This window comes from Pteropus medius, unplaced genomic scaffold, assembly GCF_902729225.1.
Source record: "Pteropus medius unplaced genomic scaffold, Ma_sr-lr_union100, whole genome shotgun sequence".
Taxonomy (NCBI): Eukaryota; Metazoa; Chordata; class Mammalia; order Chiroptera; family Pteropodidae; genus Pteropus; species Pteropus medius.
In genome coordinates, this window is record NW_024354500.1 from 4459400 (window position 1) to 4531488 (window position 72089).

Consider the following 72089-nt stretch of genomic DNA (forward strand, 5'->3'; position numbering starts at 1 on the left):
ATTACATAGTGATAGTCATTGCATCTCTAATGTACACAAACATTTTCTTCACACCTCTCTTCCTTTTGTTGGATGGCAGACTGCAGCAGTGACCTACTGTCTTCTCACATAGTTTACCAGGGAATGGAGTCACCAGACTGTCTGGAGTTAGTAGCTATACAAAGGACGGATACATTAGACTAACAAACAAATTGTAGCTCATAGCTCCACCAGGAGCTAAATGAGGCCTTTATTTTTTTCAAGACAAAAAGAAGCTCAGACCCCACAGCTGCTCCATAAAATATGGTTTAAAAAAAATCACTGAAATTTGAATAAAAAGAATATGAAACAGAGTGATTCACAGTCCGATTTTAGGGATGTGCTATGTCGTTTGAGAGTAACTGGAGAATAATCAAACTTCCCCCACCAAATATCAAAAAGTATATTTTTGATTTAAAATGTATACACAATTTTTGGTATACTGAATATACCTGTGTGTCTGTGATAATTGTATTGTATCTAATGGAACTGCAGTGGGAATTGATTATATAGCTCTGTTAAGGGTTGCATATGAATACCTTGCATAATATAAAGTTTAAAGAAATATCTCTGGTAACTGGGTGCAGCTATCAGAATTTATTTTTAATAAAGGCAATGCTTAAAATTGTAGAACAAACATGTCAATATTCTTTAATTTAGATGATAGAACCTAAGTCTTTTGCTTAGATTCTAACCTGGAATTTATCTTCTTATACACATAGTAAATGTACAATAATGTAACTTTTACCACTTCAAAATTTTAAAATATGTTTCTGGAATTGTTCTGAATTTTAGAAGCATTTCCACCACCCCAAAAAGCTTTTTGTACTGTTAGAGTCAACTTCACAAACTTTGGAAAACTTAAGTACCAGAGTATTCTAAAGGCATTTTAAAATTTATTTTAGATATAATAAGAAATAAACTAAAACAAAGAGGGACTTATGAATCCTTAAAATGATTCTGCTAATTATGTTAGAAAACCAGATGTCTCACAATTATCATATTACTATTTCTGAAATATAGGAGCTACATAGAAAGACTGATAGCCCAGGTCACAGCAGTCTTATGTTCCTCAGATAAAATTTCCTAAATGACTAAATTGACATCTCAACACAAACAACAAATATTGTCCCCTTAATTTCTATTGGCATTTTGCAACTCTGCATTAAGCAAGGCAAAGAGTAGTTCTTTGTTAGTCAAAGGTCCTATAGCATATCCTTGAGTTCCCAGTGCCGTTGAGCGATGACAAATATTAGATGTGATAATGCAATCATAAAGCAATATTAAATAAACAAGAATTTACTTATTCAACTAAATTCTATTTTTAAAATTAATCCCATAAAAACTTTACACAAATTCCCATGTTTCTATTAAATAAAATGTTTAGAAGTTCTTCTAATGAAAATGTATACATAACCACTGGATCTACTAAAGAAGAAAATCAGTTTCCTTTTATTGAATTCAATAAAAATGGCACTGTGAAATTTGACAATTCTCTTTATTCATACCATAATGGCTCTAAAAATGAGCCATTGTTGGCATTTTCTACAATTTGATTTACCATCAAAACACAGAGATGTTACCACTGTAGTCATTCAAAGCTTCACCCTAGACTGAAATCTAAAAACACACTGGGTTTTCTCTCTCTCACACACTCCTGCCCCATTCAGTTCATCTCCAAATCTTGCAGATAGTAATTCCTAAATTGCTCAGAGTCTGTCTTCCCCTCCTCAAATCTTGAGGCTTTGATTAGTCTCTCATTACTGTTTTCTCTTCTCCAAATAACCTTCCTTCAGAGTTTTCCTACTTCTTGAGAAGGCTTTAAAATATAATATATATTTGTATTTACCATAGCAATACCAAATTGTTTACAATTCTCTGGACACATACAGTTATTTGACATTTCCCCATCACATAAACTGTTATTTAGCATTCAAAACCAAATGAAGACATCATCCATTCTTATGAAGCTTTGACAGTTTCCACCAACATTTCCACTCTTTATATGTATTTATTACTGCCTATGTTTCTTCAGTCATTTATTAGATACTTATGTGGAGCCAGTCCCAATGCTGTTCTGTACATATTTCAGTCTCACGAGATTCAGTTATGGTTCAGTGTCAAAAATTCTGTAATAAAACACCTAGAGGATGTGCTGTGGTGCTTATCTGCATATTCTATCTCTCTCACTGGACTATAAGCATTTTCAGGGCAGGAATTACATCTTTTCATTTTTCATCCCTAGTACCCAAAATAATATCTGCATTTGGTATATGCTAAGTATTCAGTGTAAGTGGTATTTTTGTTCTATAGGTCTTAAAAGCAGTTTCAAAGAAAGACTTGTAAATAGGTTTTGAGCCATGATGACATCAGTGGAACTAGTGTAAAGGCTTCCAAAGCTACTATAAGTATTTCATGTTTTTTAACATTTTGAGTTTTAATAATTTATACAAACAATAATTATAATAGCTAACACTTTTTGGGAGCACACAATATTTCAGGCACTGTTATAAATAATTTGCACATATTAACTCACTGCCTTTCTTTTAATGCTCACTAGTCCTCTGAGGTGGAATACCATTATTATCATCATTCTGATTTTACAGGTGTTGAAATTGAGGAACAGAGAATTTAATAATTTATGCAAATTCTCAAAGTTAGTAATAGAGCCATGATTCAAATCCCAGCAGTGTAGCCATGCTCTGACGTCTTTCTCACCTCTTTTGTTCGTTTCTACTTTAGGGCTATTGACTAGTGCCAGATTTTTCTGATGAATGCTATCAATAGGCACTTTTCTTAGTACTTAGGCCAAAATTGACATATAACACATTTAATTTTATGTAAGCTTTTTCTCAAAATGTCCCATCACAATCTTTAGATTTAACAAAGTTTTCAACATTTTTTAAATCTCCCTCTTGAAAAGCATTATTTAAAAAGTTTTACTATATTAATTGAATTAATATTAGTTTAAACAGGTGTCTGATACATTAAATGTTATAAATCTTTAAAACAACTTTTAATAAAAGTGGTTTATAAAAAAATGTATATTTAATTTGTTACCGTAGAAAAATTTTTTATATTTTAATCCAATATTATAATTTCAAATATTGTTTCATATTGATTCTCTTTTCATCTGTGTCATGACTTTTTAAAAAGCTTGAAATTTTCAGGTACAGTAAATGTAAGTATCTATGCTTGGGAGTTGTGCAGAATTTACTTTCCCTGCTAAGCAGGTGGTTGAAAAGCTTGTCTTTTAAATTCTTTTTGTCTCAATAACCACAGTGAGATTATTGAACGGTTGAAAATTGGTGGCAATAAAAACTTAAGCATGAAAATATAGTTGCAGTAAAGTAAATTCTCCATTTTAAATATGCAATAATATTTAAATGAACAATTTTAGGTCAATTATAATACATAACAAATAACATCCAAATTTAGAAGTAAAAAAGCAGGAAGAATACTTTGTTGAAGAACCGTGATTTTAATAAGTTTACATTCTGATGCTGCAACATTATTCGTTAGGTCATGAAAAGAAAATTAAAGTGATATGGGTCATATGCTGAGAGTTCCTGCTGAAAATACTTTAGGTGCTGTAGAAATTAGGAGTAATGTTTGGATAGTAGCTTATTTCATGTTCTCTATTATTTTTTTCTATTATCTTCCTTTATCCATATTGAATTTAAACCTTTCTCCTAATCCTTAAAGAAGACAAATATATATGTAATTTCTTAAGGGAAAAATAAGAATTGTAATAGTTATTGTAACAGGAAATAAATTATAACAGGGAAATAAACCAGTACATAAGCATTGTAACCAACTCAAGGTAGCTTTCAGCAAAATTGAGAAATTGGCAGTGTTAGTGGTAATAAGTCCCATTTGACTCCATTTTCCCAGAAGCACCCAGCACCTTTACAGTGGCTCCTGATGTCTATATAAACAGCAGCAAGAAACCCACTGGCAACTCTATTTTTAAGTAAAATGCTATTCTTAGATATTTCCTGGCACTCTCTTTCTTTCAAAAACTGTACGTGTTCTCCTGTTCTCTATTACTGGGTGCTGTTTTTTCATTACTACTCTACAACAATGCAAGATGAAATTTAATTGTGTACTTTAAGATATAAAATATTAATGAAAGAGTAGACTTCAAAGTTGTTTTTACTTTTTTTTGAATACTACAAGGTACATCTTTCCTCTATTTTTTTTCTATGTGAGATTTTCCTTAAACTCATCATTATGAACAAATATTTAGTCTATTCTATGGATGTTGTGCTAAAAAATTTTGAAGTATGTAAGATATTGACCATACTGAGAGTTCATAATGCATGAAAACTGAACGTGGGTTTATATTTCTGATATTGAAGGAGGATTGTGTACACTAAAATACAGAATTGTGACAGGAAGAGATCTTAGATAATTCTAAAGATTTCATAATGTTGCTATAAATTTTGCCCCATGCACATGTCAGTGATATATCAAATAAGAAAACGAAACAAAACATACTGGTCTCAAAAACAAAGATAATCTTGTAGAGCACAAAGAGAACATAAAAGTGAAGATGAAGCCATAATACTGAAGGGTTCTGGCTTCCTGGTGGCTAGAAGTTTGACTACTGCGGGTAAAGAGATTAAAAATGTTCAGGGCAAGACAAGTGTTCTCAAAGCCTTGCTTATGGTTGGAATTCAGGTGTTAGGAGTGTATTCTTCCTGTTTGTGAGTGGAATATTTTTTTTAAAAAAAGAGTGCTATTGGGCATATGACTGATATTATGGCTGCTGGTCCACTGCAGCTTTACATAGTTAGGAAGACATATGTATAACCTTAATTCCAGAACAAAATCAATCCTCTTGTTGTCCAGAAAACTGGGTGGGCCATATTATTGCAGAGAATAAGCAATAGCCAAATGTAAAACTATAAAGGAGGGCAGAGATGAAAGTAATTATGATGGAGGCAACTGTTAAACAAGAAGGGATGTGCATAGAAGAAAGAAAAGAAAGAATTCCCCACTCAAAAAAGAAAAAAAAATTCTAAAGCACATGAAGGATTCCGCTGCTAAAAAAGGCACTGATTTTTTTAATCTGACAGCAAAAGCAAAAGCAGAAAAGCCAAAATAAATAAACAAGATTACATGTAATTCAAATATATGGTGACAGAAAGAAATCTAAAAAAAAAAAAAAAAAAAAAGATTACATTAAATTCATCAAATTAAAAGCTTTGACACAGCAGAGGAAGGCATCAACAAAATGAAAAGACAACCTACTGAATGAGGAAAAGAAATATTTGTAAATCATGTGTCTGCTAAGGGGCCAATATCTAAAATGTATAAATATGTATAAATGTATGTATAAATTCATACAATTCAATAGCTAAAAACAAACAATCCAATTAAAAATGAACAAATTTGAATAGACATTTTTTCCAAAGATACATAAAAATATTCTCAGCATCACTAATTATCAGGAAAATGCAAATCAAAATCACAGCGAGACATCATCCCACATCTGTTAAAACAGCTATTATCAGAAAAAGACAACAAATAACAAGTGTTGGTGAGGAAGAAGGAAAAAAAGGAAGTTTTCATACACTCTTAGTGCGATTGCAAATTGATATGGACCCTATGGAAAAGAGTTTAAAAGTTCCTCAAAAAATTAAAAATAGAAATACCATATGACCAGCAATTCCACTTCTAGGTATATTTCTGAAGAAAATAAAAACACTAATATGAAAATATATATGCACCGTTATGTTCATTGCAGCATTATTTACAGTGGCTGAGATATGGAAGCAACCTAAACAGAATAAGAGGTACAAATTCCCAATTATAAAATAAATAAGTCATTGGGATGTAATGTACAGCATAGGGAATATAGTCGCTCATGTTGTAATAACCTTGTACGATGACAGATGGTAACTAGACAGTGTAGTGATCACTTCATTAGGTATATTAATGTTGAATAACTATGTTGAAAACCTGAAACTAATATAATATTGTATATTAACTATACTTTAATTAAACAAGAATGTTAATGTTTGTATCATAGAAAATATAGCACCAATGTTTGTTTTAAGTAGTGGCATAATCAAAAGAGTATTTTTGCCACCTGCACTACATCTGCATGAAGGACACAGTAAAAATCACCTTGTGAATCCTAGTCAACATATAGTGTTCTAAGAGATTATCATAAATGTCATCTTAAAGCCACTACGTTTTGGAGTGATTTTTTGCCACAGCAAAATGATAACTGAAGCAATGCTTAACACTCATAACAGAAAACAAAAATAAACAAACAACAACAACACATATCCTTGGTCAATCTTTTTGCAGGTGATAAAATATCCCCTCATTCTTGAGCTTTAGGAGACTTTCTTGCTTTTAGATTTTCTTTTCTTGGGGGTCCTTCTTGTTCATGATTTTCACACTGCTATTTTATTGAAGATTTTTAAATTTTCTCTCCTCTACTAAAATTCTATTACTTACCCTTTTTTTTCACAAGCTTCATCATGAGCTTTCTATACAAGATAATGTCCTATTAATGAAGATAACGTTAAATAATTACAGGAAAATAAGAGGTGCACACTGCTGTTGTACTACAAAGTTAAACTTTCAGGGAAAAAAAGTGCATGACACAATTAAATATGATGTAAATAATCATTTATATATATTAAGCTCTTTTATATGAAGCTCAGATTAGTAACATAAATTCTATTTGTTTCCAAAGGAAAATACATTCAAACATAAAGAACTTAAGGTATCTTAAATCATTAAAATGAAAGCATTTCATAGCTCTAGAAAAAGAGAATAAGATTTTTATTACTTCATTTAAAGATTCTGAGCCTACAACACGATCATCTCATAGTTTTAGGACTTTTTTAACATTTGTTTTAATCTTTGACTTTCTTCTTAATTATTTAATTAATACTATTGCATGCTTTTAAAATATTTTAAAAATTAAATATCACTACATATTAAAATATTCTAAGTAATATAAGGGAGCTAGAACTTTTGTTGAAAAAGATCTTAAACTATTTGCATAACTTTAGAAAGTCCTTTTCTTTTTTTACTCAGTATTATTAAACTATGCTTACATTTATTTAATGATAATATTTAGATTAGCTTTTATTTTTATTTTTTTCATAATCCTTTAATTTTTGTAGTTTTCTTGGGAGTGTGCCACCTCCTGGTGTAGCTGCTTCTTTGTGAGTTCTGTAATAGGCTCTGTTTGAATTTTGTGGTGTTATTCCAAACATTGTTGCTTTCTTTTTGAAGTGTGTGGCTCACATTTCACACAGATCCTTTAGGATGATTCTTGCATAGTGGGAAGTTTTTGACGCGTGGGTTTACTGGAATCCCTTGGCTTTAAACTTGGCTCAGAGCAGATGGTACTGCTAGAGAGAGCAACAGCACAGCTTTGGGCTGTAAGCATCTTAGTGCACACATGATGCTTCATCCCTTCAGGTCTGGTATGATTGATGGGAACTTGGAAGTAAAAACAGAAAAATAGGTCCTTCACAATTGGCTATTTTCTGGCAGAGAGAAAGAGGGAGGGAAAGAGAGAAAGAAAAAGAAAAAGAAAAAGATTTCAAAGAAGAATGGGACACAGTTCATTGTTTCAGTGCCAAATAACAGTCACCTGCCATCTAGAGTGACTTGCCTTTAAAAGCAAAGCTTTAAAACTGCTGAGTTTAAGGGAGCCTGTAATAATAAATGTAAGGAAAATGAAGTAGTTGTTTTAGTTCTAAAATGCCTTTTAGCATTTCTATTACACAAAATGGAAACTAAATGGCACTTAAACCCCTGTTCCAAAAAGAAAAAGAAAAAAGAAAAAGAAACATAAATCTTAAGTACTGTGTTTTGATGTTAAAATAAGCAATGGATAGCAAATAATTTAAAAATGACCATGACTAGGGAAATGACCCGGATATAAGAGAAAGGGGTATGAGGAAGAAAGAATGAAAGAAAGAGAGAGTCAGGAAAATTCTTCATTATAATTTATAATAATTTCCCATAAACAACAGAAACCAATTTTTTTAAACAAGACAAATAAAGATTGCATAGGTAATAGAACCAGAAGTTGGGGATAATGTTAAAATCATAGTAAATCATTTGCTTTTCAATAATGTATCTCCTAGGACATGAAAAAACTGCATACATACATACATTCTTTTTTCTTTAACTAGAGAAGTGGCTAAATATTTATCACATATTTGGGCAGAAAATTGCCTTGATGTCTATCATCAACCCTACTGAAAAGAGTTAGTTTTGTTAGTTTATAGATTTCACTCCACTCATAACAACACTTTGCAGCAGATGTTCCCCATTTTTTTAAAATACAGATTTATTAGGATATCAAGGACTGGGTTAGGACAATAGCCCAAGGAGACTCCACAGAAGGTTCAGTGACAGGAAAGTGGTAGAGTAAGCCGGCGATCAGGTGATATAAATACAATTGTAGCAGACGCTGGAAGTTCCTTTGGATTCAGTAATTCTTTAATCATTTTTGTTTGTTTGTTTGTTTTATTTAGTATTTACTCCATCCTAAGTGCTCTATGGTCATTAGTCTTTGGAACCATCAGAGCAAACATATGAAGTCTGTGCTGTTATTCCCATTTTACAGATGAGAAAACTGAGGCTTAGTGATGTAAAATATTTTTGCCCAAGAAAGAAAGTTATTCGTAAAATTACAACTCAGGAAATTGGATTTTAAAAAGTCCTAATCCCTGACATATTAAAAAAATTTATGCAGCACTAATCAATAAAGGTAGAGATTTTTGTCTTGTTCACTATCATACCTACCAGTGTCTGGGACAGTGCTGCCAAATACAACGTAAATATTTGTTTAATGAATGTTAAAAAAAAAGGTACATTACCAATAATAGAATAAGGATTTAGAAATTATTATATTAATTTAACGTATGCTATATATTAATTAAAATGTGATGTAAAAATTTTTAAAGTGTAAAATACACATTTTTGTAACATGGAAAACTATCGGTGGTTTTATAATAGGTAAAATGTGAGGATACTAAGGAATTTAGCACATTAAAAAAATTAAAACTTCTCATAAAAATTTCTTAGTGACTTAGTCATCAAACTTAGGCTCAGATATATCCTTCAAAAATTCAGTGTTCCCTCTACGAAAATAAGTTTATCTTATTTTTATGGTAACTGGAAATACACTGAAAAGAAAAAAGTTCACCTTTCTTCATCAGTAATTATTATTTAGTTTTGAGTTATTTCAGATGTTGTTGATTTTTTCATAATAGCAGTTTATCAATAACTAGTTACAACCAAATATTTGCTATATTCAGGTTGTCCAGACCACTCTGAGAAGATAAAAAGAGAATGTGAGGCTTACATCCCAGAGTAAAGACTAGGTTTATGTGAAATTACTTGCACTCATGAAGCATTGGAAGAACAATGAAATGCCTAAAGAGGTGGACTTTAAATTAAAAAATAATGTAGAAAAGAGAAAGCTCAAGGGAGTAAAAGAGAAAGCCCAATGAATACATGGCTTTAACATTAAGGTAAGTCATAGAAAGAAAATATTGGCAACACCAAAGGCAGGTAGGAAGGTCAGCTAGAAGAATAAAATTACTTTAAAAGAATTGGAAATGAAAATATTTTATGAGGGAGATACTGTAGAAATGGACCAGGATAGATATAGAGACATCAGAATGGCTTTAGAATTGAAAATAAATTGATGCAGTTATCTAAATTCAAGTAGTGCATCAATATCCAGTTAATAAAGGCCATCTGTTTCCAGTGTTTATATTTTCCTTATTTTGAGTTAATTCTTTATTTCTTCTGAAGTATGTAAACTCTTGGTCTGTTTTTTTCTTCTCTTGGCCAATTAGTTCACTATGGCTTTACTTTTTTTTTTTTAAATAAGGGAATTCTAGGGATGAGATTTTCATGGCATTGTTCTTAACATCAAAATTCAATTTAAAATTATAGTGGAATGTCAGGGCTAGTAATATTTGGGGAGTAGATATTATGACAATGACAGTGGAATAGCCTGCTAACATACGTAGAGAAATTGGTATGTTCTTTTTTCCAAAGACATTCTGATCGATGTGGGAATGCCATGAAATAGTAACAGAGAGAGAAAACCAGGATCTGCCAAATTTTCAAGCTATTTAAACATTGGATGTATTCCATAGTTTTGCCCACAATATCTCTAATGAAAATACTTTGTCTCAGAATAAATGTTTAATATCTAAAGTGTTCTTTGTTATCAAAATGTTAATAAAATAATTATTACTGATTTAGTTTTTACTTAGCCTAGCAGAGAAATATTGACATAAACATTTCCATATATTAAGAATTATCTTTTTTTCTGAAAAATTTTAAATATCTTCATTTTTTTGACTAAACTCTTAAACTTTGGCTTTTTCTTTCTATTTTATAACTTTTTAATTCTCTTCTATACAGATGTTTCAAGATGGCTGTTTCACACTTCGGTCAATTCTCTGAATCTCTCCATGTCAGTTTATTTTACAGATTCTATAGACGTCCAAACTGCAACACATTATACTCATGAATTTTGTTAAGCTGGTACATTTGTATAACCACTACTACAATCAATATACAGGAGATTATCATCATCTCAAAGTGTTTTCTTACAACCCCTCCCAGTCCATTTCCCTCCACTCATAGCAACTACTGATCTTCCATTTGTCACCATGATTTTATCTGTCCTTGCTAGATTTTCAAATAAATGGAATCATACAGTATGCATTCCTTTGTTTTTGGCTTCTTTCCCCAAGGATAATGTTGTTAAGAATCATCCACGTTGTTGCATATCGTCAATAGTTAATTTTTTTTTTATTGCTGAGAACTGTTCTAAGTATGGAACATGTCATTATTTGTTTATCCATATAATAGTTATTTTATATTATTTACAGTTTGGACTTCTGACAAGTAAAGTTGCTGTGAAGATTCATGTTTAAATGTTTCATGGACAAATGCTTTCATTTCAACCAGGACTGGAGTGGCTGGGTCTCATGGTAAGTATATATTTAACTTTATAAAAAATTGCCAAACTGTTTTCCACATGTCTGTATAATTTTCAGTCTTACCAGCAATGTAAAAAAGTTCCAGTTGCCCTGCAATCTTGTCAGTATTTTGGTTTTGCCTGTCATTTCATTTTAGACATTCTAAAGAGTGTGTAGAGTCTTTTCATTCTTGTGTTAAATTGCATCTTCTCTCATGACTGAAATTGAACATCATTCATTTCATGAGTTTTTGACCTTTCTTTCATCTCATTTTGTGAAGCATCTGTTAAAATATTTTGTTCATTTTTATTGGGTTGACTTTTTATAATAATTGAGTTTTAAATGATACTTACATATTTTGTATAAAGTCATTAATCAGATATATTTATCGCAAGTTATTTTCTCCCAGTCAGTGGCTTACCTTCTTATTTTCTAAACAGTGTTTCTTGAAGAGTAGAATTACCATTTAATTTTATGAAGTCTAAATTATCAATTTACTCTTTTTTTAATTCCCTCAATTTTCCTATAATGTTTTATATTTTGTCTTGTGTATAGAACTATGATCTATTTGGACGTAAAATTTGTATATGGTGTAATAAAAGTATGTGAACTCTTGGTCTTTTCTTTTGTGTATGGATATCTATTTTTTTTAAACATCAGTCGTTGTAAACTATCCTTTCTCTATTAAATTCCTTTGGAAACATTAGTGAAAATCAATCATTTGTATTTGCACAGGTCTACTTTTATTGAACTACTCTAGTCGTTTGTCTTTAAATGGTCAAAGGTTCATAAATAGTCAAAGTAAAACCAGTGAATCACTGAAGTAGGAATTAGTAAAAGTTTATTGTGCACACACCAAAATGACAGTTTACGAACCAAAAGCACTCACAACAAACCTTGAAATGAGGCTCAGGATTATGCTGTCAATGAGCAGCTTAAATAGTGAGAAAGCAGTGACCATTTATTCTTCAGAGTAATTAGTTGTAATATTAGAATTTTCTATGGTTATTTCTTATCGACCTTGGGAAATAGTTCAGTTTTATTTATGATTTCCAGAGGCACGAGCAAGAAATAACCCAGGTCAAGTTAGTCTTGCAAAATAAGCTAAATTAAGCTTTGTTTGTTTGACTAAGCTGGTTTTGTCTGCTCAGGGAATTTTCAAGGCTGGTCTTCATTTGTTTTTGAGTTCAGAAAAGCCAAAACTACATTGTCTTGCTTACTGTACCTTTATTGTAAGCATTAAAATCATATAGTATAAGTTATCGAATTTAAAATTTTCACTCCATTATCTTGTGTAAACCATGGTTTTTGATGACAATTCTGCTGTTGTACCTATCTTTTTCTATGTGCATAATTTGTTTCCCTCCACCCAGATGATTTTAAGCTTATCTCGTTATCATTGGTTTTTGATTATGATATACTTTTTTAAAAATTTTCTTCATAATTATTTCTGTTTGGAGTTTATTGAAATTCTTAGTTTTGTTAGTTTATAGATTTCATAAAATTAGAAAAGTTCTGGCCAATAGTTCTTACCTTCTCCCCTTCTTTTTGCACTTTACTAAAAGTATAACTAACAAAAAACAACCTCAATTTAGAATCTGGTATTTCAGGATTGCTATGTAACCAATCTTTCCTCAATAGACATGAATCTTTTCTGTTAGTTTTTGATCCCACTACATATAACTTAGTAGGTTTATTGGTACTGCCTACTTGATTTTAAATGATTGTATCAGGAACCATCTAGAGAACCTCTAATCTTTTTTACTAATCACATCAAGATGACTAACATTCCATATGCCACACAATCCATTAACGACTCTAAATCTCAATGCATTTTCTACAAATGAACTAATAGCAACCAAGGGTCGATCATTATTTATTGGAGACAGGTAATTGCTCTGTATTTGTGTTATAGAAACCATTACCCATACCCTAAACATTGATACACCTTAGCATCATCAAGTTTCTTGCTCCTTCTTGTTTACAAAACCATCTTATCTGCTGCCATGACCACATAGAATAAATATATTCCCAGTCACACATTTATGCCTCCAACCCATATTGGTCCTCTAAACTCTAGAACCCACATTCTAAATGCCCATTTGATATTTCTACATCAATAAGTATATACAATATTATATATGAATATTTGCACATGTCTCAAACTAAATTCTAAATTTCCTCTTTTCTCAAAAGTGTTTATCTTCCAGCATTTACCATTTAGTATCTTTTTTTTATCTAAGTAATTTATTCCAGGAATCTGGAATAACTATTCTCTCTCCTTTATATTTCTAATAGATTTATCCCCAACTCCTAACAATCCTATCTTCAAAATAACATGTTCCACTATACAATTATCCATCTTCTTCACGCTAATTTATTCTTAACTTATAAATAGTATAGTATAGTAGAGTAGAGTATAGTATAGTAGTTAAGAGTACAGACTCCAAAACCAAACTGCCTGTATTTCAATGCTTTCTCTTCCATTTAATAACTCTGTGACCCAGGAAAACTCTTTACCCTGTCTATAACTTTGGTTTACTTACCTGCAAAATAGGGCTAATAATAGTACCTATCTTACAGGACATTGCACAAATATACATAAGTCAATATTGAAATAGTGTTCAATATATTTTAGCTATGTTTTGCTGTTGTTGTTTTCTAAGCCATGATCATCTATGGCCTATATAGAAGGTCATTTCTAACTAGAAAACCAGTGTTTCTCTTATTGTATTCACTTAATTCTCCACATAGCAGCCTAAGTGATCTTTCTACTAAAATCCAATTATGGACATGGTTCCATAGTGTAGCGGTTAGCACGTCTGCTTTACATGCAGAAGAAATATGGTACCCCAGTGGAGCCGCATTCAATGGTCTATGGCCACGCCATCCTGAACAAGCCCGATGTCTGATCTTGGAAGCTAAGCAGGGCTGAGCCTGGTTAGAACTTGGATAGGAGACCACCTAAGAAGACCAGGTGCTGTAGGCATAAGTAATAATAAAAAATAAAATCCATTTATGTTATTCGTTAATTACTCATTAGTCATTACCTGTAATAATTTGTTGTAATGTACAAAATCATTTTTGTGGCCTTATCCTTCTATTTTGTTTTACTCCAACTTCATAGATCTTCCCTAAGTTTCTCTTAGGCACTAGGCTCTTTATTCCCTCAAGGCTTTTGCATATGTCACATGAAATGCACACTTTATAGAAGTAGTTTGAGATAGTCACTAACTAAACGAAAAAGAACAATAACAACAAACACTGGGGAGAGAGGAATTTGATTTTCATAGTTGCCACATCACATTATTTAAAATGTCCAGTTTTTAGCAAAAAGAAATTGAATGACTTCAAAGAAACAGAAAAATATGAATTATACATAGGAAGAAAACAATCAATAGAAACTGTCCCTATTGATGCCAGACTTTGGACATGCTAGACAAAGGTATTAAATCAGTTATTATAATTATGTTTAAAGAACTAAAGAAATTCATATACGTTTTTAAAAAATCAAATTGAGAATACTAATAGAGCCAGGAATTATAAAAAAGAACCAAACAAATATTCTGAAGTTGGAAAGTACAATAACTGAAATGAAATATCTATAAAGGGACTCAGCATTAGTTTTAAACTTGCAGAAGAAAGAATCAGTAAACTTAAAAATAGATCAATAGAGCTTATCTGGTCTGAGAAATAGAAAGAAAAACAAATAAAGAAAAATGAATAGAGCCTATCAAATCTGAGGGATACTCCCATTATACATATCAACATATATGTAACCAGAATCCCAGAGAACAGAAAAAAGAGAGGAATGCAAAGCATACTTGATGAAATAATGACCGGAAGCATCCCGCATTTATTAAAACACATTAGACTACATAGAAGAAGCTCAATGAACTTCTAGTAGAAACATTTCAAAGACATCTATACCAAGACATAGCATAGTCAAATTTTCAAAAGCCAAAGAGAAAGAAAATATTGAAAGCAGCAAGAATATAATCATACATCCATCACATACAAATAATCCTCAATAAATTAACAGTATTTCTCATTAAAGAGAATTTTCTGACCTCTTCTGTCCTTTTTACCCTCACATGCAGGATTAATTTAATCTACTTAACCATATACTGCATTTTTCTTTCATTAAATTTATAAATTTGTGTTAAAACTGTAATAATTTGTTTAATTCCTGCCTGTTTATTGCCAAATTGGCAGGAATGGATCCTGAAACACAGTGAATCCTAAGTGAATGAATGAACCAATGAATGAATAAACATATATCATTCATTTATATATCTGACTTCCTCAGTTTTATTTTCAGGTTTTTTTTTTTAAAACTATACTACTAATAAATTCTTTCAAATTCTCTGATATTTAAAAGGAAAAATTATGTCAGGTATTATAAAACTATTAATAACTATCAATTGATAAAGGTTAAAGTGTTTATCTTTGAGAGGAAAGATGAAAAATTATGGTATGTTCTTTATGTTATTCTACATTGCAAATTTTCTATAATAACCTGTTAAGAACTAAATTGTGTCTTCCCAAAATTCATATGTTGAAGCCCTCACCCTCACTGTAGCTATATTTGGAAATAGAGTTTTTTGAAGATAATTATAGTTAAATGAAGTCCAAAAAGTGTGGTCCTCATTTGATAGGATTGGTGGCTTTAAAAGAATTTATGCACACTCATGAAGGAAAAACATACAGTGAAAAGCTGGCCATCCGCAAGCTGGGAAAAGTAGTCTCTCACCAGAATGTGACCACGCTGGCATTCTAATCTCAGACTTCCAGCCTAAGAAATTGTGAGAAAATAAATTCCTGTTGTTTAAGCCACCCAGTCTATGGTGTCTTGTTTTGGCAACCTAAGCTGATTAACATGACCCTGTATTTATTTTCCAATAGGACAAAATCAGGTTTATATCAGACTTAGCGATGCTATATTACTGAAAATTGGCACTCTTATGTTCACACTTATGAACTATATATTTTTTCAGTGATTTGATTCAATTAGAAAAATATATTTTAAATTAAGAATAATGGATAATGCAAAATTGTTAAAACAAACAGTCAAAAGAGAAGTAAAACACAAATTCTCTTCTTCCTCTTCAACTCAGCCATCCCTCATACCAAATTTATACACGTGCACTTTGTTTTCAAATACAGGCTTAGAAAATTAGTATATTTACCTCTTTTCCCTCAGATAAGTTATTGTGATAGGTGATAGATTAGATAAATAGATGATAGATAGATAGATAGATAAATTTACATAGGTATAGGTAGGTATAGGTATAGGTATAGGTATAGGTATAGGTATAGGTATAGGTATAGGTATAGGTATAGGTATAGGTATAGGTATAGGTATAGAGAGATTATCTCCTGACTCTCTCATTAGAATGTGAACAGGAGGGTGGGGACCAGGAATAAACTGAGCCTTCCAATTACCTTGTGTAGAATCCCATGCCTCCAATATATCATGATATGTGAGAGCTATATTATGGAAGTTTTTTTGTTATAGAGACACCTTAGTAACTCTAACTTAAGAATATTTTGTCTGTCTGTGTAACTGAATATTAGGTCGTTGAAACATTTCTTGTTCATTTGGAAACCTTGTACATTTTGTTCAGTAATAAAATACTGTCAAGGCTAATTTGTTATTTCTCAAACAGTAGGACAGTGAGCTGAACAAGACTCGCACTGACTAGCCCTTTTTCTAGACCATACTTCTCATTTGTGGAGTGATGTAAGACTGTACATTTGAGGTCTTCTTCAATGTAAAAGCTTTGCATGGGTCCAGTCATAATTCCCCATTCCTCAGAACCCTTTAATATTGTCTTCATTCCCTTCAAAATAATAAACAAACAACTTAGCATAGACCAGTGGTCTGGACCTAACTACATTAACTGTCTTTGAAGCTTCATTCCTCACTTCAGCCTTCTGTAGAATTTGTACTCCAAACACAGAGGACCGTTGCCATTGCCTGGACACATAATATGCTTCCAGGCGTTTGCACCTAATTCCTCAGCCTGTAATGCCCTCCCCTAATCACCCACCTATCAAGCATATCTCAACTACACCTTCTTCTCTAAAGCCCTCTCACTTTCAGATTAAATCTTTTGTGCTTTTGTATTCTCAAAGCATAATGCTTGTTTCTCTGCTTTCCCCTCATTCAATTGAAAGGGGATGTTTATATGTGTGTCCACCACTTGATGATAGGAAATGTGTCTTGCATCTTTTCCTTATTTGTATTCATAGTAATGTACACTCTCACACAGACACACACACACATACACTCTTTATTTAACTTATTGCTATAATGAGACTATAAGTAACTTATCTTAGTTATCAAGTAACTTTCTGCTCATTGAAAACACATTACTCATTTTGATTACAAGAAGGCGCACAAAAATTCAAGCATAACATTCCGGTCTAAGCTTTAATCTTTAACTAAGCACATTTTCTGGAATCTCACAAGAGACTGAGTCTGGGATATATTTTATGTTAGTTTATCACCCTTAAGCTCCTTATTAGCATGAGGTCTCACGAAGTCACTAGATAAGAAGGCCATTTTGAAAATTACTCAGAGTTTTTGCGTGGTTCTTTTAAAAAATACATTGACAAGAAGTGATGAAAAGAAATCTAGGGGACATTTGCTCTGAATCCAAGCAGTCATGATTTAAGTGGTGTGCACAGTTTCAGAATACTGCCGATTGGTGCAGGAGGCAGTTGAGAAGACGTTGATCCTCACCCTGGCTTCTGCCTGTAAGATATGGTGTATTCATGGCAAGGTATTTGAACAATTTCTCAGGTAATAATATCCTTTTCTTTTCCAGACACATGGAGGAGATTTAGAGAGAGAGAATTTTAAAATGATAATGTGGCTCTAAATCACTCTTCTTTAAAGAGCAAGATCAGAGCATATCTGTTTTGGGATTCTAATCATGACTTAGAATGTGCTGTGCAGCCTGAATTTTGGAATTGGTTTCAGGGTGAGGAGAGCTTGAAGTTCACTAAAGATATCACAAATGATGTCTAATAGCTAGAAGAGTTGGCTATGAATGATTTAGGATGAGACTAAAATCCATGGCATATCATATTTCATCCAATTTAAGCTACTATTCACTGTAATATGCACCAATACTTTACATACAATCAAGAAAGAAAGCCCACTCGCAATTATAAGACTCTTTTGCTTGTGCCATGCATTTGGATTTTACAAATATTAAAATGTGAAAAAATATGCTTCTTATAAGCAATAAAACATAAGTGTGTATTCCCATATTCACCAAAAACCCAATGTGTTTAAAACTAGAGACAGCTACTTACAAAGTGGTTCTTTTCTCTCCCTTCTTTTTATACACTGATTTGGCACTACTATTTCTCTCATGTGCTTGACTCCTTTCTCTCCATTGCTCCCCATATCTAGTTAGTGATCTAGTTCTTTGACTTCCTCTATTTTTTTCTGCTCACTGTATTATTGTTCCTTTTCTCATCATTCAGCTAACTTTGTTCCACTTGTCAGACTTCACCTTTGATGTTGAAAACAAGAATTCTAAATGTGCCAAGTGCAGATGAGTTGATCCTTCAAGTTCCCAGTATCTACAGAATCCTTATATTTTCATGCATAACCCTTATCCTCAACCTTATCCATGGACAAGGAAGTGATCAGTACATTCCTGCTTCTGTAAGACGAGAGGCTCTAAATGGAGCCTGTAATCATTGTTGGTCAGAAAATTAAGAAGATAAACTCATTTCATTCCAAGATATTGTTTTAGAAAATGTAAATGGTTAACCATCTTTTTGAAGAGCTGGCCTAAAAATGAAGTTGAAATCATTATCAACTGACTACATATTTTTACATTCTTATATAACATATGTAACAATTAGGAAGTTCATATAATGGAAAGAGCATAGTCTCTGGAGTTTAAATTTCTTTAATTCTACATACTAACTCAGTAATATTGAATAAATCAGTTAATCAATGAGCATTAGTTTCCTAATATGTAAAGTGGAGGTGATCAGATATAAGTTTTTGTAAGTATTGGAAGTAAAATTCAATAAGATTTATTTAACTTAAAAAATTTTAATTTGTCAGGCGAAGTTCCTGACATGTAAAAATATAAACCAAAGTAAACAAAACAAATGTTATAGAAGAAAAACAATGAAGCTCTTCATTTTAGTTAGGGGGAAAAAAATCAAATCTACTAGTTATATTTTGTAATAATGTGGCTGATTCATTTTTCAAAATCCAGTGGGATTTTTATCTGTAGTCCATACAGATTTTTTTTTCCAAAACAAATTCTACTTGCAATAACAAATACCTCTTGTGAATATTCCTTATTTAATTCAAGATGCTAAAAAATCATAGAAAAAAAATGGTGATAGGCTACAGAGGGTATGTTGAAATAAGATATTTACATTTAAAAAAGAAATATTTTGCAAAGGTAATAAGCTATTACTTCAAAGCTTCTTATTTGTGTAGTTGCTTTAATTTATTCATACCTAAAGATTTACTCTCAATGTTCTATTAGAAATAAAGGGTTAGAATGGCATGAAATAGTTAAAATTATTTTAATAAAAAGTTCCTTTTCTTCCTGATTCAATATGTCACTTCTTTCTTTCTCATTTGTAACATGATAGATATTCCTGTCCTTTGGGTAAAGTATTTGATTGAACATTTAAGTTACTTTTTTAGATCTTCAATTTTCACTGATTAATCTCAGTAATGCCTTGGCTTTTTCACCTCTCACTGCCCTAGCTTTAATATAGTCCAACATTACAGTTAACAAAATTATAAAAATTACAAAAAGTAATTTTTTGTGTACTCTATTCTTGAGAACTATAAATGGTCTTGGAGATTGTTTTTTGGCTGATAACTGATATTTTTAAAAATCATGAGTATTTGCCATGGTTTAATTGAATATTTCAGTACCTTGCACATGCTAAATATTCAACAAATATTGCTGGTTGACACATTTATGTGACAACAATTTTTAAACTGTTTTAAGAGTAAGGTCACAAGTAGATTTTACTAGTTCCTTTATTTATGAGAATTCCAAGTTTCCCATCTATAAAATAAGAGGATTGTATCATGTAAACTTTTTATTTTCTTAAACCTTGAAAGTTATATTAGTCAATGGTTCAAATAGCTGGGTACCATAGCATGGGAAATAAGCAATAGGTTCATGAGTCATTGAGTGGAGATCAAGATTTGCAGCTAATTTTGTTTGAAATTGTAGATCTTGCACACTGACTTTAGGGAGGAAGTATGACAAACTTCTGTGTTGAAAACTGTAGATTCTAAATCTGCTGCACTGGTGTAGGTCTCAGAATACTGAAAAATCATACTGGCTTTTCCTAAGGAAATAAAACCTTGGTTTTGTCTGTACCATGCTAAAAGAAAAAGATTAAGAGTAGAAAATTCAACTATCTAAATGTCTTCAAAAGTAAACATATACTTTTGATAAGTATATTATTTTTAGATCTTTATTCTTTATTAAAGTTTGAATCCTCTGATAATGTTTCAAACCTTTTGTTGTTGTTGTGTTTAGCATATAGATTTAAAAACAAGAGGAGTGAAATTAGGGGGAATATAACTTAAACTAGGTTATTGAATGTTATATGGAAATAGAAAAGAAAAAGGAGACATTATTTCTTTTTATAGACATTGACCTTGGAATAATAAGTTTTAATTAACAAATGCCATTCTAGATTTAAAAGATATATTAGAACTTATGTTCCTTTTACAGTGAATTTTAAAAATATCAAGTTGATAATAGGAAAAGACAATAATTTTTTAAAAGAAAATGTAATATTTACATCATTTAAACACTAAATAATTATTTTATAGAGGCCTCAAAAAACGTTTTTTTTCATATTGCCAACATTAAAATCTGAATACATATTTGCATATTATTAAATAGAAATTTCAACAAAAGACTAATAATTCTTTTTGAAAGAGTAAAATCATTCAGAGAAAAAAACATATCCAAAAGATAATTAATGAATGAATCAATGCTAATGAAAGTAAGAATACCTTGAGAGGTAATAAAATATCAACAATAAAAAGAAAGATACCTAAAATATATGATTTCGGAAATGAAATCATAAAATTGTTGGGTAGCCCCATTTAAAGTAAAATCCCTGCACAATGAGCTAATTATAGCTAGAGGACAATTAAGTTCAGTCTCTAGTGAAAGAGAAGAATACAGAAGAGAGCAGGTGAAAAATTTATTTCCCACAACCAGAACACCGAATGCCTTTTATGGAAAGAATATAATGATAGAGAGCTCAAAAGATCCCATCTAAGAAGTAAAAGTACAGGCCTAATCTGGAAACAAGAAGGACATGACAAGTGATTTAGATAGGAACAATGTGATACATGCATTTAACATTAAACAAAAAGGAATCATGTTAAGGTCATGGATAATACCTCTGTTACTTAATAAGAGTTTGATCCTGGACAAGTTATTTTAATCTATTAGAGCCTCAGTTTTTTCATCGGTATAGTAGATATGGGAATAACATTTTTCATGTAGGGCTTTCACGGGGAATAACAGTTTTTTAGAAATCAGTGCAATGCTTGACATACATTAAGTATTAAAAAATATATACAATGCTGTGTTTATTTACTTATTGGTTACGGAATAATACTTTTTCTGTTGATAAGCTTAATATATCTTATATAAACACAATAAGAGTTGCATTTATTGAGTGTTTCTCTGTAGGCAAGACCCTATATCATCTGTAACCTCTGTAATGTCTGTGAGTTATCTCCTGTCATACTGCTGCTTGTTCTTCAAATACAAGGCTTTCCGCTGGCTGTTGTCTTCCTTCTGGGAGACCCACATAGACATCTATCTTACTTTCTTTGATTTTGCCACTTTCTCTATGATACCTACTCAATATCACATATTAAAAATTGCAGTGTCCCATTCCCAACACTCCCAAATCTCTTACCCTAGACTACTCTTTCTTTTTTTCTAAGTCACTTTCTAGCATAAGAATACTTTATTTATTAGTTACATCAATTATTGACTTTCTATCTCTCCTCTTTAAATGACAAATTTCACAAATAGTGAGATAATTGTCTACTTTTGTTCATAGTATAGCCTAAGAACCTAGAAAAGTACCAGACCCATAGTAATCATTCAATACACTTTTTGAAGTTGAATTAAATATATAAATTATCTTTAACTAATTAAAAAATAAGCATAATATTATTAGCTCCAATGCGGAGGTAGACTAAGAATACAAGAATTGCTTATTCAAATGTTTATACAGAGTAGGTAGTTGAGCTAAAATTTAATTCCAAACTTTGTGAACCCATAGTTTTTGCTTTTTCTCCTCAACCACACCAATTCAGTAAGGAAGAGTAAGAGAGATTTTTCTATTGCCCAAATGGAAGTCACTCAAACAATAGGTTTTGTAATTTAGAATAAAAAATTCTATATACTCTAATCTTTCCCCTTCTGCTTCAATTCTTTACACTGTGATAACATTAGTAGTGAGTAAATTAAAGAAAGGAAATAGTGATGGAACAAGGAAAGGAATAGATCAACTTGAAAAAAAGGGAAGATATTGGTTTTTCAATGAAAACCAATATAAATTATTCCTAGTATATATGGTTTACTGATATTAAAAAGTATTGTGCATAGGCAATTTTTATAACCAATAAATAAAATTCATTTAATCATAAAGCGTTGTCATTCTATACCACTTAATTATCTAGATTTGCTTTCTACCAGTCTATTTACAAAGACCATATTTCACAATGATTAAGGGCATGAGTTCGTTGAAAAACATACAAGAGTGTGAGTGCTGGCTCTGTCATGTCCTCGATGTGTGAGCTCAGAAAGGTTTTTTATGCTTTTTAGGAATCTATTTCCTCAATTGTAAAATGGGGTTAATCCATGTATCTGCCTCAAAGAGATAATATGAAAACAAAAAGAAGATAATATTTCAAAAGTAGTTGGTAAGCACTCAATGTTAGTTTTCATTGTTATTATGTTGTTATACTTGATGGATATTCATATATTCTTTTAAAATTTTTGTGTGTGTGTGTAATATAAATACAGCATAAGCTTAGTTTAGGTCTTTGTAAATATAAGTTTAATATTATTGTTGATGCTGTTGCCCTGTTGATGTTGTTAGATATTTTTCCCAGATCATCGTAAAGCATTTGACAAGAGTTAAGAAACCTGAAAGTGGACCTTTAAAAAGCAGAAAAATAACTACTGAACAAATTCTTGCTAGGGAATTTTTTAAGAGAGAGAGATCATTTTTACAACTCTCATGTGTCATCTTAAATGGGTTACATCCAGGTCAACATTAATTTGTATGATTCCTCTGCTGAAAAGGGAATATACCAGATGGACTATTCTTTTACAAACAATACATGATAAATACCATTAGCATTACAAGTTCTTTGGGGTATATACATTTATATAGTGTAAACTCAAATAAACTATCATTACTGAGATTGGTCTATATTTCCTGATTATTATGGTAAAAAAGAAAAGAAAAGAAAAGATGAATGACATTGAGGTACAAATTATCCCCTCTAAATGTGGATAAGGGAAGCTTGCCATTGAAAAATTTCATTTTCTAACCACTTAATTAAAAAAATATATATTTATATCAAGGCCACCACCGAAGTTTATATTGATCTCCATTTATTTTTCCACTTATTTCTCTCCAAATAATATTTTTCTTTTATATTTCTATAAATACGAATGAAAGATTTTACAGTTATTCTGACATATAATTAGTTGCTGTATTAATATAAACTGATTTTTGCATAATTGAGATGGTCTCTGTCGGCGAGTTCTCATAATCTCCTTCTAATTAACAATATTTCAAGAGACCTTCCAGGTAAGAACTTAAATCTTTACAGATACAGCTACAAAGAGAGAATTCCACTCAGATTTCAGAGTGGAAAAGAAGAGCCCCAAGCAGTTAGCACTATTTGGAGATATCAAAGAGTGAAAGGATGTAAGCAAATTAAACGAAGGGTAAAAGACCATATCTTTCAGTTATGACGTGTTAGTTATGAGAAATTAATTATAAAAGGTTATTTATGAAGAGTTAGTAATGAAAGCTTACGTGAAGGTATATAAAGTTTAGCTGTGAGGAGTTAATTTTTCACATAAGAGCTGCCTCGAAAAAAAATTAGTATTCTAATTCTCCACACAGAACTTAAATTTTACTATCAGTTTAGCCTGTGTAAAAGTGATGTGTGCCTTCTCCCCTTTGAATGCTTAAATAAGCTGATATTATGTGCAACAGAATCAAAAATTAGTCCCCCTTCTTCTCAAATTTTTGTCTCCATTGAAATCAGTAGGGGGTGCTGTGTATCCATTCTTGTTTATAATGTCTTTAAACTAGCAATTAGTTTCAAGTTTCATTCTAAAACAATCTTTAATTGTAAAATAATGTTATATATAGAATCTTGTCACCTATTTGACTATCTAAAAATTTAACTATAATTAAATTTCAGAGTACAGTTATTAATAACAACATAAATTATGTCTAATAGCTTTTGGAAGTTATGTGTCTCATGTTTTAATTCAGGCATTATTATATTTACATATTCTTGAGTAATACTAAAAATGTGTTAGAACAAAATAAATAGTAAGATCCATAAGGACTATATCTATCTTGTTTTCTTGAACTTGCCATAGAGTTGGTTGCTAACAAATGCATTTTTAAAGTAAAAGAATAACAGTTAAATTAATATCGAGTTCATTTTAATATGGAGAAATGGTTAAAAATGTTAGGAAAGATTCTACAAATTATCTGTGATTAAGCTAAGAATAGAATCTAGGCCTTTGGACTCATTGCTCTGTAATCGGAGGCATTACTCAATTAGCTATCTCCTCAATGTTCTTAGTTAATATCTAATCTTTTAAGTCATTTTTATTCTTCATTTTTAATTTCTGATCATTGAGTCCATGGATGAGGCAATACGTTAATAATCGATATGGACATTATATTTAATTTTTTTATAAAATTTCAGTAAATATCTAGTGAAAACATTAAATATAAAAAAGTAATAATAAAATTAGTCTTTGCCTTGGTAAGAGGTAGTTTTGTACCATTTACCTCTGAAGGAATGTACAATCAGTACATACAGGGCAAGGCTTGTAGTCACAACTGCTCTAAAGAGCTACTTAGCCGGTCTGTTCACCATGAGTCAGTTTCATGCCATTGCTGTTTAACATGGTGGCTTATGTTCCAAAGGCATCACAGTGAAGGCTATTCTCAGAATACAGCCTTAAAATAGGTTTGTGGGTGAGAAGTGGGTGGAAAGCTCACACTGTCATTACAATGAAGTCTGAATCTGTGTTCCAAGGACACGAGGTTGTTCTAAACCTGTGGTGGAAAAACCTGTGTTTTCCACAACAGATGGGAAGTGGGAGGGGAAAATGGTTTCTTTCCTGTGTGCTCCCTGTAACTAATATTGCTTGGATATGCATAACAAACAGAAGTATTTGAGAGTGGAGTGGCAGCGTATTGCTCACACAAATAACTGAGTGTGAGGGTCGGTACCAGCTCTGCTTTCTACGCTGCTACTTTAGTTGAGTGAGAAAGTACAGTCTTCAACAACTACAGGGCAGTAACACTTCAGGTGAGTTCTCTTGCTTAAACTGAGATAAAGCTGAATTTGAATAGAGTACCAACAAGGATAAGGAGTTTCTTACTCCAGAGCTCACTGCAACTCTAAAGTAAGACAATAGTCTATATTCAAATACCAGAAAGTAAAGAAAGAATTTTAAAGAAGTTACGAGCACTCTTCATGTGTCTTGATATTAATAGTAATATTTGGGATGCAAGCTCTCTGCTGCCTAGTTCACTGCACTCTATAATTAGAGCTTCTCGTTATTAGAGCAATAACTCAGGATTCAAATAAACAACTCAGGATTTTGACATTTGTGGAAAATAGTACTGAAAAATCATTACAAGAAAATGAATATTAAATACCTTTAAGTGAAATATGATCAACTTAGTCACCTACTGAAGGAAATGAATAATTGCATTTGTAAAAGCAAATTACAAAGGGGGAAAATACAGCTGGTTAAAATACAGATAAATCACTTTTTAGCCCAGAGTTGTGGCACTCAGCTTTGGGACTTGATCATTTCAGATATAAGAGTCTCCTGAGAAAAATTTCTTGCCAAGAGAGGGTTAGCATGTTAAACAGACAGTGTTTTGGATTACTCTACATATCTCTACTATAAATAGGATACTTTCAAAATGCTGTTTTGAGATATTCAAGTGAGCTAGTGATCGGATATGGCAGACTTCACGATAATGATGGACTGACATATGAATAGGGAAAGTCTCATCATTTTAGATGGACAAGTCTTGATGAATTCAAACAATAACCTGTAATCTTTAATTTAAACCAGCCACTTAGCTGGTAAAGGCAGTGAGTGGTCATGTGCTTATTCATTTACTGCTAATCAACAGGATTCACATATCTGAAATCCCTAGCATTCAGAAACCTGTAAGAGGATTCATGCACGTGTTCTACTTTATGCTGCTGATTTGCAAAACAATGAGGCTAGTAATGATGTGAAAGATTTAACTGGCTCTCCTTGTGTCTCCTCTATCTGAACTGATTGTTATTTGTAAAGAGGAATCTTTGGAAGCCTGCGGTCCCCACAGGATGCTGAACAGCCAGGCACTGGGTTGAGGATGACATTCTGTGTCAGGGATCAGAAATCAGCCAGTTAATAGCTGTGCACTTAGAATTGCCTAATATTTTTTCTCGTTAAAGGCCAATTTCTAACATATAAAGTCATTTTCTCATCCTTGATGTACTATAGACTGGAAGATTCTTTGAAAATAGCACTAGTTTAAATGATTTCTTTCTAAAGTACAATAACTTGCTAAATATTTTACGCATCAAATCATTTTATAATTTAGATTTATGTAATCCAGACCCAAGAAATACAAAACAATTCTTGCCAGTCTATATTAGAGATTCAGATTTTGCTCTATTATTTTACAAATGTCTGTTATAACAAGATTTTGCTTCAGTAAAATAAGAGTGAACCAATTTTTTTCTCCCATTGTCAAAAGGCTAAATTTGTGCTGTTTCCACTGACACAAGTTAATTATTCCAAGAAAGAGTTGATGTAGTCATCACTTTAATATTTTTCTAGTTACATATAAGAATATTTAAAAATCTCAAATATTAACACATGAAAAAGTGTTATAAGCAAATATGTTCCTGTAGGTTTTGAAATTTTAAATTATTTAATCTAGGTAAAGAATGACAAATTTCTAGCAAAATAAAAAAACTCAGAGGAAGGAAGTTAAATTGTCAAAGACATAAATTAGAAAATGTTATTGAATCATGCCCCCCACACTAAAATATTCTCTTCCTTTCAAAATGATTTAACCAAAACATGTTTCAGTTATATATAATGGGAGGAAGGAAAGAAAGATGAAAGGAAAGGGAAGGGAGGAAAGAAAAGAGAGAAAGAGAGAAGGAGGAAGGAGAGGGGAGGAAAAAAAATTAAAAAAAAAAAAAAGACATTTTCTTAAACCAGAGTTCAAAGTAGTATCTCGAAACCTTCTATCCGGAGATGGACCTTTAAACATTGTCTTCAAAAAATCATGGCTAAAACGCTCAGATCATTAGTGGTTTATCAAATCCCAGTACCACTAACTAAAAAAACAAAACAAAAAAATTACATCTGCCACTTTCTTCTACTACTCATTTCTTCTCCCTCCTCCTCCTACACAGCTTCTGTGCTTGTGTTTCACTTTCATAATCTGTTCATAGTGAATTAAGAACATTTTGTTGGCAGTTCTCCTTACCTACGGGGTGCAAGATACATTGGCCTCTGTGACACTGTCAGACCCTTCTTGGATTCGTACAACTGCTAGTAAATACCATTGCTTCCCAGGCAAGCGAGAGTGAAAAACCAGAAACAACAGCAGGTGCTGGATCTGTTGGAAGGAACATAGTTAAGAAGTGTTGATGACTCAGTGACAGTTCTATTGATCAGGTCTGGGTTTTTTTTTTTTTTTTTTTTTTTTTTAGGATATGATGCAAAATAAATTCCTCAGCAGCGGGGGCCTCATGACAATGAGATTTACACATTGCTATTATTTTTAACTTGTTTTGTGAAATGTGATGCTACAATTACTAATAATATTACAGAATTCATTTTGAGTCTGTTAGCTGAGAGCCCAATAGCTGCCACCTGATTAAATGTGGAAGCCAGGACTTGTAATTATTTTTCAATATAGCTTGTAGTTAGTTTCTCTAATGATTTGAGCAGTTTTTTGTTTTTTTCAAATACACTCGTATGCATACCAACAAAGTATGTTTTGTTCTCTAAAGCTGTTACTCAGCTCATTTTAGCCAGGTAAATGCCTAAAAAGAGAAACAATATTTTTTTACCTCAGGGTGATTAGAGTATTACATTGTATTAGTGTTCATTTAAAAAAAATAAATTTACAAGGTCACAGTTGTCTGTTCCTATCAGCTGGGTAAATAAAAGGCAAGTTAGCTGACAAATCTTCCCTTCTCTCAGGGATTTTTTTTGTTTGCGTTTTTGTCTGTTTGCTTGCCATTTAAGGAAATAACTGAATTTAAAAAAATAAATAAATAAGTCTCACAGTAATTTCCTCCAAAACATCTCACCTTGACCAAGGAGGTAAATTTTAGCCAAATACCAAAACCCACACGCTCATTTCATCAATAAGAAAAACTCTCTTTTAAGGAATCACATTACTTAAAAAGTAAGCTATTTTCATAATTTTGATAAATTGCATAACCTCTTTCACTGATTTCTGTCATATTTTATGAGCCTTGATTTGCCTCTTCTGTGGTTTTCACCATTGGCCTGACCCAAGTGAGTAGATGACCAACTAGAAAATCCTCAATTTACCAAGATTACTGCTTTGTGCTTCCTATAGCATTAGTAAACATATTTCTGTTATTTTAGAGAGATAAAGACATCTAGAAAGAGAAAACAATTCATATTCTTGGAAATATCCACTTTATGCATGTCTCCCAAAAGGGTATTTAAAAGTTGTTTTAAAAGTCCATCATGATGAATTTCTATTCACACTGTCAACTATTTATTGAACAACTATTAGCTATGTAGTACTGCATCACACTACCAAGAATAAAAAGATTTCAATTTATTGACTCTTAAAAACTGTTCAGTGCAGTTAGGAAAACATATAAATAGAAAGTATGGAGGAAGAATTCACAAGTCTAGGGCCCTTTACCTGAGTTAGGAGCTATTCAAGTTCTCTGCATACCTTACCCATACAACAGCCCTGTGATCTTGGCACTCAATGGCTCCATTTTAAAGATGAAGAATCTGAAGTTTGGGAAACATAATTCAGTAATTTCAAACCAGCGCTAATAAGGGATGGGATTTATAGTCAAACCTGTGTTACCGAGGCAGACATCAGGATTCTCTTATAGTCAAAGTGCCTTGGAAGTCTTGATAAAAGAAACCCTGTCTGGCCTGAAAGATCAAGGATGGTTTTAACAGCACCTTGCCAGATAAATCATAGCGGATAGGTAATCATTGGAGGCAAATGAGCAGAACTGATGAAATGACAAACAGAGATTTATATTTAGGGACAAGGGCTTCTGAACTGGAGTCAATTGATAAATTATAGATGATAGATAGATGATAGATGATAGATAGATGATGATAGATGACAGATGATAGATAGATAGATAGATAGACAGACAGATAGAATCTTAGAAATGAAGATTCAGTACAAACAAAGGAAATCATTGGATGTCATAAAAAGTCATATCGCACTATTATGGAAAAACTCAGATAAAAAGCAAACCCAGAAATGTATATATTTCTCACATGTGAATTATGTAATAAATCCTTTCTATACTTGTTTTTCTCCACAATAAACATAGTATGAGTACTTTTTCTTCATCAATAAATTATTTTCACATTTTACAAACGAATTTATTTAACCTGTAGCCTGATTGTAGCTATTTGGTTTGCTCTATTTTTTCTCTTTTGAATGAATCCTTAAAAAAATGCTAAAACGAATATCTCTAATTATATACTCTTGTGTATGTCTAATTATCTCCTTAAGATAAATTTTAAAATTTAGATTGTGAAGCAAATACGAACACTCAAAATGGTTTTGATATGTTTTTTCAAACTATAGAAAGTTTCTACTAATTTTTATTTTTACTCTGCCAAATTAATTTCCCCTGAATATCACTTTCAAAGCATCACATATAATTTTCATAAAAAGTATTTCCTCTTTTTCAAACCTCAGTTTCTGAAAATGCCTTCCTTACTCTCACCTCCACATATTGAGTGTTAATATAACACCCCACTCTTTGTATCTATATTTCAGATTTCTTTCATTCATTCCCAGATTTGATTATTCATGAAATTCAGATAAAAACCTTTCCTATTCTTGTGTCTTTATCATCTATCTATCTATCTATCTATCTATCTATCTATCTATCTATCATCTATCTATCATCTATGTATCTATGTATTTATATATCTATGTATCTATCTATCTACCTATAATTTAATTTTATTCATTCATTCACTTATTTATTTATTCACTTATTTCTTTATTCACTTATTTATTCAACAAAATTTTTGAGGTCCTAGTGTGTGTTGGAATTGCATATACTCCTTGGATACAACATTTAAAACACTCTTTGATTTTTTTATTAAAAAAAAATTGAAAAAAATGAATTGAAAAAAAGATTATTTAAAAATTATCCAAAGAAATTTTTAAAAGCCCAGAGTTTCAATATCTTCTATAACCTTTTAAAAAAATATTACCTATATGCATATCTGACAACAACACTGAATGAATTCACATTTTATAAACTTCCATTGTCGGGATTTTTTAAATTTAATATATTAATTTGACTCTTGATTACCACCTCTTATTGTAATTTATTTTTTACTGCACGTTAAATCTTTACTTTCCAGTTTTAAATTCTTGATTTGAATAGAATGAAATAAATGTAAGTGAAATGTGAAAAGATAGAATAAAATGAATAGATGTGTTAGTCTCTCTCTTTTTTCTCTTTCAAACTGAAACATATATCTGAACATGTGAATAGGAGTTATAGTATAAATGACAGAGTAATCTTAGAGATAACATGAGTCAAAATTTGAAAAATAAAAAATTATATATTTTCAGAGGCAGAATAATCTAGGATTAAGTAAGAAATAACATGTGTATTTTTCCTGGGTGTTTTGCTTGGCTTATATGACACACACACACACACAAAAGTTATTCCATTATCATATATTTTAGAATAGTAATAATTTGCATTCTCAATAGCTGATTCTGAAGTTTGCATTTCCAAGAGCAATGTGGAAGAGTTTTTTTTTTTTGTTTTTTGTTTTGTTTTTTTTCCTGATGGACAGTCCTATCTGCTGGAAATGGAAAGAGGAATTAAAAGCCTGTGAACCTAGGCCAGAAGTTTGCAGAAGATGAATCTTGATGGTAACAGCAACATAAAGACATTGAGTAGGTGAAAATTATTCCAGAAGCCTCTGTTTAATGATTTCCTGGACCACACATTTTTACACAATGACAAAGAGTCAAAGAGATATTTTTCACATCTTTGAGGGAGAAATCAGCAAAATCGCTCCCTGAATTTCTACAACACTACTTGTCCAGTTTAGAGCCGTAATCTTCCTGGCCTCCTCCACCACTAAGCCCAACTCCAGTGTAAGGAGGTCTTTTGCAGTTAGTGCTGCTCCTGACCCAAAGGCTTTTTAAAAGCTACCTTACCCCTTTGGAGATGTTTCAGGGTTTAGGTTCAGGCTGCAAGTGAATCTAAACAGTTCCTATAGTATATCGATACACAAAGAACAAATATATGACACGACAACATGTATAGGTCCATCTTGGGGTCTTTAAGAACACCATCTGAGGAAGATGAGGAGGTGCAGAGTCTCGGTTAACACTGCACAGCTAACTCTTCACTTATGAGGATGTGGGTAATTTCTGATAAGTGTCCAATTGTCATCCTGAAATAAGTGACATTGGGAGCAGTACAGGCTCCTATAGTAAATGATTAATGTGTATTTTTCTGATCCTGACAGATTCCAAAAGAAGAGCAGATTGCTACCCATAAAACTAAGCAGACTCAACGTGGAATTACTGGAAGAATCCGAAAGTCTTTGCAGAAATGCTGTGCTTACTCCAGTGTTTCTCAAAAACTAGCTATTTTAAAGGGACCAGGGTCAATATAAATGAAATAAATGGAGGCCGAGATAAAATATGTCAGAAAATTTGCCGAAAGGTTATTTTAAGGTGGCATGTTAAAAACAATAATGGGCCATTAGGCTGTCTTGTTAAAGGCATTAAAGTCACAGGCACAATGTATGAGTCACATGGGCAAGATTTTCTACTTTATATATAAAAACTTCAATATTGAATTTCTGGTAAAAGTAAAATGTTACCATTTCTGTGTATATTATAAATATTTAAGTTTAAATTGCAGGCAACGGAGTAAGCAAAGTATTAATGCCTCTAGGAATGTGCTATCAAAATGCTACATATTGTAATATTATAATACATATTTGAATGTGATTTATCTTTATAATTAAGTATGCACTTAAAATATCTTTTAGCTGATAATTCTACATGAAGACATACTGCTTTTTACAAGCAAGAATCTCTTTGTCAAAGATAGTAGTCATTGAATTATTTTTAAAACAAAATTTTAAGCACCTCCTATGACTTAGATAAGGTACTAGACAATTTATAATTTAAATGATTTTTAAGAAATAATATCCTCACCTTCTAATGTAGAATGAGAGACAGGTGCTTAATATGTGAAGTGTATGCCCCATGAGCATTTCTTAATTTATTTTGTCTACAGCTGAATCTCCAGGACCCATAACAAAATCAATTACATAGACTGTATTCAAGAAATATTTGTTAAAAAAACAGGAATTTTTAATACATTCTTATTGTTTTAAAATTTTCATGAGTAATACATTTTTATAGCCCTGTCTGTCTGTTATCCATGATTTTGGAGCCTATATCTTAACTTATTAATTTACTTTCTTAATTTAATTTTGCAATAATTAATATTAAAGAAATCTTGCCTCTATGAGCTCTTTATGGACTGTTGAAGATAAAGAAAAATATACTTTTATGGGACACAGAACTCTTTATGATGGATTTGTTTGGCTAGAAAACTTTGCCCTTGCTTTTTTGAAATTACCTATTTATTGATTTGAGTTTTTTTTTTGTTTGTCTTCTAATTTTTAGTTATAACTGTTAGTAGTATAGCATCAACAATAAAAAAGACTAGATATAAATACAAATATAGCTAACTCCCATTTAGGTGAGTTTTATGCTACCTAGTTAAACCACCAGCTTCTTCTTGATGGAAATTCAAGATCTTGGTTATTTTAATTAAATAGTGTACATCAGATATACCATATGGGAATTTTTTTTTTTTGCTTACAGTATTTATACTGCCACACATAGCCTATTTAATTACTTTCTAAATGTCTTGCATTGTCATTTTTTTAAACTTTAAAATTAATTGAAAAAAATCTTTTATTTATTTATTTATTTATTTATTTATTTATTTATTTATCCACCAATTCTCAGGAGTTTAGAGAGGAGCTGACTCTTGAGCCCTGTGCTAGGACACTGTAGAGTCCCAGCGGGAAAGCTGGACGGTGCGTACTTTGGAACCTCAGAACACAAATTCATGTCTTGAATAGTGTGAGAGAGGGAATGTTTGAGAGTTAAAAGAAGGAAACATAGTATGGCAGAGGCTTCAGATGCTAGAGCTTACAGATGCTTTGATTACAGGAAACTCATATAAATGATGACAGTACATAGAATAGATGTGGAAGGGAGAAGAGATACCGGATCACAAGATATGCATCTCTACTCAGAAAATCATGGGTGCGGTTACCGAAAATAACTGATGGGAGTTTTGTGATTTAATCCCATTGACCGGATCACTGAACAGGACATTTTTCACTTCCATTTTTTGTATTTTGGCTGACCTAGGAAATCTCATGGTTTTGCTGTGCGGCACATGCTTTTAGGAAAACCTGTTATTTATGCTGCTCTGCACTGCCCAGTCTCCCTATTGAACAGCTAGGCTTCAGAGGAATGTAGAGTTTCAGTGCAGCAAGCAAATGCAGGGAAATAATATAATGTTATATAGCTGGAGCTCTTGTGATGACAGTCCATTCCGGTGTTGGTGACTGGAAGGGAGAGGGACTGCCACCCAGTGTTTTCACAGTGCCTATTTCAGGCAGCTTCTAAATTAACAATGGAGAAGGGAGGTAAGGGAAGAAACAAGAAAGAAAAGGCTCCCTTTCCTTGAGGGTGAAAAATAATTCAAAAGTATCAAAAGTATTTGAGAAAACGTACATAGTAATTCCTATTCCAAACATACATAAGTCACAAGCAACCTTATTCTTTGGTTTCTAGGCACATTTTTGAGTTTAGCACAATAGGGAGAAGAAAATTGGAGGTTAGTGAATCCGGTGGGGCAAGAGGTGAAGAGGACTAAATTTCAGTCAAGACAACAAGGAAAGTACAAAGAATATAGCTTCTCTTTCATGCGCTTTGATCGTCTTTCCTGTTTTACTCTTAATGAATACTTCCTGAAAACTAAAAATAAAACACTGCTTTCTATTAAGTTGTACTCTTCTTCCTAGGGAATTCTAAATGGGTAAGTGTGTGTTTCTCAACTATGAATATGACTATATATTTTCATACGTATAGTTCACACATATGTACATGTATATGTATAATTTTCTTTTTCTGAGAATCAGGCAATGGACAAGAGAAAGAGGAAAAGGGAGATCATACTAGAGACCCAAAAGCAAACATTAGTTTATTTAAATTGCTTTTACAGTTCTAGTGACTGGTACTGAGCAAACTCAGTTTGGTGTATTGGAAGATTGCAGTCGTGGCATAAAATAGCACAGGTTCCATGAGAAGCTGCAGAGAGTAAGGCAGGTAGATGTTCACAATCCTCCATCTGGTGCTATAGAGAGCCTCTTCCCCAGATCCACATCATAGTACCTGGAAAGTAATGGGCTGAAAAGGACACTTACGAAGTAGGAGAAAAACATTCTATGTCAACAATGTAGGGGCACCATGTGTGCATGCTCAGGGTGAAACTTGGTTTTTCATTGTGGATAATGTGCCCGCAAGGTCTCATATTATTCTGACTCAAGAATAATAAAATGAGATGTTATCCCAGATGCTTTGATGCTTTGCTTTGAGTTTACTAGCTTGCTTATGCCACATGCAAAGGCCACACATGTATGCCTTTATAGTGCATGAACACACATTACTCAGAGCTGCGTTATCATTTCTTGATGCCAGTTCTGGATTGCTTACTTGCAGATGGGATTTTTGCTGTGGTGGAAAGACACTGATATATACATGGTCAGCGACTGTACTCATTACAAATAAACTCTCTCTAACAATATAATTTAAATAATCATATTAATAAATACATGATAGTCATGCATACAAGTCACCTTATCTCCCCCGCTGATGGCTTTGATTACTTTGACAGACTAAGATACGCTAATGATACAAATTAGGAGTAAGAAGAATTAAAAGGGTGTTTAACTCTGATGCCAGGCTGTCAATTTCCTATAGTGCTACCAACTTACAGATAGATGATTAAAGTTGTTTCATTTAGGAATTTTGAATATTTTAAAAATTGAATGGGTTTCTGGGGGAGGAAAAAAGAAAGAAAAATCTATGCTTAGCTAATTAGACATCCTATTTGATTTAACAATAGAACAAGAGTATTCTTTGAGTATTGAGATCATCCTACATTACTATAAGAGCTTACATTTTGCTATTAAAAATGTATTTGCAAATTTTTCCCAGTGGGTTTGTCTAGTTCTTTATATTTGATATTATTTATAACTTTTCTTTAATTATAAAGAGAAGTGGTCATTGACTCTATGCTAGATACTGTGGGTAAGTCCCAGATACATGAAATACACTACCTTTCTCTGAGGAGCTAAAATCTAGCAAAAAAAAAAAAAATGGTGTGTGTGCACAAACAGATATATATTTCATAGAATCTTGTGAATGACATAATAGTATAAACAAAGTACTCTTTGCATAGAAGTAATATGGAGCTTGGAATTTTTAGCCAGACAGCGTAGTTTTAAGTCCTGATTTGGTCACTGTATAACTATATACACCTTGAGAGATTACTTTACTTTATTTGGGTTTCCATTGTATTACCTGTATGTTGAGAAAAATAACACCTATCTCTCAGATATGGGTGAATATTAATTGAGCTAATACATGTGAAATGTTTAGAAGAAACTGGTGCATATTAATTGCTTTCATGATACCCAATGCTTAGCCCACAGATCAATTGTATCTCTACGGTTTTATGAATTTTCTTTCTTCTATCCTTTAGACTATAAACCATTTGAAGTCAGAGACTATATCTTCTTTGTTGTTATATTCCCACTGATTCAATAGGAGTTGAATAAATGTTTATCAAATAAATAAACAAATAAAAGAATGGATGAATGTTTGATAGTCGGCTGGTTAAATAATATTTAGTTGTTTATAGGCTTTGGTAAGATCTGCATCCTCATCTCTATGGGATGGTCTCTTCTTTGAGGATGTAGTACTAGAAAACCTGTGATAGAAGTATGAGAAAGCAGAACCACTGTCCAATAGAATGAACCAATTCTGGGGGTTTGATGTGGTGACACATCATTCTCATTCTAATACATTATAATAAATATGTCAAAAAGAAGAACACTGGAAAAAGAAATAAATAATAACAAGTCCCAATTTCTAAAAACAATCAGAAGTTGCCTAAGTAAATTAGCACTCTTCAATCAGTATAGAATGAAAATGGAGTAATGGGAAAAGCCCCACGCAGAAAGTTGGTTTCTTCACCCTCAGCCTCATCTGGAAATTTCCTGACCCTGGACAAGGGACTTATTTTCTGAGTTTCAATTCCGTGATTTGTAGGCAGAAAACGGAGGACTTAATTTCTTCTAAGTGTGAAATTCTGAGTTTCAGATGAATGTGTCTGCTTGTGTTACTTTGGTACAGTTAAAAGATTGTGAAAGTAGGTGGAGAGGAGTGGAGAGAACTAATGACACTTGCAGCCCCAATGTAATTTTTGTTTTTATGTGATTTTTTTTTTTTTTAACTGTAGACTAGTTTAGTCAGCAATTAAAAAAATAATAATTTAAATATTTTGAACCACCGTCCTTTCCTGGAAAATATAATAGACCTAGAACTAAAATTTTGTTCTTTAGCTAAATAAGTTGCAAAGCTGTATTTTTTTAATAAAATGCATTCTGATCGAATCAATTAACACTTACTAAACATTCAAATAACATGAAATAATAGATATGTTTATTTATTTCAGTTTATAGTTTATCAGGCACATTTACATAGATAATCTCACTGTTCCTTACAACTATACAGAAAGATCAATGTGATCAATATCTTTGTTGAAACTTCAGATCTACCTCCATCCTTCTCCATCCTTTCTTTTGCCCGAGTAAACTAAGCTCTATGGACTATGTGAATAGATTTTTTCTCCCTGGGAAAAGATTGGCAGATAAAAGGAGGAAGAGTGAAGTCATATCCCTTATTTCTCTGATGCCTTCTTGTGAGGTTTCCTCCAGTTGGCTGGGGTCTGCTCTGCAGACCTCTCCTTCCAAGTTCTTCAAGCCTACGAATGGAGAAAACTCCAGGTTACTATACTATTCTTCGCAATTCCCCCACATCCCTCCCACATTTTTGTAATCACTATATTTTTAAATAAACTCTGATCAAGTTATCCAGATTGACTGTCATTTTCTGTGTTTTGTAAACTAAGAAGCTAAATTTCAGCCTTGCCTGAAGCTATTTCTTGAAAGTTTCCACAGAAGACAGGACTAGATTGCTGGAACATACAACCTCTGTTCATGCTGCTGAATTTCCTTTCCTGTCAGTTAAGCATATTTTTTAATACTCACCATATGTATTCTGAAAAGTACATTGAACATTCTGAAAAGTACAGAGAAATCTCCCTATTTTGTACAATGATATACACATGTAGCAGCAATATTTGTGTTAGAAAAGAACCCAAAGTACCGGATTTGAAACATAAAAATCTAGCCGAGTTAAAATATGGGGTGTGTTGCTTCCTAGATAACTGTCCTTGAAGAAATGACTCAATGCTCTGAAATTTAGGTTGTTCTCCAATGTAAAATAGAATTACCTGCCCTGACTATGTCATATATATGAGTTGTGTATTTTAAAAGCACTCTTGAGCACTCTGTGTGTGTGTGTGTGCATTAATTAACTATATTGTAAGTTTTTAATGTGGGAAGATGCTGTCACCATGAGAGTACGTAATGATCAAAACTTTTAGAAAAACAAGTATAACACACATTAAACAACAACTAACACTGTCAGATCTTATGTGATAAGTAGAATCTACGCATGTCAGGTACCAGCATTAACATTTCGGTAGATGCAGAGTGATTAAAAAGAGGTTTCTAAATTAGAGGTGAATGTAAGATCGGTCTTATGGAGCGGGAACAAAATTTCATTCAATTTTCACAATCAGATGTATTTTAGAGAATTTATAAATCCTACCTTTCCAGAAACTGAGAAATTAAGTAATTTATTTCAGCTGCTTGGGTCTACTAAGTCAGAATTTAAAATATTCTGTTTGGATATCAAAGGCATCCTTTAAGTTCTTTGTGTTGCTACTGGCGAAGCCCTCATTAGATAGAATTTTAAATGGCTTCTGATGAGGACAGTCCCTAGAGAGTAACTGATTTAGGACAAATATATACAAATATTCTTCTCAAGCATACTTATTCAATTGATACAGGTTATTAATGCTATTAAAAAACATTTTACACTTAAAAATAGATAGTAAAAATAGCATATATAATATACCACTTTGACCTGATGATAATGATGGTAATGATGATGATGATAAGGGTAATGACAAAGTACAAGAGAAGAGGAGGGTAATAACAATAAGAATAATAATATTTAATAGTCAGTAAGTGTTCACTCTCAGCAGATAGCATAACTGACTTATATGTGTTACTTTATTTATCTTAATAACCTGCAATAAGACACTGAAATGTGTACTATAAATTACCATTATTTTTAAAATGAGAAAAAAGTTACAGAAATTATATTTCAGTTATATAGTTAATAAAAGTTTATGTCAGATTTTTAATCCAGAATTTTCTTTCAAGGATTATAGTAGACATTGTAGTTATTTTATTTTTTCTGTGGTAAATTCTATCCCTCCGATCTTATATAGTAACCAACTCCAGGGCTGCCCTAAGCCTATCATTAAATGCCATTTTTCTCTCCAGAGGGATGCAATCCTTAATTAACAATGTTTAAATATTAACTAAGTCTCTGCTCTAATCTAGACTCTATTCTAGGCACCAAGGATACAGTAGTGAATGAAGCAGAAAAAAATCCCTGCCCTTGGAGAGTTCACAATAATGAGCCAAAATACGAGTACAATAATAATGCAGTGGTTACGATCATGAACTTTGAAATTAGATGACACAAATTCAAGTTATCTTCCACCACTTTTTATCAACGATCTTGGAAAATTTACTTACCTCTTTGAAATTCAGTTTCCTCATCTGCTAAATAAAAATAATAGTCTAATTTTAAACAGGGCCATTGTATAATATGAAATATTTATAAAGAGTTTAGCATAGGATTTAGAATAAGTGCTTGAGAGTGCAGCTATTTTTAAGCGTCTCATAGATTCATGTACAAAGGTATTGAAGTAGGAGTGATTGGGTACACATAAACACACCTCCAATTTCCTCTTCTTAGTTCATCAAACTTCTTTCCTGTATTTCAAGTATCTCTTAAGAATATGATTTCCTCCAGGAAGACATTTAATACTCATTAATTAAATTCCCACAAAAATTCCTTCACCAAGCTAATCAACACACTAATCCTTAACTCTTGAGCCTTAAAATTCCCTTAAATTAATTTTGTTTTGTGTCTGGTATTTGGTGATTGTCAGCCATGCTCTTTATACTGCTCTTTATACTCAAAAAACATCTGACTTGATTAGGAAAATTAAGTTTTCTGGCAGATTCAGAGAAAGCAGCTGGCTTTGTGTCTAGTTTTGACAGTGGTTTTGGGGAAATGTAAAATGCATATCTGTGGCAGTCACTGTGGTACTGAGAGAGAAGCCAGTCTGAAGATATGGCTGACACTGCACAAGGCATGCAGAGTGGCAGCATCCTGAGCGGCTAAAGCAAGTCAATCTTGATTTCCATTCAACCCCCAGATCTTCTGGTAATAAAGCCAAAAACTAACAAGCAAAACCCATCTCTACCATGTGTCATTTCAGCCAGTTTGAATTGCTTTCTTTTTAGCTGAAACATGAAGAGCCCCAACAAATACAGAAACTGCTCCCTTATTATAGGGTAGAACAATCAAGGAGTGAATATATATTTTATGCATTTTATTCAGTCAGGGCAGCACAATAAAAGACTCAGTCGAAGTCTCTGTGTATGTTTCCGTCTGCTTCTCGAGCCAACTCCGAGCTTAACATTGTACAAACCTGTAATAGCTCATGAAATGAAAGTGCTGAATCTTTGATTACATGGCCTCTGTTGTCTCTAAACGCTGCTTACTAATATTTAGAGAATCAAACACTGCAACTTAAACTCTCAATCTTCAAGCCCTTTGCCTTTTGCAAATGAAAAATGCAATGAGGAAATAGCAAGATAGCTCACTACCAAAGAAATTAAAACACTTTCAGAAAGTTCTTAGTCAAGCCTATGTTATTTACAACTTTTTTTGATTTTCGGTATTAAATTCTTTGTTCCCCTTTTCTTCAACAGGAATACATTAATACTGTTAGGGAACTGTCATTGTCTTCCCTATCTCCAAGGAGCCTGTATGTTTGTGTGCATGTTTGTTTTTGCTGCAGTTTCCTAAACACACTGATATGGATTTCTGCTGTGGGTTGACTCACATAATTATATAAGTTCTTGTATGAATTCTTTTCATTTAAACATGCAGGGAAAAAATATGTAACAAATAATAAAATGCATGCAAACACTCATCGATCAAGAGCTGTCTGCCACTTCAGTGCTACTAGAAGTGTCCTCAGAGTGACAGCGAAAATGCATGTTGGCAGGCCAATCAAAGCTTTAGAAATAAAACAAAATGTTTCATATTGGACCCTCAATTCTCTAAGGCTGTGACAGCTGGGTTGCAATTTCATTTTTTACATTAGTTTTGAATTTCTTTATTAAATCATTTTCATTCTGACCTTTGGCTGTCACACACATGCCAATACTGTTGATGGCTATAAAAAGCAGTGTATCTGTAATCTCTGGAGAACAGTGCTCTGTAGACATATTCGTGATTTATTTTAAATTTCAATGACAATATTAGCATTTTTATTCTTTCAAACAATAAGTTATGTAATCACAACATTAAAAAGTACTTTAAAGCCAAAAAAGAGACAGGAAAAAAAAACAATTATTTTACTTATTTAACCACTATTCTTATACCTAAAAGCTGTCATTCTTTTCAAAAGTTGTACAAATATAGAGATATAACTCAACAGAAATGCTAAAATTAAAATCTACACTGCTCTTCATTTGCTTTAGTTTTGGTTTCAGAAACCCAAATGTTCATGCTGAATTTATTTACAATAGGCTTACTTTTTTTTTTATTCATTCAGTCATAGATTGTCGTTTTAATAACAAAGGCGACAGCATGATTTTTGTAAAGTTTTAGATCTGCTGTTGGTCTAGCTTAGGACATATGAAGCATGTCAGTGAAAGGGAGGAATCTTGTTAATGCATAAGGATGAATAGAAATTTCCATTTCGATTTTCATTTCAAGCTGGGAAAGCAGATGTATTCTAAGAGACAGCGCCACTGAACTAAATTCTTCTATCCACCCGGCATTTCTCTCTTGAGGCAAATATCCTTTTCCTTTTTTCCTAAATAATTCACAAATTGCTTCTGCACAGAGGCCAAAAAGGGTCAGAACAAAATTCAATTACCTTGTATCGCCATATTCTCTTCTTACAAGTGAATGCTATGGTATGAGGTTTGCTATCTTAATCATATATGAAGGTTAAATGCCAAACAGATGATTATAAGCCTTGGGGGTCGGGGGTGAACATCTAATATCCTGTATCTTTTATTTTATTAAAAAAGGTATGCTCGTTCTTACCTCTCTTCCACCTATAATAACAGTTCTTCATTAAATCCTACCAATACTACCCTTTTTTAGAATTTTCCTAATTATCTGTGTCTACACCCAGACCACAAATCATGCCCTGTGTCATGTTGGGTCTCATCACCATGTCACATCATGTCATGTCACTTTAGAGAGCATGGTGTTACAGATGAGATGCCAGAGCAAGGATTGCATTATCTCTTGGCATTACAAAACATGAAAGAAATAGATTTCTCATCTGATTTTTTTTCTGTCTATTCACAGTTACACATACCATATGGAATTTTCCATAAGATTTCAAAGTTCATTAGAGTTAAATAATTCTAAATATACATGCCTCTAAACATTGACTTTTCTTCTTGACTCTTTTCCTAACCAAGAGCAGTAGTTCTAATCATTGTCTAGTCTTAAAGAAATAAAAGACAGGTGCTAAATTCTTAAAATACTGTGTTTATCACTATATATTTATCTCTTGTGATTCTTACATCAGTTCAGTAAGTTAGGTATGATGAATCGATTATTCCTTTTTTAAGATAAAAATACAGAAGCACTGAGATTAAATAATGTAGCTCAAGGCATACACTCATCAAACAAGGACTAGAAGTTTTTCTGCTTCTCTAAATGACCAGATTACATGTTGTGCATGAATGTTGAAATTTTAGAGCATAACTATACTGCCTGTTAACCTGTCATTTACATTTTTTTCATTTTATATAGACACATGTATGGTAAGCCTCCATGGTCTTTGTTCTCTAGTGTTACACCTGTGAACACATTATGCTACATGGCAAAAGGGACTTAGCAAATGTAGTTAAAATGACAGATTTGTTAAATTCAAGATAGTGAGAGTATTCTGGATTATCTGGTGGACCCAATGTAATCGCATGAGTTCATTAAAGCACAAGAGAATATCAGGGAGATTTGACCAAAGGAGTCAGAGATATTCAAAGGGCAAGAAAGATTTGAAACATTGTTAACCAGCTGGAAGAAGGAAGGGCAACATGTCATGGAAACAGAGACCTCAGTCCTACAGTTGCAAAGAATCAAATTATGCCGAAATCTGAATGAGTTTGTACATGGATCTTTCTTCAGAACCATTAGCTAGAAACTCAACCAGCCTACACTTTTGTTAGACCTTAAATGGAGTATCCAGCTAAGCTTACCTGGATATTTGACCCATAGAAACTATAAGAAAATAGTTATTGCTAAGACACTAATTTTATGGTAATTTGTAACTGCAGTAATAGAAAATTAATACAATATGACACTTGCCTATCAATGCCATAAAGTCAGCGAGTTCTGTATGCAAAAATCTGAGCATAGTTTTCTCTCATGGTAAATGGGACATATATTATCTTGGGTTGATTCTCCTACTGACACTGATTAGGTCAGTGTAGTTAATTAGGTTAATGTAGTCAGCTTTTTTTCTTCACTTTATTATTATTATTTTTTATTCTGGAAATATATCAGGAGGGTAAATCTGCCTTATAGGAGGGAGCAGAGCAAAGCCATCAACAAAGTGACAAAACGACCTTTAGCTATATGAGACCAAGTGTTCTTCACTGTAATTCTGTTATTAGTCTGTGAAATCTCTCTTCTTTAAATTAGGTGTGAGGCTGATTCATCTGTTGCTGAAGGGAAGGATTGTCTCGAAAAAAAATAAAAACAAAAAATCTTCAGCTTTGAAATTCAAATTAGGCCTTTGGACCTCTTGATCCACACAATAGACTAGAGATGACATTTATGAGCTTTAAAAGCTAAAGCTCAATACGCCGAAGGACTCGAAATTTATGTTATAAGCCAAAGATTAACAAAAATATTAAATGACAAAAACAAAAGTGAGTTCAAAAATTATATGCACGTCAAATAAGAAAATTGGGGGAGAGATAACCAAAAATTGAAGAAGTTGGAGGATTCTTTGCCCTCTTCACATCCCTCATTCTGCCCCTTGTTTTCAGTCTTGGGAGCCCACAGGATTTCTTTATATAAGTATGGGGATGGGTGGGAGATTTAGAAAACAAATAGAGGCACAGACTCTCTGGGCAAATAGTTAGAATTAGTCTCACAGATTCTCCCCCACTCAGCCTTTAAGAGTTAGGTTGGGACTGAACGATGTATCTGCTAGAGATACAGTATCAGAAACTATAGAATTTTTATTTTTTTGATCTTGTGCCTATAAGTAGCCCTAAAATGGCAGTAGCAGCCGGAGAAAGTAGGTGGGGGATGCGTGTCAAAATGGGGGTAGGAGAGTGATCCTCACATGCTAACTTGTTCAGAGTACAGACACTAGGACATCTTAACTAAAACCAGCTCCCCTGTGAAAGTCTCCCTGCAAATGAAGTTGCTCGAAATGCAGACACAATCCTGATCATTCCAGAATTTTCTAAACCAGAGACCATTGGAAGTCCAATTTTCACCTGTTAGAGATGGAGAGATCATTATCTAGAGCCACTCTTACCTCCCATACTCACAGAAGACCGCACAAATTCATCACTAGATTTCTTTCTGCTGAACTGGAGCAAAAACCTAACCTCCATGTCGGCACAAGAGGTCAGTCTCCGAAGGCACCACCACCAGTGTGAGAGAACAGCTGAACTAGATCAAAAAACCCATCGAGAAGCACAGGGCCAACACGGTCCCCATGAAGGATTATAAAAACGAAAACTCTAAAATGTCCATACATCGGAAGAACATGAAATTTTAAGTCAGACATACCTTTGTGTGAATATTGGTTTTACCACTTACTGTGTGTCCTTAAGTAAGACAGTATATCTCTCTGAGTCTCAGTTTAGTCATATATAATAAGAATTATAACTATTTTACTTAGTTCTTACAGATAAAAATGAGTTCATTTATGCTCCTAGGACAAGGGTCAGAACTAAAGCCTGCTGTCTCTGTTTTATGTACAGCCTGAGAGTTTAGGAATGGTTTTCACTTTTTTAAATGGTTGAAATTTTTTTTTTAAATAAATAAGAATAATATTGTATGGCACATGACAGTTATATGATATTTAAATTTCAATGTCCCTAAAGATTTATTGGAACACAGCCACGCTGTTCAATTATGTATTGGCTATGGCTGCTTCCATGCTATAATGGTAGAGTTGATTAGTTGCAACAGACACCATATGGCCTACAAAACCTATTTACTAGTTTGCCCTTTACAGAAAATATTTGCTGACTCCTGCTCTAGAATGATGCCAGACACTTATGAAATGCTGAAAAAATGTTAGTTCAGTTACTTTTTTCATTTTTCATTTGAGAATCCACCTGAGAGCAAGAAAAACTCCAAAATCAAGAACCGTAATGCTGTGGTCATTTAGGAACTTTCTATAGAGCCACAGAAAAATACATATGTGGAGCTAAATCTCTGCTGTTATTCTGTTTTGCTTTTATAAATCTGTGTTTAGCTCATCTCAGATCCAAATATTCATTGACAGGTTTAATGTATATTCCAATGACTTGCCTCCTGGTAATAGTAAGTCTTAACTACTGAAAATGTGCACATAAGAAATTCTAGAGCACATGTTACCCTATCACAAGCAAGTTTGATTAGTTTCCTAATCAGCTACCACGTGACATGCTCTATTTCTTACTTCTTAATTATAGCTCAATCCGCTGGAGGTCACTATGACCACTTGGCAGTGCCCCCTCTATAAGTTTCACAGTTCCTTATGTTAGATTCCATTTTAACTAAGTAGCCATGTTACCTACTGCTATTGCTTTTGGTTTTCCTCTAATACTTGGCATTGTTGCCTATACTGATGTGTAGTTACTCATGGCAGGAAAAGCTGCTTTCCTCAGGTATCTCTCAGTTTCCTAGTCACTACCATCACCTGCTGTATTAAAAGCACTGTGATCCTTCATAATCAATGTGTTACTGAGTGGAGAAGAATACTTGTCTTCTATTTTTATGTCACATTCACCTAAAGGGAACAACTAGGGTCCCGATACATTTATTTAGCAGATATAACTGAATTATTTACAAATATTTTCTCATTTCTAAATCACACTTTCCCTCTATATCCCAACATTCAGGTATAAATGAGTCCAATTGTGGGAAGAGAATAGTTTGGATTGAGAAATGAATTATGTTTCAGAATAGTGCTAGGCTCTGATTCACACAAAACAAAAGCTTTGCTTGAAAACCAAACATCTCATACCTGAAACTTTCTACACTAAAGATGACATTCATTTTTCAGGAGGCTTCAGATTTCCTGATGCAAATTGACCTCTGGTGGGTCGGCTCCATAATTTTCCCAAATTTGTTTAGTCATGTATGAACCACAGTGGTCGCCCAGCTAAGAGTTCATTCGTAGTACCCATAATGCAGGATTACCTTTGAAGTAGTAACAACAGCATTTCAATGGGGAAAAATATCACTATGTGTGCCAATCATGAGAACAATTTTATAAAGCTCTTTTTCCTTCTGTCATACACATAGTGTAAGACATAAAGTATAAGTTTATTAATATTTAAAATTATGCTTATGTTTGTTTATGTTTATTAATTCCTAAAATCATTCTTACCATGTTAAAAGGCTTTTTACACATAACTTTAACATAGAGATTTTAAAGTTATTCTGGATTCGGTGAGGAAATACTCTGTACCTTTCTAATATCTATTTCTCTCTTATTTTTAATTCACAGAACCATGATTTCATTTAGGACATCAACGTAGCTATCTAAATACTTGCAATCCAACCTCCTTTTCAGACAAACGTGACCACAACCACGTTTTAGTCAATGAATTGTAAGCAGATGGTACTGGGAGTTTCTGGAAAAAGATTTTCTTTTCTGATTAAAAAAAAAAAAGATAAATAGAGCATGGTACCTCTACACTGCCCCTGTCTTTTTTCCTCATCATAAAAACATTATGTCTAGAGTTGCAGCCACAACTTTGTGATTGTGAGGTAACAAGCATAAAAATGAAAGCCAATACACAAAACACAATGGAGCAGAAAAAATGGAAAGAGTCTGTATCCTATATCTCTGCAGGCACCGTTCTACTGAACCAAGATCCTCAATCATCTCCAGAAATCTTGTTTGCGAGAAAAAACAATAATAATAATTAGCTTCTATTTGCTTTAAGTGACTATTGCTCAGTTATTTCTTTGTTGCAGTTTTTTTTAAGTTTCTAACTGATATAATAGGTTTAACCATGTAGAAGTTCTATTTTTAATGATTTTTAACTTATAAAAATATTTCATATAGTCAATCTAAAGTTTTGTCTGTTTAAATATAGTTTATTGAATAGGACTGTGATATGACAACTTGCATACGTTTTAAAACTTATTCTGTCTTATAGCTACAGGTAAATATAGGTTTCAGCATATGGTAAATATTTATTTTTAATTCATATTAAACAAATGTTTATTTTACTGATGTTTAATGTACAAACAGTATGACATATTGCGTAAAACACACTCCTGAAGAGAAAAAAGAGAGAGGGAGACTCTCAATATAAACACTCTTAAATGAAATTTTAAAATATAATGCCCAAAGCTAAAATGTAAATAAAATTTTACACATTATTTAATGTGTATTCTCTGTGCGTTGCTTAGCAAATTAATTTGGTAAATATGTTCTAAACAAATTATATAAATAATGACCACTATCATGCAAAAGACATTTATTACAACAACAATTTTAATAGTGGAATAGTAGAAAAATATGGAATCAGGATAATGGGTGAGCAAATTCTCAGGCATCCACTGTAATGGTCCTGGTATAGTCATTAAAGAACATTTTTAAAAAGCTGAAAAAATAAAAATAAATCATTAAATATTGGCAATCGCAGTTATAACACTGCAATTTTAATATATATAAATTTTCTGAAACAAGTTAAGTATAATATAATAATGTTACCTAGTCACAGTGTCAGATGCAGAAGAATCTACATATATTTTTGCTATAGAGGATATTGCAATGATCAATAGAAGCTATCAAAATAAGCATCCATGAGCCAACCTCCAAATAAATAAGGAAAAATTCAAACAGAATCCAATAGTCATCCTTGAGATTCCTAAAAATACCTTAAAGCTTTGTGCTGAAATTTCATTAAGTGATCCATTTTAATACTATGTTTCTGAAACAGGTTTTCTTTACATTTCTAAATTCTTCAAGTAAAAAGAAAATAATATTCTACAATTTGATATCAGAATTTATAAAACTTGATGTACTTGGATATCATGTTGCACAATTCAATAAACACACTGAGAAACATCATACTATTTGCTTTAGAAGTATATTTTTCTATATTTGGTTTAAGAGATAAAATAATTTATTTGTAGCCATTACCAAACAAAACAAAACTGAATATGCATCAGGCCCTTTGTCTGCAAAAACTTCCTGTTATAAAATTGTTTCTACGGGAACATCAGATCTGATATTTATCATTTCAACTCACACTGACTTTTCCAGGAATGCCAACTTCAGAATATTTAAGAGGTGATTATAAAATATTATTTTTAAAATAGTTTTAGCAAGTATGAGTAAGATACCACATTCTGATTGAAATGATTAGAAACACCACTCCTGTGAATAAATTAGACAAATAATCAATAGATTTTAATAACCTAAATGTTGTCCTCAATCATCTAATGGATCACTCTTGAGATAATTAGGCCAAGAGTTTAAATAGGATGCTAAGGACCATGATATTTAACTAAATATGTACTTGTAAGATTTGTAAAAGAAAAAAAATTCTCTACACTAACACACAGAAGCAATTCTTGTCCTTCAAACAATGTGGAATAAAACTGCTTTTGTTCATGAAGAAAAGACAGTGGACAAAGATTGTTTCTAAAAAGGATCACTGTAAGCAGGTTGATCACTTGTGCAGCCCCCTCCCTTTAGTAATAAAAATTGTAATCTGGTTAAAATATCTGAGTTTTACCACTAGCCAAACCTTGGGTATAACTGACCATACTCCCAATTCCTAAGATGGCCAATGTTCGCCTAAATTAATCAGTGTATTCTATTCTCATGATTGGAATTAGGGTACATATATGATGTTAACATTCCAATCATAGTGAATCTTAGAGTTTTTCTGGCAATGTTAGGATAAAAGCATTCACCTCTGTATTTGCATGCTGAAGTATGCCAATGTGAAAACAGGAGCCACCTTTAGGAATGCTGCCTAAATTTTATGCCAACATGCACAATGAAGAGATCACAAACTACAGGGAACCAGCATATTAAAGTAAACTGGCTCTGAAATTTATTACCTTTGAACAGCCATTTAAGAGCCAACAAATTTCTTGATTGCTGGAACCAATTTGAGTCAGATTTTCCATGACAGGTAGCTAAAGTCATTTTATCAGATACAACCACCAACAGTTAATTAAGCGTATTATGCCATTAATAGTTTTATCTTCAGTGTATAAAGAATAAAATTTAAATGAATAATAAATTATGATATCTAAACAATATTAAAAGTATATCAATAACAAAAAAAGGTTAAGTCTCATTAACTAGAAAGTCAAGAAGGGGAGTAAAGTACAGAGAGAATTTATCTTGTAAAATATTAGCCGTGTTAATGTATTCACAGAGGCTCCAAGTAATATGGACTTATTCCTTACTAAAATCTCTATGCTAAATCTGCAGGAAAGGACTGAAAATTTAAATAGAAAAGACAGCTTTTTTTTAAGTGATCATGAAGGTTCTCTAATTTAAGGACCGCTTATGAGGTCTAAAGACATTCAAAACAGGGTTTGCTGTAATGAGACTCCTTAGGCTATTCTCATAGAAAGGGTTGTCAGGTCTTAGAATAAAAGAAGAAATGTATAGACTCATTTAAAATAGTAGTCTTTTAGAGTTCCAGGAACAGCAATCTATTAAAATAGTATAGAGATTGAAATTTTGCTGGAAACATTAATATTGGGATGAGACATAGGTCCAAGTAGAATTATCACAGGCATATAAAAAGAATCATGCATTTTCAAACCTCAGAATATTTGTTAACATCCCCTTTGGTATAAATATTATTTTGATCACTAAGAAACTGCATATATATTTCTTTCCCAGCTCTGAACACTGCTACCTGACACAATGTAGGAGGGCACATTCTTTCTACTTTTTTCATTCTTTCCTTGGCCCATGAAAAAAAAATTTCTCTTAATAACCTCTGCTTTTCCAGGGGAGTACAGATAAAAAATTTTCACCTTTCCTCCAGCTCTTACAAGTTTAACCCCTCCCCATTGTAGCAGTAGCAACTTAACTCATTCTCCTATCCATAAAAGAACCTGTATTTATTTATCAATTGGTTCAGAATTCTTATAGGTCAATTCACATCTTTAAGTCGCAGCACAGAACTTAAATATACTGTTTATAATTTTAAAAGAAATCTTTAGAGAACAGTATTTTATATTGAAGCATATAAAACTTTACTTTTAAAGGCTCACATTCTAAATATTAAATGAATATTTGTTGACAGATAATAATTTGGCTGGAGAGAAAAGAGATATTTAAAGTCTAGTGATAAAACGAAATGGTTTTAAAGAATAAAAGATAAATGTGAAATAATGTCTAAAGAGTGGAAAAAGAAGGTGGCATGATTATAATGTAGTGAGACTACATGATGCTATCTTTGGCATAGTATTAATAGTGTTAAAATTGTTCTCCATGTATATATTCTGTTGTTGGATTATTATTAGATTATTATAGTAGCTTCCATGTATTAACTGCTTACTCTGGTTCATACATTTAAATCTATGCAACTATTTGAATTAATTCTCACTAATAGATTAAAATGTAGAGGATAGTTTTTTAAAATGTGCAAGTTTTAAAGAGCTAGTAGGAAAAAATATGAACAGGAAAATAACTGTTAGGGTTTTGAGAGATTTCTAGGACAAATAGTCAAAAGCACCCTCAATGCTTTAAATTAAGAGACATGTACAAAATATGATATCTTTTAATTAAAAAATTATTTAATAAGGTTTTGTCAGACTTCAATTATAATATTTAAATAAACAATAAACATATAATTTAGTAAAACCATTTACTGCACTATAGCCAAGAAGCAGCAAACAATCCATGGCTTGTCTTTCTGTTCATTTCAGTATTTGGATGGTATTTGTAAAAATAGATAATAATGAATCACAAAAATGACACACGCATCTTGCCTGAGTCATTAAATATTCAGTTAGGTTAGCAAAGATATGAAACCTCTTTTTCAAATTCATCAGACTTGTTCAGCATAATTTTCCAGGGCTGATTTCACAAAGCACAACAACATCCCTCATAAAATTGTGGCAGAGAGTATATGTTCTCCTTATACTTCTCCAAAGATTTCTTGCAAAATTATAAACAGTTTCAGCCTATTGTTTTTAGTATCCTAATCTTTAATGCAACACACTTTATGGTATTCCTCCACTCAGGGTGCTTCCTCTTTCCCTTCATTTATCCAAAACTTATCCATTCATCAAAGTCACTGCACATCACGCCTGGAAAAGTTCCTTAATAACTCTTGCTCAGAACTACTCTTTCACATAGTTTATATCACACACATTAACACTTTATCATATTCTAACAGCATTGTTCATAAATTAATGTGTATTTTATAATCATAAATACTTAAGCTCTAGGAGCATATTTCTTTTTTTTAATCTCCCTACAAAACTTGCATTCTTAAGCTACAATAAACATATTTTTGCTAAATTGAATGAAATACTTCTATGTGACAGGCGAGTCTAACTAGAGTGCACCTTGGAATGCTCTTCAAAATGCATGAAGTTCTTTTGAGTCTCATTTCTGGAGAAAAGTGGATGTGAATGTAAATCTATTCTCTCTTCTTTGGCAAAGATTTGCAGAGCTTCCTGTGGCAGACCCATGGATCAGATAACAGAGCAGATTCTATTACTACTGTAATTACAAGTTGGCTATTTTATTTGAACATTTTATTATACCTTGATGAAGATCTGAGGCATTTCTTATAATACTAATAAAATAATATATTCAGTGTAGCCTCCTCTTCCAGAAAGCTGATCATGATACATACATGATAAAAAAGTTCCTATATCGTTTATAACAAAATATTAGCTGAATTTATTCACATGCAGGTGTAATCCTTGCTTTTTCAAGTTAGAATGATTACTGAAAACTGGCTGTTTGCTAATGGCCTTGAAAATGCTTGAGTTGACAAGATATTTTGAAGGTTATGGTCACTATTTCCAGTTCTCAGTCTTCTCTAAAAGAACCTTCTGTCCACAGCCATGCCACCCGAAACATGCCTGATCTTGTCAGATTTGGAAGCTAAGCAGGGTTGGGCCCGGTTAGTACTTGGATGGGAGACCACCTAGGAATATCAGGTGCTGCAGGAGTTTAAAAAAAAAAGAACCTTTTCAACTATCGCCTATGGCTGTCCCATTTTGAATATGGGACATATGCCTTCCCTTAAATCTAAGTACACCCAAATAGATGGGGAAGACTCCTGCTCCAAAGAATAACAATCCATCTATTGGACTGAGTTAATCAAATAGTCTCCCGTGATAAATCTGAGAAAAGATGTTAAGGAGAAAAGGAGATAAAGTTAAGACAGAAAAGAAATTTAAACCAATCTCTTATTAAGAAGTTACAACATCCCAAATTTCCTCTCTTACTGAGGCTTTGGTAATACAGATTAGATGATTACTTCTGAATATGTTAGGCAAAATTTTGAGAAAAATATTAATTTAAACACTGGAGTGATGGTATTAATACATATAAAGAAACTCACAGCCATCCTGCTATAAAAGGCTTTTTTTTTTTGTCTCTAGTCCTGATAATTAGACCTCTAAAAAGTTCAGAGATTTAGAATGTAACTGAATTTTGACCCAACATTTTAAATTATGAAAATTTTAAATACATAGGAATATTGAAATAATTATACTATAATACCTAACATCTAGATTCACTAATTATTAATTTTTACTGTAAAATTTACACATGTATAAAAAATTTATTTCCTAAAACATTCGATAATAGTTTTCAGATGTCAGATGTATTTTCTCCTAAATTAGTCATTATTGGTCTTCTAAGAATAAGAGTATTTCTATAAATATGCCATTATCATACCTAAGAAAATTAGTAATAATTCCTAAAATTGTCTAATATTCAGTACTTATTTTAAAATGTTTATATTTACTAATTTAAAATAAAATAGAACTAAAAAGAGAAACAAGCAAATCTACTATAATTTTAAAAATTGTAACATACTTTTTCAGGAAGAAAAAAGGCAGCAAAAATCAGAATGAGTGTAGAATATTTCAATGTAATGATCAGCAAATTTGATCTAATGGTATACATAGGAAATTGCAACCAACAGTGATTGACTTCACATCCTTTTCGAGTACTTATAAAAATGAGAAAAAACATTGATTATATGCTAGGGAAATATCAAAGAATTAAAAATATGTAGAGTTTACTGTTGATAAGAATGAATTATATGTAAATAAATAATAAATGTTTATTGATAACAATTTCCGAATATTTTGAAGGAAAGAGACTAACATAAATAGCTTATTTATCAAATAAGAAATCACATTGAAAAGTAGAAAATATTTGGAAATGTATATACTAGGTGAAAAAACATTTGAGAGTCAATTATTTTTAAATTTCTATAAAGTATTGGAATAGATAATTAATGCCTCAAAACATTCAAAGAAGAAAGTATAAAGATAGAGTAAAAATTAATAAAATAGAAAATAAAAACAGAAAAAATCAGCAAAGCTTAATTTAGCATTTTAAAAAGATTAATACCTGAAAAAAACCATTAAAAATTGATCAAGAAATAGATAAAAAGGGCACAAGTTATCAATATCAAAAATGAAAAAACATGAAAACACTACATTAATAGAGGCAATGAAAACAAGGTAGATTAATTGCAAAAATGCTTTCTGTTTTCATTTTATCTTCTATTTTTGCTTTTTGCAATGTGACTTTGTAGTTCCTCCAACAGAAAGTTTGAGTTTATTTAAAAATCTCTTGAATTGAGTCTTGTCTTGTAATTTTCTTAGCTAATAAAATATGGTAAAAAAATTATGGTATGTGAATTCTAAGCCTATATCTCAAGAGACCTTCCATTATTCCACTCTCTGTCTCTGTTGGACACCCTCCTTCTTCTTATGAACAAGCCAAGTTTTCATGAAAGGATGAGAGATCATGAGAAACAAAGAAAGACAGGAAGAAAGACAGAAAAAAGAGAAGCTAGAAACAAAATTCTTGTTATTTGCAGATAATACATTTTTATGTAGAAAACCCAAACCTACATTTAAACTGCGAAAATTAATGCATTTATGTAGTTCACTGGACACAAAGTCAATGCACAAAATGCAATGCATTATTTAAGCCAATAAGCCTTAATGTAATTTCTTTCTTTGAGCTATTTTGTGAATATATTATCAAAATATTAGGGTATTATAAACATCTTTGATGCCAATAAAGATGAAAATTTAAATGAAAATTCTACAAAAAACTGTTTCGAAATTGACCAAAGGAATAGAAAATCTAATTAGTCCTATTACACTCAAATTAGTTAAAATAGCCCTCCAGATAAAACTCCAGGTGAAGATATTGAAACAAGCAAATAAATAAAAAATACCAATGTTAATAGTCACTTTTATAAATTGAGGAATGGGGCTATTCCAAACTCTCTTTATGAGTTCAGCATAACTTAATTCCAAAATCCTACAAGTACAATATCTCTCATGAGCACATGCAAACATTCCCACAGAAATTATCAAGAAGAACTCATCAAGTAATAAAAAAGACAATATGTCATTAAAAATCAAATAATTTTAGTAATAATTTTATTTTTAATTGTTAATTAATATACATTTTATGAATTATTAATTTAGCAATAATTTGAATTATTCAATTAAAAAAACATTAAATGATTTTAGCAACCATTGAGAGCCGTTTTCTGAATCCTTTACTTCATTAAGGGTTGAAAAATGTTGATTTAAAAGAGTTATTAGTTAGCATTCTTTTGTAAAAAGATTTTTTTACATCACTTGGGGATTCACAATATTTCTTTAAAAAAAGTAAATATCTCTATTGTTTCTCTTTACCATTTTTAAAAATAGGATATTGGTATTGTAATTATCTCTGATGGTAGAAAATTTATTTGGTTTTGTTTGAATTTTGTTTGTTTATTTATTGTCACTTTCTTTCTTTTGAAGATCATGGATTTTCCTTTCTTCCTCCTTTTCTCTCTATCTCCCTTTTCCCCTCTCTCCATCCCTCTCTTCTTTTCTTCTTTCATTCATTTCTTTTATGAAGAAATTCTCTATGCTGGAATTGTTACGTGGTTAACCGTGAGTAGCTCGCTCTTATGTTCCTTAAAATCCCTCCATTTGTTTTTGAATATTTCTCTGCTATCTGTTACTATAAAATATCTTAAACACATCTTGGACTTCCTTTGCTCAGACCTGGAATCAGCCACTTCCTCAAAGAGCCCTGATACATTGTTAACAGACAGGTATTTACAACCCAAGTTCTGAACAATAGTTAAACTCTTTGGTGTGTCAAATTTTTATTCCCTTTCAGTAATCATAAATATAAAATATATTTTTTTAAGTATCATGAGTTCATATTAAAATATTCTAGTCAAATTTGTTGTTACAGGTTTTTACTTAATTTGATTTTTATTTATATTTCCTTTCGGTTACATTTAGAAATTAGTTCCTACTAAGATTAGCAAAAGTACATATTTGTTTTATTCTATAATATTTATAAAATAGTTACAAAATTATATTATCTATATCACTATTGACATTAAACTACTAAGTAAGGTGTAAGATTATTTTGCAGATTACTAATAGTATCAGGTTACTAATACTAAAATTTGAGTGATATAAACCTACCTTATACAACTGAAGCAGAAAAAACAATCCACAGAAAAACTAACGAAAAGTAGAATTAGAGACAGAAGCGAAGATATGAGACCAGGTATCCCTAGACATCACATAGCGTATCCTCGGTTTACCATTAATGCCTTTTTTTAAGTCCTTATCTCTAGATAGTCCTGAGTCCTACTGCTAGGTTCATCCTTGAGTTTTATGAAATATGAATTTTAATATCCCAACACCACCATACTTTCTTTGTTTTTGTTCATTACATAGTGTTTTGCGTTTTCTTTTTCTTGAAAGTAATAAATTCCTTGCTAAATTAATAAACTTATTTTAACATTAAGAAAACTAAGAATTAGGACTATTGTGAAACTTGCACAATTTATATATATATGTAAAGTAGCACAGCTAGGAACTAAATGGAGGTTTGTTTAACTATAAAGCCCAACTCTTTTAGAACTACACCATACTGATACAATTCTTTAAAAAAATCACGTTTTTCTTATTGCCTGTGTGATCTCAAAAACTTATTTCCATGACTTGATCATCTGAACTGAGTTTGGGTTAAGGTCAATATAAGGATTTTCTTCCTGCAAAGTATTACTTTACCCGTTCAGAATACATCTCACGAGCTGAGTGAATATGTTGGAAATTCCAAAACTGTGAGATACCATAGTTCAAATAGATTTGGCCTTTTATCGTTGATTAACTAAAATAATTTAAGAAATAAATATTCAAGGATTACTATGAGTATAATCGTCAAAATAAATGTGTTCCTAATAATATCAACCTAGCAGCAGTAGTGATTGGAAAATGTCCGGAGAATTTTGTGCTCCTTATAATTTTCAGAAGACGAGAGCTCTCTCAGCCTCAAGTTTGTCACATCAGAGAGAGTAATAAGGAGGAAGAAACAAAGCTATCCTATATTTGCTTGACTCTATCCCAATCTTATGGGGATTATAGCAAAACTTTCTTTCTGGATTGTAAAAAGAACAATCTGGCCATAGTGGATAAGTGAGGATCTACATGAGACTATGAATAATTACGACAATTTAGTTTCTGATTTAAGCCTAATTCCAATACATAAAGTTTGTCTAAAATTTTTATGATATTCATGACATTCAATAATATTTTGGGAGTCAAATATTTCATATGAGTTAAATCTATTTTCAGTATCTTCTAGTATCTTAATGCCGACATCTATTTGTTAATTTTACCTCAGTGTACTACTTGGTCACTTTACTCATTTTATAAAATTATTGGAACATTGCAGTTTTTGCAGAAATATTGTTCTATTATTTTAAAAATTATATTCTAAATGTACATGTCCACAAATGATATCTTTATAATAAGTTGTAATAACTGATAGAATTAAGCAGTTACTGACAAAAGAAAAAAAAATATGCTTTTCTTTTTAAGGTAATTGCAAAATTTTATGTAAAGTCAAGGCCAACGAAAGTAGCTGTTACTTGCACAATATGTGTGTATCTTATTTCCCAAGTCCATCATTAACCTTTTTATGTATCAATTTCTAACTCCATTTAATAGATATTTCCTTTCTTTCAAACTGCCTATCCTGTTTTATCCTATCATACTGTGATAATATTGTTCAATCTCAAGGCAGATAGATTCAGAATTAGAATATACTCATAATGTAATATTTCACTATTAAAATATTAACAACAAATATAAAAATAATGATGCTTAAGTAATTGGAAACTTAAATGTTTTAATATTAGACCTATAAAGAGTGTATAAAATGCAATTATATAATTGATATGAGATTGATCACTTTTGAAAGGTAATGGCTTCTTCATTGGTAATAAGAACCGAATTTTGTGGCATCATTTCAAGATTAAACACCTGCAACATACTCTGATATCCAAGAACAGAACTAGGCTAAAGCTAAAATGGAGCCTTGTGTGATCATTTTCAGCATTATAATTTCCTGCAAAATCTGAGTGATTTGCAGAACTGTGATAGATTTCCCATGAATAGGATGGTGGTGAATGCTTTGTAGATTCAAAAATAGTTTTGCTGAGGCAATGAGAAGTAATACACTATCAGATTAGAAGCTGTTTATATTTTACCAAGCTGTTTGTAGTTTGTATTTTAGAAGCTCAGAAAGAATTTGCCTCTAAACATTGCAAAATCCTGTTTCCCTTATTTTATTTTATTTTTTGCATTTTGCTTGTAATATATTTTGATTCCCTTGATAGCTCTCCTTTGATGAAAAAGATGGTTCTATTCACAATTTAATAATAAAGTATTGTCTATTATTAAATAACAGTTTTATGAGTGTAATTGTCAAAATTGTGAATTTGTAATTCTGGGATGTTCTGAAAAAAATTTCTATACTAAAATATTTTAAAAATCAGAATGAAAAATTTACAGAGCCCTATGGAGATATTAAGTCCTAGCAAATGGAGACCTAAACTAACTGAACAAATGAAGGCCTATGAAAAGAGCTTTCAAGGATGTTTCATAGGTTTACTCTAACAGGGCCGTTGACTGAAAACCACATTGATTGATTTCACAGAGTATTGTTTATATTTATGGACCTTGATTTATATCAATATCACATTAAGACACCATCTTTCTGTGATGTGAGATGCAGTGGTTTATGATGCTTAAATCAGTAGCAATATCTTGACACACAAATACAAACTGATACAGAAATGCTTATGTACTGAATTTATTGAACTGTGTTAAAATGTTAAAGCAAAAGCTGAAGAATATTCTTAACACAAGGATAGAAATTTATATCATATTTATCCTCTATGAGTAGTTATATTTTTTATGGTATCAACCAGAATTTTTATTTATTCATTATTCATAATAATATAGTATGCTTACCTAAGAAATTAAACACGGCAAATACTCATATGTGGGAGCAGACACTCCACTTAAAAATTTTTCTTCTGTAACTTTTAAAAATTGTTTGTAGCTGCTGGACTTCTGAATATTTAACACAAGGCTGCACTCTAAAAGTAAGTTTTGCACCTATGTCAGATGTTCACAAGCATTTCTTAGTGCAAATTTTGATATAATTTTAGCTCTACCATTTTTGCTTTCTATTTGTGCCACTGGTATTTTTATTCTTTTATTCCTCCATTACTCCTTTCTTTTGTGTTAATCAGAAATTTCACATTAATCCATTTTATCTTTTCTATCAGTATTTTATTACTCATTTTAATTTTATTATTTTATTGCTTACCATGAAATTTTAACATACATTCTTAACTTCTCAATGTCTCTATAATTTATTATTTTTGCCTTATCTCAAACAATGCAAAAATCCTTAGAAGAGTTTAATTCCATCTGTCATGCCCATCTTTATTCTATTGATGTTATTTATTTTATTTCTTCATGTTATAAACCTATAAACATTGAAATTCGGGTTGTTTTAAACAGTCAGTTTCTTCTCAGATTTTCAGACACTGATTCTGTGCTGTTAGCTCATTCTTGCTCTTTCATGTTTTCATATAAAATCATTTTTTAGGCTAAAGAATTTTCTTTAGTATTTCTTACAGTACAAGTCTGTTGGTGAAGGATACTTTCAATGTTTAAAAGAAATGTATATCATCCTCAATTTTAAAATATATTCTGAATAAATATAGAATTCTAGGTGAGCAAGTTTTTCTCTCCTTTTACCATTTAAAGATGCCAATCCACTGTCCTTTGGCTTCCATAGTATCATTGAAAAGTTAGCCCTATTTCTCTTCTTCCACTGAAGGTAATGTACCTTTGTTTTCCTCTTGATGTTTTTAAGATTTTCTCTTTATCTTTGAGTTTTAGCAGTTTGAGCATGATATGAAGTTTTTTTTTTTTTAATATTTTTTCTTGTTAGAGTTCACTGTGATTTTTGAAATTGTCTTTAGTCTTACAAAATTCTTAGTTATTATTTCTTCAGATATCACTTATATCACACTCTCACCTATCTTCCTGGGACTCCAATTAAACATACATAATATCATCTGAAAGTATCCCACATGTCTTTGACTTTGTTTTCCCATTCGTTTTGCTTTCTCTCTAGAGTGTTTAAATTGGTAATCTTTTATTTACTTGTATTCAAATTGACGAATCAAAAAAATTTTTTGCAGTTTCTAGGCAACTGTTAAAGCTATCCAATGGACTTTAAAAATTGAAATATAATTGACATACATTGAAATGTACAAATCTTAAGTTTACAGGATAATAAATCTTTTATATCCATATACTCATGTAACTACTCTTCAATCAATGTATAGACTATTTCATTTAACCTAGAATAATCCCTTATGTCAATTGCCTCCTTTCCTTTTGCCTTTCAGAGAGGTAATCATTTTTACAATTTCTATCTCCATAAATCAGTTTTGCCCCCTTTAACCTTAAAATAATTCAGATCACTAAATATTTATATTACGTGGCTAATTTTAATATACATCATGCTTTTTGAGGGTTATCCATGCTGTTGTTATGTGTAACAATATTTTAACCTTTTTATTCCTGAGGAATATTCCATTACATGAATGTATCATAATTTATTTATCCATTCTCCTGTTTTTGAGTTTTGGCCTGTTTGTTTCCAATAGTGGCCTATTGTGAATAAATTGACCATGAATTGGACAAATGCACTTAATTTTGAGAGATATACATCAAGTAAAGGAATAACTGTGTCAACATATTTTTCTAGCTTCTCCTAGTTATGTCTGAGACATTTGATGGCTGTACATCATTGTCAACCTTTGATATTATCAGTCTGTTTAGTTGACCCAAGCTAGAAAGTATGTTTTAGTTTGTATTTTAACTCTAATTTGTAAATTTAATTTCTATTTCCCTGATAATGAATGATATTGAAGAATAATCTCATTGACCATTTAGATATTCCTTTTTACTTTTGACTTGGTGTGTGTGTGCCTGCTCAATCTTCTGTCCATTAAAAAAAAAGTTATATTTTTCAAATTGATTGTTAGGACTTATTTACGTACTCTGGATTAAATTCTTAGTCAGATATATGTATTGCAAATATTTCGTACCATTATCTGCCTTGAATTTACAATTTAATGGTATCTTGGATAAGCAGAATTTCAAATTTTTGTAAAGTCTAATTTATATTTTTCCTTTTATTATTAGTGCCTTTTATATATTACCGAGAAATTTTTGCATTCCTCAAAGTATAAATATATTTTCATATGTTTGCTTACACAACTTTATTTTACTGCCATTCACATTTAGGTTTTTGATCCATTTCAAATTAATATTTGTTCACAAAGTATGAGTCAAGATTTCTGTTCTTGCTATATAGATATGCACTTTCTATAGCTTTATTTACTTAAAGTACTTACCTTCCCCCATTGAATTGCAGTGACACTTTCGATAAAAATCAAGAGCTATCAAATAAGTTCTTAATTTCAGATATTGTATTTTACAGTTCTAAAGTGTCTTTTGATTTTTTTTTTTTGATACATCTAATTCTCCATTTAATTACTCCATCTATTGGTCCATTGTGTTCAACTTTTTCTCTATTTTCTTTACTATGTAATTTAACATTTAATCATCTGTTAACATTGACATCAGGTTCCTCTGGGTCTGGAACTACAAACTGCTTTATCTCTTGAATATCTATCACTTGTTTCCTTATCTGCATGCCTAATGAATCTGTATTGAATGCCAGCCATTGCTGAGGCTCTAGACTATGTTATAATCCTATATAAAAAGGTTGTTTTTCAGTAGGCACCTAATGATATAGTTTTAAGCTTCTTTTAGGGTAGGTCTATCTTAATTTCATCCTACTTCTTGGGGATAGCCCTGACTCCAAAACCTTTTTGAAATCTGAACTCAATGCCTGGGTGGGTCGTTAAGGTCATTCCGCTCTGGTTGGGCGGGAATCCATCACTATAGCAATTTGCAACTTCTGAAATCTCTATTCGGCTCTACTATGCCTGACAGAGTCATGCCTTGTGTATGCATAACTTATCAGTTAGCCAAGGATCTGTAGGAAGATTTTGTGCAGAATTTTGAGATTTAGTCTTTGTGGCTCCTTTCTTTTCTATATCCTGCCTCCGCAACTTGGCCCCCTTTAGCAAACCTGAATAGCAATCTCTGCTTCCACATCCAGTAAGACAGTTGCTCTCAGCTTAAACTCTATTTCTTACACAATTAGAAAATGGTTTCTGAGAGAAAATCGAAATAAACGTGTGGCTTACTTTATGTGCTGCTCTTTTCTCAAGAATTGTAGGCCTCTGTTGTTTGCTGTTTAATGCCCGAGACAGTAGCTTTACATATATTACCACTATTTATAGTTGTTTATGATAAGAAAATGAGGCTTCTATAATAAAGATAATATCAGCTACTTCATCATGGTCAAAACCAGAAGCCCAAGTATTTTTTTTTTAAACATAAGATAAACAGTTTTCCTTAAAGATTCATAGCTTAATCAAAAAATTTTAACTTTTTTATACCTCTGATCTATTAATGGAAATTTTTTGAGTTATAATATTGTATTTGTTTTGTTCTGGAGTACTTAGAAAGTAACAAAAGAGACCAAACCTTCCCAAATGAACTAGTACCTCCACACATAACTAAGACTCAAAGTATAGCTTATTTCTTGACCTATTTAAATGTAGACCACGCTGAGTCTTTTGGCCAGACATGATTTTAGTTTGAAGTAATAAAAACATCATGTTCACTAGAAACTAAATTGAAGCAACTAAATATTTTGTAGCAGTTCTAAGATGGTCATGAGAGGCAATAATATTTGGTTACTGACAATGAACAGTAGATTTAAATGTAAAACTTAGAGGTGAAAGACCACATATCCTATTATGTGTTCCCTCAGCCACAAAATTGAGACTTTCCAGGAATTGAAATATAGAGATTTCAAGCCTATTTAAAAAGGCCAAAGTATAACGGTCCAATGAAATGTGACCAATTTGGAGGAAAAAGTAATCCTTTACAAATGGTGAAGGATTTAAACATTTCTTTAAAATTTACTTTTACAGGGAATGTTAGTGATGATCCTATAATACATATTCAATAGGTTAAACTACTGCTTACAGTCGATTATTTTTAACGTTGTAAATTATGTGCTAAACAGAGAAGAGATCACAAAAGTAAAATTATTTTTTCAGCTTAAGAGGCCATAGGTTTTTCTTTCTTGCATTAGCAATTTAAGGATTCAGTAATTTGGCTATGGTTTAAAATCTTCATTTTCTGCCAAGCTTAGTGTTGTTCAGAACAGGCAAAATACATCTATTTTGACTGTAATTATGCCAAGAATTTTTAACAGCCTATATATGACACATAAAGAAAAAGTGAAAGGAAGATGCTTACTTAGTTCAGATGAAGGCTTAATTAGGAGCTCAATTCTATCAGATATTTAATATTGCATTTTATTCTCATTTACTCTTTTTTTTCCTAATTGAAAATAAGAGCATGCCAATTATATATGATTATAGATAGCTATTTATGGAAGTAGGTCTTGCCTCTACATTTAATTACATTTTGTTTAGAGGTTACCAGTATATTACAAATGTAGCTTTTATTTGGATCTATTCTTATAGATTTCCTCTCCATTATTACTTAGATTGCTGGTTCATAGGTTCTCTTGTTTGTGTTTTTTCTATTTCCTCTTTCTATTTCTAGGCCTATTCTCTAGTGTTGCATTATTCTTTTTGATAACTTTAAAGGCATTTAGGGGTAGATAGAAAGAAAAATTCATTTTGCCATATGCTGCAGGCTTTGATAAACTATATATTTATAAGCAAAATAAAAAATGCCATATATTTTCGATTCTTAATGAATACATTTGATTTTTATTTAATTTGACTCTCTGTCCTTTATTCTTTACTCTGTTACAGGATCATTGTGATTACTATAACCTACCCATCTCAAATCATGCAAATATACAGTGAAACTAATCAAAGATATCTACTATCTGCATTGTTCAATATGTCTCATCACTTCATGTTATTGCTGTTCTGAAAAAAAAATTAGAATTATTATTTTACTTACAAATATCATAGAACTAGTGTGTTTTATGTAACCAATAATAAGGCTCAAGAAAGATGAGACTAGACTCATGTTTCTATTAACACTCTTACTTGATAGCAGCATGATTTCTTTATAATCTCACCCTATTCCTGGCCTAATTGCTTTCACTGTTTAGTTATCACTTAGTATTTTACAAAGTTAATTTAAGTTACATTAGATAAATCTATTGAAATTAATAAATCACATAGTTGCATGTTTATTATTATTAAATGTTATCTAGAAATAAAGCCAGTATGATACTTCATAAATTGAAACTATGCCTTCCTAACATGTTCTGATATGCCAACCAACAAATAGATTCTTATTTTTATTCATGGGATTCTGTGACCAATAACTGGCTGGTAAAGAATGTGTCGAAATCAATCAAGTTGTAGATACATGCTCAATAGATGTACAGGGAGAGTCACTAGTTCTGCTCATAAAATTGCACTTTCCATCTAACAACGGAAGCTATTTTTTTCATTAGAGTCCCAAATATCTCAGTGTTTGGTGAAGTCTCCAGGTAATATATGCAGTGAGGAACATTACTAAGCAGTAGGAAACAATAGGTTTCTATCAATCACCATAGATTTGAATATGAACAGCTTTTAGGAAAGCTTTGGGTATTTTTTCTTTCACTGACATTGATGTTAATTAAGAATCATAATTTAATGAACCCAAGAAAGATTGGCATTTGTACAATTAGTCTTCACATGGCATAAAACTCTGATCCTTTAAATCTAAATTTCAGACAATTGTTACTGCCATTGTGCACATAGGACTCTGACACCAGCTTCAAAGTCTCCATTATATTCCTAAACATGGCATCATATGATAAATGAAGTAAGATAAAGATTCAGCCACAAATTTGTTTTACTCAAAGCAAGAGTATATAGAAGAGTATATAGAAGGAACAGAGACACCATCAACTCTGACGTGGCTTTCTAAGATTCCACCGCAGCCATAGTGGAATAATAAAATATTACTCTGCAATGTGTGTTCCATTATATTTACAAATATTATTACATGCATTCTCATGTATTTCAGATTCTGGTAGATTTCTTTGCTTTCTAATGCTTCAATTGCCTCACTATTATTTCCCTGGAGGACTCATTCCTTCTGAACTTTTAGTCTGCCTTTTTAGAGGTAAAATACTTAGCTTTCTTACAGCAGTCACTGGCAAGGGAATGGAATCAGAAAGATTGGCTTAGTCTACTGTTTTTCACTTCTTAGGATAGTATAAATTTCTCAAAACAAGAAAAATTCAATTTGTTTTACTATAAAGCAGATTTTGAATTAACATTAGCTATGTGGTTTTAGCAAAGTTTCTTAACCTATCTGAGCCTCTCTCTCCCCATTTCCTCATTTGGGGTGTGTGTGTGTCAATGTGTGTGTGTGTGTGTGTTAATGTGTATTATTGTGTGTAGGTAGGTAGATAGGTTATACCTACATTTAAAAATTCTATGAATTAGGAGATGACTACTGAATATACATTTATTTCAAAATTACTTAATCACTGTCCTAATTCTGTTAGCTCTCTTTGTCATGTAACAAAATTTTATAATTTAATTTCAAAATTAAAATTAACCAATAGTCCCAGCAATTCAGTAAAACCTTTGCAAAGCAATTTTAAATAGAATGAGACCTAATATTAAAGCAGAGAAACTGAATAAGTTATAAACATAAATGGAGTATATTTTGAAATACATTTTGTTATGATAATGCATTATTTACTATAAATTAATCTTATATAGATTAAAAGAATTCCACCTAGCAATTTTTTAATTGAATATTATCATGGATATGTGTATACTTATCTTTGTATTAAGAATAAGTTTTATAAATCTAATTAAAATTTCGTAACTATAATTTACTTGTCACATTAATTAGTGTTTTTTATCCAAGGTTAAAGTAAATCAAAAGTATTTGAATATGTTAGAACCTCAACATGTCTAAAAAGTTCTGTAAAATAAAATCTATCTCTAATCTCTAAATATTATTTTGCCAAATTAAAAAAAAAAATCAGAAAAGGTGAACTCATAGAAACAGAGAGTAGATTGATAATTGTAAGGGGCTGGGGGTAGAAAAGGAGATATTTTGATCAAAGGTATAAACTTTCAGTCATGAATAAATTCTGGGAATCTAATGAATAGTAGGGTGACTATAGTTAATAATACCGTATTATATATTTGTAAGTTGCTATAAAAGTAGAGCTTTAATGTTCTCATTGCACATACAAAAAGAACTATGTGAGGTCATGGATGTGTTAACTAAACTTATTGTGGTAATCATTTCAGAATATATACATCATATCATCATCACGTTGTACACCTTAAATTCACCCAATGTTATAAGTCAATTATATCTCAATAAGGCTGGAAAAAAATCTCTTCTCATGGCTTAAAATTGTATACAGAATACATCTTCCGATAAACAGTCTGTATTTAAAACCAAAAACAATCCATGATTATGGATCTCAGTAGAAGTTAATTGCGTGCTTACAGCGCACATCTGCACTAGATGCAATCTAGTGCTTCCATTAGTACAATAGAACAGGAAGCTGCCTGCTTTTGCAAATCTGAATCAATGACATGTTTTGGGCAGTGTGTATATATATTCATGCTTTACAGATTATGTTTTTTATTTTTCAGGGATCATGGTGATAATGACCACATGATTAATATGACATGTACCAGAATATTTCCTTGTCAAAATTTACCATAATACATGCTTGTATGGCAAAAAAAAGTTTTCTTCATAGAACCTGCCTTTAAGTACCAAATGACAGACATTTTTTTTCAATAACTTGTTATATTTTTAACCAAAGAAAATGGAACAATTTTAAGATATTTAAGACTTAACCTGGAGGAAATACATCCGATTTCTCTATTTCCAATTCTTAGCCAAAACACGTATGTCCCATTCTATTTTTCTTTAAATGGAAAAAAAAAATAATTAGCCTAAATAACAAGGACTATATTACAAATGAATTGTAACAATGAATACTTTCAAAATAACTCACGATTTTGTGATTTTTGAAAATTTCTAGCTTCTTTTAAACATTATTAAATAAATGTGCAAAATAAATCATTTACTATTGTGTCTTTCATGGGCTCTGTTGCCTTCTCACTGAAACTTCCCTCGCTTCAGATTTGAGAGAAGTTTTGAGAGGGGTAGCCAAAGATGAGCTGGGAATGGGCACAGAGCTGCCAAAAACTTCTGTGGAGGCCTTCCCTTAGGGATTTAATGGTTGGAGCAAATGGCCCTCTACAGAATTGGCCCTGGAAAATACAGGGAATAATACCATGTTGTTGAAAAATAAAAAGTAAAAAATAATAAATAAATAAATAATAGAGAGATATAGATAGATAGATAGATAGATAGATAGATAGATAAATAAATAAATAAATAAAAGGAGAAACAACAAGGGCCAGGAGAATCAGTATTTAGCTGATCCTTAGAATACCCTCTGTTCTTAACAGTGTGATGGCTCTGTTTTTAGATCTATATATCTTTATGTTGAAATCTCTTCTTAACATGCCTTAAATGAATTTCATATCTCATCAAAAGCAATTCATAAGTTCAGAGAATTCCTTGAATTACTAATAAATTTTGGATGCCTCAACTCCTCTGTTTCTTACACTTTAAAATATCTACCATTTTCAATTATTGAATGCTGGAGTTGGCTAGATTAAAAAAAGAAAATAGGAGAGAAAAACAGAATGCTCTGTTATATCAGGCCCATTCTTGTATTGGCTTGACTCCATTCAGTAAGTATACTTTGAGATGATACAGTTGTAGGAAAATTGGTAATACTCAGAGTATTTTACTTCTTATCTAGCAACTTTGGATATGTGTTTTAGAATGGAACCTCTGAAAGATGATTAATAAGCAACCAGATGATAATATTTTTTTCCAAGTGAATAGCATCCTAGCTCAGTAGAAGAGTGTCTAAGTTATCATTTGCCACAAAACCTAGATAATCTCTATAGTGATGGTTCTCAAACTTTTTGATCGCAGGACCTCTTTTTCCTCTTAAAAATTAGTGAGGACTCCAAAGAGCTTTTGTTTCTGTGGGTTGTATTTATGGATATTTTTCTTGTTAGAAAATATAATGAAAAAAATTTTCAAGTGTTTTTTAAAATAAATATCAAGAACATACTCCATTTTAAAATAAAGACATTTTATGAAAAATAACTGTATTTTTCCAAAAAATTATGAATAACATTGTTTTGTATGTTTACAAATCTCTTTAATAACTGCCTGATGAAATAACTGGATTCTTATAACCATTTCTATATTCAGTCTGTTGGAATTTGTTGTTTGATTGAAGTTTATGAAGAAAATCTGATCTTAAACAGAGATGGAGTGAGACAAAGGAGGACCACACAGATCCCTGAAAATGTCTTAGGGACCTCCAGTTCTCCTCAGATCACACTTTACAAACCACTGCTCTACAGTTGTCCTTCTATTTACACTTTTCTCTCTTCATTCATCTCCTCACACTAATTATCCCTTGTCTTTCCATTCATTTTTCCTTTCATGTCATATATATTTTTATTTGTTTCTCTTTCCCTTATCTATTGGTCTCTATCTTATTATCTCTTTAATTGTCCCTTTCTTTTCTGACCTATACCTCCCTTTTCCACTTTTTCTTCCATAAATTTTCTCTGTAAATAATATTATCTAGTAATACATACCAAAATAAGTCATCCTTAATTCCCATGTTCCTTCAATCTATGAACCTAATTGCATTAATCTCTTTTCAAAATATGTTATAAATCTCTCTGCTGGCCTTCAACTTCACTTTTCTAAGTCCAAAGATAGTTGAATTCACTCTCTCCCCTCATGAATAATATTACAGGTCTACTAACTGGTTTTCCTTTTCTCCACTTACCTAACCCCACCATCACCACAATCAATCTCCACTCAATGGCTAGTGTGATTGTAGTAGATGTTCTTGGTGACCCATGTTAATCTCCTTTCCTAGCTGTTGTAAGGATTGACTGATAATAACACATAGCTGACCTTGGCTTCCTCTAGAGAATAGTCTTACATGAAACGGGAGCTGCCTCCTCCAGGCTGCACCCTCTTATAGCCTCAGGATAGAAAACGGCCGGTGACTGATAGATAATGCAAAAAAAGCCTGGCCCCCTGCCACAGGGACCAACTCCATGGTGCAATTTGTGCTCTAGAGCTTTCCCACGGGATTAGAATGAAGTTAGCCTCCACTGAAACCACATTCTTGCTTCCATTGCTCCCAGACTCCTGATATGCTGATTATCTCATGCTCTGCCTCTAGGAAAACCAGCCTAAGACAGTAAAAATCAATATGCTATATCAAATTATGGTATTTTTCTTCCTAAAACTCTCCAATAAATTTCGAACTCTTTGTCACTGTCTATAAATTACTGCTTTAACTGATGTCTGCCTACCCATCCGACATCATTATCTGTCAACCATCAAAGAAGGAAAATCCTTTCTCAGGACATTTACTTTTACTGTTTCTTCAGTCTGGAATTCTCTTCTCTGGATCTTTGTAGAGTCAGTTTGTCAATTTCAGATTTCAGTTCTGATGTCACCATCTCCTAGAGGCCCTCCTGACCACTCTATCTAAATATGCTCTTCACCTTCACTTTGTCAGTTATTTTGTTAAATTAATATTTTATACTTTCAGAGCATGCATTACTATTAAAAATTATCTTATTTATTTGTTTATTTTTAGTATCTCTCTGTGCACTAGAATGTAAGAAATCAGTTTTGTTTGTGTTAATCACTGCTGTATTCCTAACACATAGAACTGAGTGTCACATAGTAAATGCTCAACAAATATTTGTTAGCTTGAATTGATATTAAATTGTAACATTATACAATTAATTTGAAATAATATTTTTCTATGATAATTAATTAATTTACTCATTCATTCAACAAGTACTTTAGAGCACTTATTTTGCAGAACATTAAATGAAATGTTATAAAGATTAGAAAGCTATTGTAGACACAGCTAATTTTCTCTAATATTTGGTTCTCTTCCTCCTGGGAACTACAAAAACTACATTTTTTAGTCTCCTGTGTGACTAGGTGGGTCAATGTGATTGAGTTCTAATGGAATGAGAATAAAATGGATCTCTTTCATTCCAAGACATTAAAGAGCCAGTGTGCCTCTTTTAGTTCTCGTTTTATTCCTCAGATATTAGTATACAGGAAAAGAAACAGATATCTCTCAGGTGACTCTAGAAAACAGTGGAGCCAAAAGATAATTAGGAGCCTAAATACCTGAGCCACCACTTGTAGAAAGGATGCCAAAATTGGATTTGATATTAGTAAAAAGTAAACTTCTATTGGATTAAGTTTTTGAGATTTTATTTTCTACAGCTTCATGCACATATCATCTTGAGTAAATATAGAGCGTCAGTAGTAGGTATTGTCTTCAAAAAATTCATAATCTAGTAAAATAAAAATTAAAGAAATAAAAGTGTGTTAGTTATCTACTGCTGTAAAGCAAATTACCCTAAAATTAAGACCATGAAACTGCAAACATTTATTATCTCAAAAGTTCTCAGGGTCAGGAAGTCAGGTGGTTTAACTAGGTAATTCTTCCTTGGGGTCTTTCAGCCATGCTGTTGGCTGGAGCTGGAGTAGCTCAAGGTCAGTAGAAGGATTCTTTTTCAAGGTCACTGATATAGGCAAATTTTAGTTGCTCACTACATGAGTCTCTCTAAAGGTTGCCTGAGTGTTCTCACGATACTGGTTTCTCCCAGAATGAGTAATTCAAGAGAGAGCAAGAAATAACATCCTGGAAGAAAACCACAGATCTTTATAACCTATTCTCGCAAGTGATACTCCATTACTTCTGTCAAATTCTAGTCACTAGAATAAAGTAAATCTAACTCCTGCTCAAGGGGAGCTGAAATAAGCTGCACCTTTTGTGACAAGGAATACCAAAGAAATTGTGGACATATCTTTAAAATCATTACAAAAAGTAATGCAAAGTTATGTGTGAAAAATTTCATAACCGTTGTATAGGCAAAACATTCCAAGAATTTGTAAGTATATGAGAACATAGGATAAGCAAAGATTTCAATAAAATGCGGTCGCTGATGCCTTTTGATTAATGAAGATAGGAGCGAAGTCATTTTAGGCCAAAGAAACAGGATGAAAGATATGAGAAAATGCAGAATCCCATTGAAAAATGAAAATAGTTTGGCCAGGGTAAATTTGTATGTGGGAGAGGAATGTTTGGATTGGTGACTTAGTGCTGAGAGAGAAAGTCACCTATTCCTGTTCTTCCATGATTTACAGATGGCCAGAAAAGAAAAAGAAAAACAAAACAAAAAACCTTCAAATACTCAGGGCTTAATCAGCATAGCCCTGCTCTTACAGAAGTGAAGCAGCAGCTGTGTGAGATGTGATTCAGGATTTCATCCAGCTGCCTGCTTCCCAGCGTCCTTGCAACTTGAATAGTGCTAGATATAGATGTATCTTTCTCACCAGCAAGGGAAGGTCTCTACCTTCCCTTTGGAGCCTGCACCCCATCTAAGACTGCACCCAGTGACATTTAAATGAATAATGCACTTTATTGACTTATATCAAAAATATGATAATTACTTTTATGGTCCCTTCTACTGAATAAATGCTTTATCAAAATATAAATATGTTTGCATAAGCTTCTTCACCTGAGACTATGCAAATACATAAAACCAGACTAATGGGTTTCTCAGATAAAGAGGGGCTGGGGAAGGGGAGTGAAAGTAAACTAATTAACTGAAAATTTTCAAGCTGATCAATCAATTAAGTCAAAAGCCCAAACAAGTTTGTCCACCAAATCGAAGACCGTCAAAGTTTGGAATTCTCAAAATAAATTAAAATGATACCTTTTTTTTCTTAGAAGGAAAAAAAATATCACTTTCATCGAAGTCTGTACAATGTGTGGTTCTAATGATGAAGTTAAGCTCCTGAGATCTTTTATAGAACACAAACCTCCAGTATTTAGCAAGCCATCCA

At 31.9% G+C, this 72089-nt stretch overlaps 1 long non-coding RNA gene across 1 annotated transcript; it reads left to right on the top strand.

Moving 5' to 3' along the window:
• Nucleotides 1–17514: 17514 nt before the first annotated feature.
• Nucleotides 17515–37836, top strand: LOC120595019 (uncharacterized). Its single transcript, XR_005650760.1, has 3 exons — nucleotides 17515–17817; nucleotides 31424–31526; nucleotides 32108–37836. It is a non-coding gene; the product is annotated as an uncharacterized LOC120595019 (long non-coding RNA).
• Nucleotides 37837–72089: the final 34253 nt, after the last annotated feature.